General features: G+C 33.4%; 6 protein-coding genes, 3 long non-coding RNA genes and 1 pseudogene across 18 annotated transcripts in view; 4 read left to right on the plus strand and 6 right to left on the minus strand.

Annotated features, from left to right (window-relative positions):
• Positions 1-1,810: 1,810 nt before the first annotated feature.
• Positions 1,811-3,411, minus strand: LOC104723797 (uncharacterized). 3 transcript variants are annotated; one of them, XR_015570349.1, is made up of 5 exons: positions 2,994-3,411; positions 2,797-2,900; positions 2,585-2,673; positions 2,249-2,288; positions 1,811-2,156 (listed from the first exon to the last, which is right to left on the minus strand). It is a non-coding gene; the product is annotated as an uncharacterized LOC104723797 (long non-coding RNA). The 3 variants fall into 3 exon arrangements; XR_015570348.1 differs by having other exon boundaries at positions 2,227-2,288; positions 2,994-3,287; XR_015570350.1 differs by having other exon boundaries at positions 1,811-2,108; positions 2,227-2,288; positions 2,994-3,241.
• A 316-nt stretch (positions 3,412-3,727) lies between these two features.
• On the plus strand, positions 3,728-7,358 carry LOC104723799 (potassium transporter 9-like). 2 transcript variants are annotated; one of them, XM_087475604.1, is made up of 9 exons: positions 3,728-4,029; positions 4,420-4,645; positions 4,726-4,971; positions 5,050-5,100; positions 5,186-5,446; positions 5,548-5,715; positions 5,805-6,059; positions 6,129-6,651; positions 6,731-7,358. In XM_087475604.1, exons 1-9 carry the CDS (start codon positions 3,898-3,900, stop codon positions 7,248-7,250), a joined length of 2,382 nt encoding a protein of 793 aa, XP_087331730.1. In that variant the 5' UTR covers positions 3,728-3,897; the 3' UTR covers positions 7,251-7,358. The 2 variants fall into 2 exon arrangements, with proteins under 2 accessions (XP_087331730.1, XP_087331729.1); XM_087475603.1 differs by having other exon boundaries at positions 3,774-4,029; positions 4,726-5,100.
• A 15,047-nt stretch (positions 7,359-22,405) lies between these two features.
• Positions 22,406-23,232, minus strand: LOC147934181 (uncharacterized). Its single transcript, XR_015571297.1, has 2 exons — positions 22,997-23,232; positions 22,406-22,741 (listed from the first exon to the last, which is right to left on the minus strand). It is a non-coding gene; the product is annotated as an uncharacterized LOC147934181 (long non-coding RNA).
• Positions 23,233-32,293: 9,061 nt separating this feature from the next.
• On the minus strand, positions 32,294-33,314 carry LOC104723800 (uncharacterized). Its single transcript, XM_010442209.2, has one exon. The coding sequence runs from the start codon at positions 33,263-33,265 to the stop codon at positions 32,459-32,461; it is 807 nt and encodes a 268-aa protein (XP_010440511.1). The 5' UTR covers positions 33,266-33,314; the 3' UTR covers positions 32,294-32,458.
• Positions 33,315-35,496: 2,182 nt separating this feature from the next.
• Positions 35,497-36,441, plus strand: LOC147934182 (uncharacterized). Its single transcript, XR_015571092.1, has 2 exons — positions 35,497-35,614; positions 36,002-36,441. It is a non-coding gene; the product is annotated as an uncharacterized LOC147934182 (long non-coding RNA).
• A 6,425-nt stretch (positions 36,442-42,866) lies between these two features.
• LOC104728124 (DUF21 domain-containing protein At4g14230-like) lies at positions 42,867-49,444 on the minus strand (annotated as a pseudogene).
• A 2,444-nt stretch (positions 49,445-51,888) lies between these two features.
• On the minus strand, positions 51,889-52,435 carry LOC104723801 (putative zinc finger A20 and AN1 domain-containing stress-associated protein 8). Its single transcript, XM_010442210.3, has one exon. The coding sequence runs from the start codon at positions 52,340-52,342 to the stop codon at positions 51,929-51,931; it is 414 nt and encodes a 137-aa protein (XP_010440512.2). The 5' UTR covers positions 52,343-52,435; the 3' UTR covers positions 51,889-51,928.
• Positions 52,436-52,677: 242 nt separating this feature from the next.
• LOC104723802 (E3 ubiquitin-protein ligase RHF1A) lies at positions 52,678-55,687 on the minus strand. 4 transcript variants are annotated; one of them, XR_015573096.1, is made up of 8 exons: positions 55,233-55,639; positions 54,800-54,846; positions 54,602-54,664; positions 54,372-54,483; positions 54,002-54,282; positions 53,534-53,641; positions 53,167-53,464; positions 52,678-53,050 (listed from the first exon to the last, which is right to left on the minus strand). XR_015573096.1 is itself a non-coding variant. In XM_019232168.2 (8 exons), exons 1-8 carry the CDS (start codon positions 55,404-55,406, stop codon positions 53,033-53,035), a joined length of 1,098 nt encoding a protein of 365 aa, XP_019087713.2. In that variant the 5' UTR covers positions 55,407-55,687; the 3' UTR covers positions 52,678-53,032. The 4 variants fall into 4 exon arrangements, 2 of the variants coding, with proteins under 2 accessions (XP_019087713.2, XP_087332562.1); XM_019232168.2 differs by having other exon boundaries at positions 54,002-54,279; positions 55,233-55,687; XR_015573095.1 differs by lacking the exons at positions 54,372-54,483; positions 54,602-54,664; positions 54,800-54,846; positions 55,233-55,639 and having other exon boundaries at positions 52,678-52,828; positions 52,917-53,050.
• Positions 55,688-56,908: 1,221 nt separating this feature from the next.
• LOC104723803 (15-cis-phytoene desaturase, chloroplastic/chromoplastic) lies at positions 56,909-62,155 on the plus strand. Of its 4 annotated transcripts, none has more exons than XM_010442214.3 (15): positions 56,909-57,437; positions 57,621-57,813; positions 57,895-58,027; positions 58,155-58,243; positions 58,579-58,636; positions 58,828-58,983; positions 59,387-59,535; positions 59,747-59,866; positions 60,311-60,524; positions 60,613-60,715; positions 60,806-60,853; positions 61,059-61,104; positions 61,316-61,503; positions 61,613-61,775; positions 61,950-62,155. In XM_010442214.3, the coding sequence occupies exons 2-15, from the start codon at positions 57,649-57,651 to the stop codon at positions 62,019-62,021; spliced, it is 1,704 nt and encodes a 567-aa protein (XP_010440516.1). In that variant the 5' UTR covers positions 56,909-57,437; positions 57,621-57,648; the 3' UTR covers positions 62,022-62,155. The 4 variants fall into 4 exon arrangements, with proteins under 4 accessions (XP_010440516.1, XP_010440517.1, XP_087328013.1 ...); XM_010442215.3 differs by having other exon boundaries at positions 56,932-57,437; positions 57,627-57,813; XM_087471887.1 differs by having other exon boundaries at positions 57,037-57,437; positions 59,387-59,539; positions 59,751-59,866.
• A 4,380-nt stretch (positions 62,156-66,535) lies between these two features.
• Positions 66,536-69,961, plus strand: part of LOC147934183 (uncharacterized) — a 3,627-nt gene continuing 201 nt past the window's right edge. The window contains exons 1-5 of the mRNA XM_087474786.1: positions 66,536-66,806; positions 67,204-67,392; positions 67,487-67,636; positions 67,947-69,566; positions 69,653-69,961. The exon at positions 69,653-69,961 is cut by the window's right edge and continues 201 nt beyond it. Of these exons, the coding sequence (XP_087330912.1) occupies positions 66,773-66,806; positions 67,204-67,392; positions 67,487-67,636; positions 67,947-69,566; positions 69,653-69,961 (2,302 nt within the window). The 5' untranslated portion in view covers positions 66,536-66,772. The remainder of the gene's footprint in view (positions 66,807-67,203; positions 67,393-67,486; positions 67,637-67,946; positions 69,567-69,652) is intronic.

Consider the following 69,961-nt stretch of genomic DNA (forward strand, 5'->3'; position numbering starts at 1 on the left):
GTTTGATGACTTTATTTGATAATATTAAATATTTTTTACAAATTTTATCACATCTCTCTCTTTTATCATTAAAATATTTGTTAATAATTATATGTTTCTAAAACTTTTTAGAAACAAAATATTTTTATGTTTTTTTTCTCTATAATTTGATATGCATTTTGTTTTATTATTTTTAATTTTTTTAATATCATAAATGATGTATACAATATATTAAAATATTATAGGTTTTGCATTAAACCTATAATTACAGTAATTTAACATATAAACGTAAACATTTTGGAATATATTGTATCTAAAAAAAACCAAAAAAAACATAGGTAGTATATAGTGTCATTGGCTCGGTCCCTCCAAAAAAGGTTGAACCTTTCCATAGTTTGAACTTTGCTTGGAGGGATGAATTACGCCAAATCAGTATGATCATCAATTGGTCTTGGGTTTAAAGGGATTTCATGAATGTTTTATGTCCAAAACTTCATAGTTAACCAAAAATTATGTTAACGTTTTAATTGCTATATATATATTGCAGCACTGAATCCATGCACAAGAATCGGGTCGACGTTGTCCATGAACTTCAAGATGTGTAAAAATCCAGCAGCTGAGAACCATGAAGTTTCTGCGGACGCAGCAGGAAAGATTAGTTGGATTTTTGGAGGGTGTTGCTGAAGAACTCTCTGGGCTTAATGCGCCCATTAGTCAAACATAACTCCCATGGTTTTGATAATTTTGCATTTGCTGGTGGCAACGATCAATGACTATATTATATAAACACTACATGAATATTGGTTTTTGATAGTATTGCCAGATAGCGTGAAAAATCTTCTAAGAGGGTACACAGCCTAAATCTTATTAAGATACAAAACTTACAAATTGTAATTTGTAAATCGTATCCTGTATAATGAGATTATGAGAGGGTATTTTTAAAAACTGACATAAGAAAAAAGGTATTTTTTAAAATCTCCTTAAGTTTACAAGAGGGTATTTTTAAAAACTGACATAAGAAAAATGTATTTTTTAAAATCTCTTTAAGTTTTTCCTTAACAGAAAAATCAAAAGTATATAATATTTTTTTATCTAATGTAAACAAAATAAAACAAAAAGCATAAATCTTTTAAAATAGGCGTACGGAAAGGATGGTTGTTAGTGGAATATATTGAAGCATCTGCCACTCTAGTCATCTCTTGACATATCCCACTCGAATAAGGAGTTTAGGGAATTGCAATTTCGTTTCATGTAAAACACACATTTGAGTCACAAGTCCAATAGGAAATTGAGTTAAATTATCTTCTTAGCAGTGGAGGTCACGATCTTGGCTCACCATATGGATCTAGCAAAACGATGTTCTCTAATAAACTATAACGCTCTCTATAAACTTTAACTGTACGATAAATTAAAAAAATCCATTCCAATGAATTAATTAAGGGTAATCGTACACTACACACCAACCCACTTGGTATTATTAACCGAATAAAAAGGTTAGAAAAATTATTTTTTAGTTAATTAATAAAAACAGTTGGTTTACGTACTATGAGTACTCTCGATAAATAACATCATAATACGATCTTAGTAGAAAAACGCTATAATACGTCATTTATAACCTTTTCATAAACGCTAGCGTTATCGTATGTAGGTACCACATATACAATAACGCTAGATAAATATGCTATGGTATAGTCTTCTACCATTGCAATACACATATAGTCTTCTATGTTAGAAGCTTTTACTATAGAAGTATCATAGCACTAATCGCATGTTATAATATATTTTATTATATCAGAAATTAGTGTTATTTTATTTATTTAGTATTTTCAAATTTATTTAATTAGATTTATATTTTATATTTCATAAAAGAATCACATACATAACTTTAATATTACATTAACCAAACTAAGTCTTACATAACAAAGTGGCACCTCTGTACAGGATCTTGAACTTCAAACTTCTTCCTATCAAATTTCTGAGAAGCCTCTTTTCGAGCTTCTTCATAGGCTCGATAACATCACTGGTTCTTGAGCAAAGTCCAATCCTCATTTCATTGTTTTTGGCACCTCTGTACAGCCCCTGAGTAATATTGTGACCTTCCACAGCTGCCTTGACTACTGGCCTTGCAGCTACATCATAAACGTCTATAGTAGTTGCTTGTGGTACAAAAACTTTATCTGACATCAAAAAAACTTGGAAAACATTCACTCAGACACTATATATAATCAAATTGTATTCATGCCTAACCAATGTATCGCCATCAGAGTACCATGCAACTTCATCTCCTCTAGGTTACTCTCTATATACCACTGCAACCCCCAAAGAAAATCACAAGCGTGAGTTTAATAATTTGAGTCCAGTTGCATCTACTATAGGAAACCTGTAATCTCTATAGAATACTCAAACCAATTCTCAAAAATCTAATCCTCGCCAATAGAGAAGCTCCACCAGAGGCATATGTCGTAACCAAATAATAATACCATATCCAAAATCAATCATACAGTAGTAATACCAATCAAAAGTTATACGATAATAAAAGAAAAAACCAAACCAAATCAATTCATCATTTCTCAATGAAATACACACATAGGGATAAGAGTTTTACCTATCTGTTCCCTTTAAACGGGCCAACTGCTTCTTCAAGCTTATGTTCTTCAACTTCTCCAGAATTCTCGTCATCATCACATATTCAGTCTATTGATAGCAAACAACAAAGTAATATAGTAAGCAAGATCAAACATAGAAGAGCGTGAAGAAAACAACCTGATATGAGATTTATGTGAAGCAAAAAAATTAAGCAACCCAGAACTAGCTAACTTTATGTTAATTGTTGGATTGTTTGAAACCGCCAATCACTAAACAAGACACCAAGCGCAACCAAATCCATAGCCGTAGTCGATAACCTCGCAATTCCATTCGTTCTGATCAAAATTCAAAAATCCTTATCCACAATATCATACAAAACCAGATCTAATCAAGAGGAAGACAAATTAAAAAAAAAAAAAAAAAAACACCTATTTCTGCGGTGGCACCACGGCCAGTTGCGTCACCGTTTGGTGTTGCTGTCCCTGCAGACTCTTCAACCTCCTCGTTCTCACCATCTACAAAGTCTCTAAAGATATCTGCCGCCGCGCTATCCGCAACCGCTGCCGTAAACAACTCTTCACGAACGGCATCCTTCAGCCGCTTCCGACTGATGGAGAAAACAGATCTAATTTGATTTATTAGAGGTTGGGTGCGGAGAAGAGAAAAATTAGGTTACAAGTGAGTTTTCTACATGTGTGGGAAGTAAAAAAAGTGTAATATTTGGCTAAGTGAATTTTTTTAGATTTCGTTTAAATTTTTTTTGGCTCAAGTGTTGAGCGGTATAAGTTAATTTAGATTCCTCCTTAACCAATTTTCTATCTTAGCATTTCTTGAATGCTATCATATATTATCCAAAATTACAAACTCATCATCTTTTATAGCAGCTGGAGAAAATAAGCTATCTTCTAGTGCTATTAATGTGGACTTTTCTTGTAGCGAGAGTTCACTTCGTTTATATTTGTCAATAGTATTTTTTTTTCTTTTGATAAATGTATTTGTCACTCAATATTTGAAACAAAGAATTATACCACAACATATTTTAATAAAGGAAGTACGTACGTAGAGAGAACATGGTTTACTGACAATCATAATTTATTATTTTTCAATCCGTGTTCTCTTCGCGTAATCTTTATATATAGTAATTGATTGAGATTTGGTTATTATAGCTTATATTATTGACTAATTCTGAATTTCACATACTTATTTGTTTGAGCGGTCTATAAAAATGAAGGTCATTTCAAAAGTTAGGTAAATTTTCTTCCAGTTTCAACTGTGCTTTTAATAATTTCAACTGTGGTTTCATCTCAGTTTGAGCAATTTCTCTGAAACAAAATGGCGGAAATGGGAGAAGGAGAGGAAACGATTCAAGGGAGAAACGTAGGAGCCATGTGGGATCTAGAGCAGAAACTTGATCAGCCCATGGATGAAGAAGCTCATAAACTCAAGAACATGCACGGAGAAAAGGTAAGTGCGTAATTAGTCATCACACCTCCTTCTCAAGTTTAATTACTTTCTGGTTCTTCGTTTAGATCATCTAGGTTTGAGATTAGAGAAAGTTCTGGCTTTGGTTTTCCTTCTCCGGATATTTACTTAGTTCTGTCTTAGGAACAAAATAGTATAGTATAAGATGAGATCAAGGTAAATCAAATGCTTAGTATTAGAAATCTCGCATCGGAAGTGTGGTGAGATCTAGAGTAATATATTTGGGGACTTTGGGACATGTGCCAATCCACCCTTGATATAGAATCTATGAAACTTAAGTTCATAAGTATTCCATCATATAGGTTTGACAAAAAATATAAACTCGAGTCTTTTTCATCTTCTTATCCTGTGTGAGTCTTGTCTTATCTTCAGGGGTTGTCAACGTTGATGCTTCTAAGGCTGGCCTTCCAGAGTCTAGGGATAGTCTATGGGGACTTAGGGACTTCTCCCTTGTATGTTTTCTACAATACATTCCCTGAAGGAATAAAAGACACCGAGGATGTGATCGGAGCGCTTTCCTTAATCATTTATTCGCTCTTGCTTATCCCTCTAATCAAGTATGTCTTCATTGTCTGCAAAGCGAATGACAATGGTCAAGGTAAAACCGCACTCGTAGGTACGTTTAAAACGAGTAAAGCCCTTGGTTCAGCTGGTCCTAACATCCATGCATGTGTCCAGGTGGGACATTAGCTATTTACTCGCTGCTTTGCAGACAAGGTCAACTGAAATTAGTGCCAGACCAGCAACCCAGCGATGAGGAGCTCACGACATATAGTCGTAGTTTATTGCCTGAAGGGTCTTTGGCTGCGAAAACAATGAACTGGTTGGAGAAAAAAGATTCTAGGAAAAGAGCGCTTCTGTTTATTGTTCTTGTGGGGACTTGTATGACGATTGGTGATGGCATTTTTACCCCGGCTATCTCGGGTAGGTCTATCTCCATGATTTGTGTTTCTTGGATTACAAGGATGACATATTTAGTTAAAAACGTCATTCTGCTTTCAGTTCTTTCAGCTACTGGTGGGATCAAAGTCAACAATCCAGAGATGAGCAGCGGTAACATTTGCACGTTATGTTTTTTTTTACTGGTTTTTGTTGTTCATCCGTCAATCAATCATTGCTAAGTTTTTTTTTGTTTCAGAAACCGCTGTGATCGTTTCCGTTCTTATTTTGGTGGCTCTGTTTAGTATGCAACATTATGGTACAGACAAAGTTGCATGGCTCTTTGCACCTATTGTGTGTATTTGGTTACTCTTAATTGGAGGCACAGGGCTGTACAACGTCTTCAAGTATGATACTAGTGTTCTCAAAGCATTTTCGCCCACATATGTATATACATACTTCAGAAGAAGAGGGCGAGATGGTTGGGTCTCACTAGGCGGAATTTTGCTCAGCATAACAGGTTACCTTCCTTTCTCCTTAGACTTGAAAAGGTATTCGCCGAGGTTTTCGCAAATCCTAAATGCCTTCTTCTTTGTTGTTTAACCTAAACAAAAAATGTAGGGACTGAGGCACTATACGACGACATTGCTTATTTCCCATTACTAGCTATACAACTCGCCTTTGCGTTTTTCGTGTTTCCTTGTCTTCTTTTAGCATACTGCGGCCAAGCTGCATACCTTATGAAAAACAAGGAACACTATGCAGAAGCGTTCTATGAATCTATCCCAAGTTTGTCCTAAACCACTTTTAGCTTATTAGTAATATGACGTGTTACTGATCTCACAAACACTAAGCTACGTTTTACTTTGACTCCACAGATAGTATATATTGGCCAATGTTTATAGTCGCGACAGGAGCCGCAATTGTTGGAAGCCAAGCTACGATATCAGGGACATATTCGATCATCAAGCAGGCCGTGGCTCATGGGTGTTTTCCTCAAGTTAAAGTCGTTCATACTTCAAAGAAGTTCCTTGGTCAGATCTATAGTCCTGATATAAACTGGATACTCATGATCGGTTGCATAGCTGTCGCTGCTAGATTCAAGAATCAAAATCAAATAGGGAATGCATATGGTAAGATGTTCATTTTACACAATCTTGATGTAAATTTTGGCTGACTGTCTTGGTATATTGGTGTAATAGGGACCGCGGTTGCAATAGTAATGCTTGTGACAACATTCCTTATGGTGTTGGTCATGCTTCTCGTGTGGAGGTGCCACTGGATCCTTGTCCTTATATTCACTGTGCTCTCCCTTGTGGTGGAAGGTGCATACTTTTCGGCTGTGCTTTTAAAGATCAATCAAGGAGGATGGGTTCCTCTTGTTGTCGCCGCTATCTTTCTTCTTGTAATGTTGGTATGGCATTATGTGAAAATCAAGAGATATGAGTTCCAGGTGCATAGCAAAGTGTCAATGAGCTGGATCCTCGGCCTCGGCCCTAGCCTTGGACTTGTCCGGGTCCCAGGGGTGGGGTTAGTCTATTCAGAACTAGCAAGTGGTGTTCCTCACATCTTTTCTCATTTCATCACAAACCTCCCCGCTATTCACTCAGCTGTAGTCTTTGTCTGTGTCAAGTACCTCCCCGTCTATACGGTACCGGAAGAAGAGAGATTTCTCGTGAAGAGAATCGGATCCAAGACATTACGAATGTTTCGTTGTGTCGCCAGGTACTTTCATGTCTTTTTTTTTTTTTAGTTTATGTGGCTTGTAAGACACTGAACTTATTCTCAACCATCGTACGTGTAGATATGGTTACAAAGATCTACACAAGAAAGACGATGATTTCGATACTAAGCTGTTTAATAATCTATTCTCTTTCATCCGAATTGAAAGAATGATGGAGCCAGTTTCAAACTCAAGCAACAGCAGTCGTTCTTACGTCTGCAGCCAGACACATCAGTCCAGAGAAGATTTGATCAACAACAACAACATAGATATGCTATCTTCCATCGTGGACTATACGGCGTCAACATTGGACATGATCATCCCCCTTGATTCCCCTAGTAATGCTTTCAGTTTAAGCCAGGAGAACACGGTTGAGGAAGAGACAAACGAGATGGAGTTTCTAAAGAAATGTAGAGCCTCAGGGGTTGTTCATATTCTAGGAAACACTGTCGTGAAAGCAAGAAGAGGTTCATCGCTTCCAAAGAAGATTGCCATTGATTATGTTTATGCGTTTCTTAAGAAGATTTGTAGGGGGAACAATGTCATCTTCAATGTTCCTCATGAGTCCCTTTTGAACGTTGGACAAGTCTTTTATGTGTAGGGACTTTGTTTTCCTTTTGTTTAATGGGGTAGCTATCAGATTTTTTGGATTCGCCAATGCGTCTGACTAATATATATAATGATGGTCTCATTTTGATTCTGTTTCCTTTTTGGTTTCTTCTTGTTCTCTGTGTCCATTGCAAGTTCGGCAAGTAGAATGAAATAAATTTGAATCGGACTGTAAAAAGCGAGAGAGGCGCAATAATTAATCACATGATTATATAACGGAAACATAATCTGATTAGATACATTTAGATATCCATATACATACTACATAAGAAAGTTTACTAGTTCCATACACAATTAATCACAAAGTTTGTTCTTTTGTAAAAATTAATCACAAAAGTTATTGGCTAGAAACGTGTAATGTATCTCTAAAACCTAAAAAACAAAGACCGTGTAACCGTGTTTAGTTTATGGTTCGGTCTGGTCCCCCATTGATCCGTACGAATATTTTGTCTTCTTGAAGGAAGTTTTAATTAATTTACAACAGTAAAGTAGTATTATAATTAGAAGAGTGGCATGGTCATGTTAATACTTTTTAAATGCCAAGTAGACACGTTAGGGTGGATGTATTTTCCAGAAATCATATATATATAAACTTCAAATATATATGCAACGTATTCACATTAGCATATTTAAACTATTTTAGGATAATTTAGTGTTATTGTGTTCGCAATGATGTTTAATGCATCTTATGGCTGATAATTTACCGTCCTTTTGACATCGCCATGTTATAGTTAATTTATCATGGAGTATATAATGAACTTGTGATGAATTGGTAAAATTCAGATCGTGCATGACCTTATATATGATTATACTTTTCACTTAAATGAAATAATATATTCTCTGACTTTGGTTTGTTGAATGGCAGAATGAGCATGATTCGTTAGAAGCAAATATGAATATTTTCATTTAGAACCATATATATCCCCTTCCATTCGAAGTTTCAAAGCTATTCTCTAAATTATGTCAAACTTCCTGACTTATCAGAACGGCAACAACTATGTATATTAGAGTGACCGAAGCCTCCATCTCTTTCCCAATACAAGTTTCACCATCAGTCTTGTATCAGACCGGTTAGACAAATGGTATGGAATTGGTGAAAATGACACAATCGCTTTTGAATAGCAAACATTTGCTTCCTCTCTAGATGATTTATCTGCGTTTACTGCTAGTTTTTGTCGGGTTTTTTTATTCTTTAAAGTTTTCCAAATTTTTACATGAGATGATGAAATGTTTTATTGCAAAAAAGCAAATTGGTACCAGAAAACATTAGATGATGAAATGTTTTAATTAAATCATAAATTCCCCTTTTATTTATTTGTAACATTAAACTTTTAAATTAGACGATTTAAATGCCCTTTTTATGTGTAAGAACTCGAGAACCAAAACGGTGTGTTTTTGTAAGGAGGCGATCAAATAGGCGATTTAGGGTTTTTGATTTCCACCCAAGTTTCAATGCCGCCGGGAGCTTCTCCGATGCCGGCTGGGGATCTTTCACGTCATAATAGCCAAGCGAATGTGGGGAATTTGGAGGAGGGAGAGATGTCCGGTACACCTAATGTGGCTAACTCTCCAAAAGAGCGTTCATGGGTATCTATGGTCAAATCCACTGCGGAGATGGAGAAGGTGAACCTCGCCATTGAGGATGTTGATGGCATGCCGACAGTTCGAATACCAGATAGTGTCTTTGAGGAAGCTCATCCTCTATGGGAAGAGTTTATGATTGGTAAGTTTCTTGCGAAGGCTCCTTTTGTTAGGGGGGGGCATACATGCTCTGGTGAATAAGATCTGGACACTAGGCGATAAAACGATAAAGATTGATGTATTTGTGGTGGATAAAACTACGGTGCGGTTTCGTATCAAGGATGAGCGCACTCGCTCACGCATCTTACGACGTGGTATGTGGAACCTTTGTGGTGTCCTCGTGGTTTTGTCTAAGTGGAGTCCTATTGTGGAGCAGGACCAGGAGGAGATTAAAACGATCCCGTTATGGATCATTGTCAAAAATGTTCCAGCCAAGTACTTCTCTTGGAAAGTGTTGAGTGCTGTTACTAGTCCTTTAGGGGTACCGCAGCGATTACATCCTGATACCGAGGCATGTAAATCTTTGATGAAGCAAAAGTTTTAGTAGAAGTGGACCTAACAAGAGCATTGCCAAAGTTTTTCTCTTTTAAGTCAGGAAAGGGTGGTGATACAGTGGTGGAGTTTGTATATCCTTGGTTGCCCCGAGGTGTACTGATTGCTCTAAATGGGGCCATTTAACTACTGATTGTTTGCTAAAGAAAAAGGTTGATGGAGGACTAGATACAGAACCTCCTGCAGTCCGAGTAGGACAAAACATGGAGGAGAGTAAAGGGGAGAGTGATAGAACTGGTGACTTGGGGGAGGTCGCAAACAATACAATGGCGGCTGTTATGACAGTGGCGCAAGAGGGTGAGCAACATGTTGTTCCTACACAGCAAACAGTTGGCGATACTGCAACTGCTATTGTGCAGCACAGTACAGAGGATGTGGGGGTCGGCTGGACGACACCAACAAAAAGTATCCGCAATCCAGGAAAATTACTAAATAAGAGTGCTCAGGAGATTTCGACTGTGACGAATAGTTTCTCCTGTCTTAGTGACAAGGATGACCAAGGGGATGAGATTGAGGAAGCCTGGTCAGATACAAACAGCTTGGAGAACCAAGTATTGGCGACGAATATTAAGCTGCTTGTGGAGCAGTCGAATAAACAACCAACTGCGGTTTGCAATAGCGATCCTCAGGGAGCCGAAGTGACAATTAGACCTTCTCTCCCGCGTGCTTCCAAGGATGGACACAAGTTCCTTTCAAAAGATGGTCAGCAGAGCTCTAGGATCTTGCCTCCTAGTACAATGCAAACACGTCAAACCCCAAGGAACCTCTGATGTCTGGTTTCTTTTGGAATATCCGGGGGTTAAATAAAAAAGAAAAGCACACAGTGGTCCGCGAGTGGATAAACCAAGGTCGCTTTGATTTTGGCTGTTTACTTGAAACAAAGGTAAAGGAGAACAGAGTTGATCGCGTGTTTCGATCGGTCTTTGCTGACTGGTCTCTACTCTCGAACTATGATGAGCATCGTTTGGGTCGTATTTGGTTAGTGAGGAGGAATAACGTACGGGTAACTCCAGTATATAAGACATCACAACTAATCACTGTTTCAATTTAAATTGAGGGGCAACAGGAGGAATTTTTTGCCACATTTGTATATGCTTCAAACCTTGCTACAAATAGGAAATCCCTCTGGCAGGATCTCCGGTATCATTATTACTCACCAATGTTTAAGACCAAAGCTTGAATTATCTGTTGTGATTTCAATGAGGTGTTGGAGGGGGGTGATCACTCTTTGTTTGCTACTTCCCCGACTATCTCTCCCGGTATGCGAGATTTTCAGGATCTGGTACGTCATTGTGAGCTCACGGATATGAGCTATCAGGGACAGAAATTTACATGGTGCAATAAAAGGTAGGATGGGATTATATGCAAGAAATTGGACAGGGTGCTGATTAGTAAATCATGGTTGCACCAATACCACCATTCTTACTTAGTTTTTGAACCAGGGGGTTGTTCGGATCATATGCGATGCAGATTCTATATATTGGAGGAAGAAAGGTGGGTCAAGAGGCCGTTTAAATTTGTGAATGCAACAACTACTCACCTTGACTACCACACCCTACTAGCTGAGAGATGGACAGAGTCTCCACCACTTTTCCACTCCACATCTGCTATGCATAGGTTTTCAAAGCAACTAAAGGTCCATGGGGAAACAACTGGTTGGCCATATTACCATCCGTACGAAGGAAGCCTATAAGTGTTTATGTGAGTTGCAGATGCAGACAATGGCACACCCATCCCCACAGGCGGTAAGCGCTGAGGCTGATGCATATGCAAAATGGCAAAGACTCTCGACTATTGAGGAAAGTTACCTAAAGCAAAAGGCAAAGTTCCATTGGTTGAAAGTGGGTGATCAAAATAATAAAACTTTTCATATTTCTGCAACACTGCGAGAACAAAGAAATAATATCAGGAAAATCCTTTGTGACGATGGGTGACTGGTTAATAAACTGGACCATATCAAACTGGAAGCAGAGAGATATTTCAAGGAATTTCTAACCCTGCAACCTGCAAATCTAGAGACTTGGTCATGTGAGGAGTTGGAGAGGATCCTGGGTTTCAAATGTGGAGATAGTGATAAACAGCTTCTGACTCATGATGTCACTAATGAGGAGATCAAGAGAGTGTTATTTGCGATGTCATCAAGTAAATCGCCAGGTCATGATGGTTTCACTACAGAATTTTTCAAGGAGTCTTGGTCAATTGTGGGAGAGGATTTCTTAGTTGCGCTCCAATATTTTTTTAAGACTGGCTTCTTACCTAATGGCGTCAACTCGACCATCTTAGCCTTGATTCCAAAGAAGAAAAAAGCAAAGGTAATGAAAGATTATAGACCGATATCTTGCTGCAATGTGATTTACAAGGTGATCTCCAAAATCCTTGCAAACCGGCTAGAGATCATTCTACCCAAGTTTATCACTCCTAATCAGTCTGCTTTTGTTAAAGACAGACTGTTGATGGAAAATGTTCTCCTGGCCACAGAGATTATCAAAGATTATCATAAGGACTCGGTTTCCCCAAAGTGTGCAATGCAGATCGACATATCAAAAACTTTTTATTCAGTGTAGTGGGATTTCCTTCTCACCACTCTTCGAGCGTTGGACATCCCGGAGCAGTTTGTGCTCTGGATAAAAACTTGTATCACGACGGCCTCTTTCTCTGTCCAAGTCAATGGCGAGTTAGCTGGCTTTTTTGGTAGTTTGCGTGGTCTACGTCAAGGGTGTTCTCTTAGTCCTTATCCTTTTGTCATTTGCATGAATTTGCTTTCCTGCAAGTAGTGACATTAATATGGGTTTGAAACCCATTTAAATAAACGGACCTGTTATACAAATTTCTGCCCATTTAATCCCATTTATTTAAAAATCTTAAATGAATTTTAATTGGGTAGCCCAATTAAACATATTTGATAAATAGGTTTACCCATTAATTAATGGGTACCCGTTTATATATATATTTTTTTTTGCTGGAAAAAGGATTTTTGTGAATATGTCATCTTCTTCGACGAAACCTAAGAAAATCTGAAACTTATCTTCTTATCTTTTTCTTCATCGATTCACAATTTATATCTGTTTCAATTCAGCATCGTCTTCTCTGAGCCTCGACGAAGGTGAATATAACTATATAAGTGTATTAATTCAAATTGGATTTGTGGATTTGTGTTTGTGAATGGTTTGCATTTGTGGGTTTGTGTCCCTTTGTGCTTGGGTTTGTGGATTTGTGTACTTTTGTGTTTGTATTTGTGGGTTTGTATCCTTTTGTCTTAAGAAATAGTGGGTCTCAATTTGTTTGATGTATTGACCAATTGTTCGTCTGATTTTTCTTTGTTTTTTTGAATCTTGTAATCTCTGTTACAGGTCAAGGACCCCTCTGTGGCCTAACGTTGATGTTCAAAGAGGAGTGCTGTTGAACTCTTATTGTCTAAAAGAAATCAAGGTACAAAACCCACACTCTTCTTTGTGATGGTAGCTTTTCTATTTATGAAATACTTCCGTTCTTTGTGATGGTAGCTTTTCTATAATTCAGAATGGATATTGAGTCTCTACAGACAATGGTCCTTCTCAACGCCCAAAATGAGTTAATAGACATGAACGAGGAAGATGCAGAAGTGCAAGCACCAGAACAAAGTAAAACACAAATTCAGCCAACTCAAACTCAAGGTACACGACGTAAAAGACGCAAAACTTCTACTGTTTGGGATGATTTTGTTTCAGTAGGGTTAGAAGAGGATAGAAAAAGGGGCTAAATGTATACATTGTAGTACAAAGCTGGTGATTGGTAGTAGCACTTCCAATGGAAATTATGGAACAAAGCACTTGCAACGTCATTTGGATATCTGTCCTCACAAGCCTAAGAAGATATATCGACCTGTATATGATCAGAAAGTAGATAGAGAGATGGTTAGCGAAATAATTATCTACCATGATTTGCCTTTTAGATATGTCGAATATGAGAAAGTAAGGGCTAGAGACAAATACTTGAATCCTGATTATCAGCCCATATGTAGGCAAACAGCTGCTGGTGATGTTTTTGTGAGATATGAGATTGAAAAAAAAGAGCTAAAAGAGGTTTTTGCAAAGCATAGTAGTAGGGTTTGTGTTACTTCAGATTTATGGTCAGCCAAGACTTCTATGATGAGTTATATTTGTGTAACTGCCCATTTCATCGATGATAGCTGGAACTTGCACAATAAAATTCTAGATTATTGTGAGTTGAAGTCTCCTCACACTGGTGAGCATATTGCTGCTAAGATTCTTGATTGTTTGAAAGAATGGGGTTTAGAGAAGAAGGTTTTCACCATTACACTAGATAATGCTACTAACAATAACAATATGCAGAAAATTCTTAAGGGTCAGCTTCAGATGATTAGTTGTAGTAATTTGGTATGTGATGGAAAGTTTATGCACATACGATGTTGTGCTCATATTCTGAACCTCGTTGTGAAGAGAGGTTTAGACTTAGCTAAGGATGTTTTACACAACATCCGTGAAAGTGTAATATATGTGAAAGCATCTCCACATAGGAAGGAGGCGTTTGCAGCTTGTGTAGAGAGAGTGAAGATTAGGAGTGGGGCAGGTCTATCCCTTGATGTAGCTACTAGATGGAACTCAACCTATGAAATGCTTGCAAGAGCATTGAAATTTAAAAAAGCATTTGGTAGTTTGAAGGCTTATGACACCAATTATAAGACTTTACCTTCAGAGGAGGAATGGGAGCGTGGGGAAAAGATATGTGATTTGCTAAAGCCGTTTAGTGTCATTACTACACACTTTTCAGGGTCTAAGTATCCGACTTCAAATGTATACTTCACTCAAGTTTGGCGGATTGAGTTATTGTTGGACAAGTATGCGACTTGTGATGATGATGATGTGAAGAAAATGGCTTTGGAAATGAAGAAAAAATTTGATAAGTATTGGGAGAGTTACAGCCTTATTTTGGCTATTGGAGCAGTTTTGGATCCAAGACTAAAACTGCAAATGCTTGAAGTAGCTTATCAGAAAGTAGACCCCTTTACTTATAAGCTGAAGATTGAAGAACTTAAGAAGAATCTGGAAATGATTTATGAAGCTTATCATACGACTTCTTCAGGTATTTCAGGGATAACAAATCCACATGACATACTTAGTGAATCTCTACTTGAAGATGATTTCGATAATGTAAGTATCTTCTTAGTTATTATACATTAAAATTCCATTGTCATGATGTGATGATAATGCTTGTCTGATGTGAATCTTTGTAATGTAGGATCTGTTTGAGTTGGAGAGAAGCATTGAAACTGGCGTTAACACCACAAAGACACATTTAGCCATTTATTTGGAGGAGCCGAGATTAGAGTGGAAATCTTTTCCAAATTTAGATGTTCTTAAGTACTGGAAAGACAACCAAAAATGTCTTGGGGATGTAGCTTCTATGGCTCTTGATATTCTCAGTATTCTTATAACTACAGTTTCATCAGAATCAGCATTTAGTATTGGATCTAGAGTGTTGACACCATACAGAAATGGGTTGCTTCCTAAAAATGTTCAGGCATTACTTTGCACTCGCAACTGGCTGAGAGGTTTTGCAGAATTTGAAGGTACCATAGAGGATAGTGATGACAATGGTTATGACAATGGTTCAAGGGTGGAGAGTTCAAGAACAGGAGACTCAAGTGTATCATGAAACAATGAAAGGTATGATCCCTCAAATGTAAGTGTTTGCCTCAAATTCTGCTGCTTAGTTTCTTTTTATTGATTAAGATTGGTTTGCCGAGATACTCATGTGCATTGAAATTATTTGTCTTGATACTACTGATTCATGTGTTTACAAGAATAGTTTTAGTCTTCTGAACTTGTGTTGAACCCAGACGGATCTTATAATTGTTGTGATTTTGAAATTCAAAGTTAACCTATTATTGTTTTCTTGTTACCCCTAGGAGGAGGCACAAGCTATCAAAGCAGCAGGCAAGGCTTGGTACTTGATCTCACACAGTGACTACACCGAGTTTGATAACTTCACCAAGTGCGGTGCTAGTCAGTAATAATGCTTCTTTCATCATCATATGATTTGTCTTTTCTTATAAACTTTATTGCGGTTCAATATGATTTTTACATCTGTATTTTACATCTGCATCTTGTCTTTAATCATCAGTATTTTTACAGTAAAAGTAAAATAATATTGAGTTTATATGAGCTTATATGGGTCTAAATGGGTTTATGAGTTAAGACATATCTAAATGGGCATAATTAAATAGGGTTTAAACTTAAATGGATTTATATGAGTTTAATGTCAAATGGGCTGGGTTTTATATGAGCTGGGTTTAAATGGGGTGGGTATGCCCATATTAACATCACTACCTGCAAGCTTGATAAGGCAGCTAAAGAAAAGGTTTTCGGTTTCCACCCGAATTGTAAACACCTACAGTTAACTCATTTATGCTTCGCCGATGATCTGATGGTCTTTGTAGATGGAGACAAGACGTCTATTCAAGGTGCACTAAGTGTTTTTGATGATTTTGCAATTCACTCATGACTGAATATTAGCCTGGAAAAATCAACATTATATATGGCTGGTGTCCCCACTAATTAGAAGAGAGCGATCCTCCAGCAATTCCCTTTTGCTGCTGGTTCTTTACCGGTTCGTTATCTTGGTCTCCCACTCCTCCCAAAGCACATGTCTTCTGCAGACTATATCCCTCTACTAGAAAAAATACGTTCGAAGATAAGCTCTTGGACTGCTAGAACACTCTCGTTTGCTGGACGTCTTCAACTTCTCCGATCGGTAATTTTCAGTATTACAAACTTTTGGATTTCTGCTTTCAGACTTCCACAAGCCTGCATTCGAGAAATTGATCAGATGTGCTCGGATTTCCTGTAGTCTGGCCCATCTTTAAATGCAAAAAGACTAAGGTAGCATGGACTGAGGTCTGTCTCCCTAAGTCTGAGGGTGGATTGGGGCTTCGTTCATTAAGTGAGGCTAATACTGTGAGTGTTCTGGAGCTGATTTGGAGAATTCTCTTAGCCAAGAGTTCGCTATGGGTTAACTGGGTCCACCGTTACCTCATTCGTAGTGGTTCGTTCTGGTCAGAGAAAGATAATACCGTTGCTGGATCCTGGATATGGAAGAAGCTTATGAAGTACAGGGATTTAGCAAAACAGTTTCACCACGTAGAGGTGTATAACGGTGAGTCCACATCATTCTGGTTTGATAATTGGAGCTCTTTGGGTCTTCTATACGAGAAAGCTGGGGACCGTGGTTGCTTGTCTATGGGTTTACCAATCTCAAGCACGGTAGTTGAAGCAATGGACCAGACTCACCGAAGACGAAGTCGGAATGAGTTCCTCTATTTGGTAGAAGATGAACTCCACAAGAAACAGTTGGTCCGTGATCATGATTGACATGATGTTTCTCTGTGGAGGCGGAAAAACAACATTTATCATAAGAACTTTCAAACGAAGGACACATGGTTCCACATCCATGGAACGCATTTATTAATGGCGGAGTCTCGAGTAATCTGGTTCTCTCAAGCAACTCCACGATTTGCCTTTCTCACTTGGCTGGTGGTGAAAAACAGAATCGCAACAGGGGAACGAATGGTAAACTGGAACACAAATGCAAATACAAGTTGTGTTTTCTGCAATCATCTAATGGAGACAAGAGAGCATTTATTTTTTCTCTGTCCGTTCTGGCAGCAGATTTGGGAGTCAATAGTAAGAAGGCTTATTACAGACAAGTACACCACGGTTTGGACGTAGGTGATACATCTGCTTATGGGGAAAGAGTTGGACAAAACACATTGGTTCCTATTGAATTATACTTTTCAGAATGCTATCCACTCAATTTGGAGGGAGAGAAACGTTAGGAGGCATAGGTAACCAAACTCATCGGTAGAGAAGCTAGTGAAGTTCATCGACAAAAATGTCCGTAACAAGGTCAATACAATGCCAAATAAGGATGGCACCCTCATTCATGCTTGATTTGCATCAAAGTTCCATTAATGCTATGGACATCTTTTTCAAACAGTACTCAAATATGTAAACACCGGTTTGTAAAACTGATGTAAAACATTTATTTTTTCTTTGAATATAATTTAATATTAAATTTTAAAAAAAAACTTTTAAATTAGACTACACAAGCTTCTGAAATGGAATCTTAAGCTTCCAACGAGCTTCTAACCAACTTCTAACAAGCTTTCAAAATCTTTTTACGGAAGCACGCGAGATTCCAAAAACTTGCAAGAGTTTCCGAAATCGAAACGGCCAAGGCAGACTTTTAATGAAACTTTTGTGCTTCCTAACTTACGCGAGACGAGTGGATCTTTTAAAACTCTAAGACTAACATGCGCAGTCATGTGTTGCCACAAAAAAAGTGACAAATCCGCATAGGTTGGGAAAAGAAGCAATTACATGCACAGTCATGTGTTGTCTTGGTCTTATTATGATTAATTTGGAATAGTTAGCTATGAGCCTCCGAAGCAGAGTTTCTAAGATTTTAGGGGTCTGATCATCTGACTTGTTGTCCCATTTTGGTGGCAAATACGAAGAAAAAGAACGATTCCGTTTTAATAAATTAGCTCTCGCAAAACTCTTCAAACTAGTTTGTTTCACAAGGATGGATGAACTAACCAATCGCATTGGAGAGTCTAGGAAAGCTATGCCTTCTTGTCGTCGAAATACAAATTTGAACGACAGCATTTGATCCTCAAATTAAATATCATTTTTTTTCTTTTCGAAATGATAAATATTCGTGCTGTAATTTTATATCGACTTCTTTACCTTTAGAGTGCAAATAGTACTCTTATTTTCTCTCCGTGAAATTGATCTCAAAATATCATATTAATTTTTTTTTTTTTTAAATTCAACGTATGTTTCTTATCATCCCGTTTACTATGTCGTTCACATGCTAAAATTTCTGATTATTGATTTATGATTTATGATTTACCAGCACATATATCTTAATATTTAAATAATGATATAGCAACAACATCAAACAAATTACAAATCTACATCTTCTAAGTTCATAAAATTACAAAAAGAAAAAAAAAGTCATGTGTAGTGTGAACACGCCTTGTAAACCCTAAAAGTAAAAGATGGTGTGAACCCATAATCTCATACTTTTCTTGTTTTTCTTAATTATTTGAAAGATACTAGTAAAGTCGTATTAAAAAACGTGTCTTTTATCTTAATCACAGATGTTTAATTTACAACTGACGTTTTTATCTACTTTTATATCTTACAATTTTATTTGTCTTATTTTATGTTAACTCTAAATTATATATATATTTAATATGCGAGGTTATAATTTAGAGATAATTGAAAAAAACATATATTTTTTAAACATAATTTGCAAACTAATATGTTACTATTTACAATTGGTAAATAACACGTTGACCACTGTTTGCCACTGTTCCATTCTTTTTTTTTGCCATCCCAGATTCTACTTAATTACATTTCATGCCATTACTCTTTTTTTTTCCAAATAATTGTTAATATATTTTTAGAAAACTTCTTAGATACAAAAAAATATTAATTTTTTTCTTTATAATTTGATATAAATTTTGTTTAATATTTTTTAATATATTATATTATCCGTACACTATTTTAAGTGTACATATGTCTTTATATCTTATTAAGTGTACAAATGTCTGTGCACATTATTAAATATACGGTTTGAGTCTATCCAATATACTGGATTGTTTAATCAAATATTGTTAGACGGTTGAATCTATCTAATATGATGGATGGTATAAACCGTACACAAATATTGTTGGACAGTTGAATCTATCTAATATGCTGGATGGTTTAAACCGTACACAAATATTGTTTGACGGTTGAATCTATCTAATATATTGTACGGTTTAAACCATTCAGCATATTGAAAGCCTAAACATTAAATAAGTTACATCTGTACACTTAATAATATGTACAGATGCATGTACCCTTAATAATATGTACAGATGCTTGTACCCTTAATAATATGTACGGATACAAAAGTATGTTAAAAATATTTAATATTATCAAATAAAATTATCAAACAAAATGCATATCAAATTATAAAGAAAAAGTTATAGATTTTTATCTATCTAAAAAATTTAAAAACAAATTTTTATTGACTACTATTTTAGTTTTTAGATTGAAGGGGTATATAATAAAGAATAAACAAAATCTAAAAAAAAAGTGTTTTTGTTGATTGAGAGAGACGAGAGTTAAAGAGATATTCTCGAGCCCTTTTTTAATCTTCTCTAACAAGCTCTACCCCACACACATTTCTATCTCACACTTCTTCTATTTCACGTTCCCCTCTTTTACCAATTTTGAATAGTGTTAGTACTATTTTTCTAATTATGTTTCTAAAATGTACTAAAAAAAACTAAAAAACCTTATAATTTAATATCTTTTATGGAAACGACTATCAAATTGTGAGATTATATTTACAAACAATTTAAAAGTAAGATATTTTTAGAAACATATTTAAATAAAATAATTTTATTCGAATAAAAAACTGAAATATTTAAACATTCAAAAAACATATATGATGTATTTTTGGATTTTGGTTAAATTTTATGTTGGTTACTAATTTTGTAAAATCTATTAACAATTGTTAAGTTTCGAGTTTAAATTCACCAACAATTTTAAGACGAAAACCATTAAAAAAAAGAGGTGATTTTTGCTAGAGTTTATATCACTCTATATCATTGAATATAAAATATATTTTTAGATACCTAAATATATAATAACTGATCTTGTTAAAATAACACGCCAGATATCTCTAGCTAGAGTCTAGATAGAGAACGTGTAAAGTATTTTATAAGCCCTAAAAGTACACTCCTTGTTAGCCCTAGTCAGAGACAGGGGTGTGAACTTTGAACAATCCTTGTTAAAGTATATTTATTTCTGGATCTCCCCATGATACCTCGTACTTTTTTTTGTCTTGTTTTTCTTAATTATTTGAAAATAGTAAACTAGTATTTAGAAACGTACCACGTTTCTTACCAAAAAAAAAGAAACGTACCACGTTAATATTACTTTAATGCAAGTAGCCACGTTAGTTGGATGTATGCGCACGAAATCAAATTCGTTTTTGGATTAATATATGCTTCATCATTATTAATTATTAGTATACATACGTCATAAGATTAATTATTAAGATTCATATTAGTATAAACTATTTTAGGATAATGTAATGTTACTATCCAAAAATGATGTTTGATATTTTCTATATGTCAAATAATTTATGGTGCTTCTGGATTCATCATAGTGGTATTTGGTATGTATATATAATAAAACTGATGAATTGGTAAAGTATATGATAGTACCGGTCAAAGTTTAGTAAAGATTTTAAGTGGGTTCGCTTGGACTATGACCTGAGGGCTATATTTTCATTTGTATTGCGTACTTGTTACTGTTAGTTTTTTAAATATACTTTTTTTGTTTGTTAGGTAGCCTGGTTCATTAGGCAAGTTTTCTTTTACTTTTCTTTATTTTGTTTATAACCATTATAATGCAAATTAAGTACGAATATCTGTGGTTGTCACATACCTGCGGTAGCATAAAAAAGAATCAACTTTCGGATAGCCAGTCATAGATAGTTTAAGGGTCTATGAATTTAGGAAAAAATGGCATATCACATGACATGATAAAATTATCATGGATAGTTTTATGACTTTTATCTAATAAATTGTCAAATGAAAAGAATATCTTTAAACTCTCGATACGTTCTCCTCCTTTCTGTTCTCTGTGTTTTTGAAACTATTTATATATCTTCCATGTTGCATTTGTTTATTTTCTTTATTTTCATCTGATATGTATATGTACTTATTATATTATTTTTGTATTAATCAAAAGTTTGCGTTAAAAAAGAACACAATTTATGTGAGAAACAGATATATATTTTTAAGCATTGTTCAAGAAAGCGGTCTAGGCGGCCGTCTAGGCGCTAGGCGCTCTGCAGACGCCTAGACGCCTAGACGACCGCTTAGATCACCTCCAATCACATAATATTATTTTAGTATATATATTTTATTTTTAACTGCATATATTTAAAATTTTAAGTATTATATTCATATACATATTTATAAATGTTCATATATTATTAATCTAAATTAAATAAATGTATTTGTTCTAAGTTTGGTTTATGATTTATTATTATTTATTTCTTCTAACATATTTTTTTGCATAATTTTATATATAATATCATATATATAATGTTTCATATTGTAAACGTCTAAACCGCCTAAAAACGCTTAAACCCCGACTAGGCGTTCTAGGCGCTAGGCGCTAGGTTACCGCCTAGATACCGCCTAGCGCTTTCTTGAACACTGTTTTTAAGTAATAGTAGTGTTTCTAACTCTTAAATATATTCCAAAATGGCCGTGATTGGTAGCATACTTTTAAGACTTTAAAACTATTTAAAGTCTTGACAGTCATTTTTTTGCCAATCAAACTTTTTTTGCTTTAATTTTTTTTTAAGTTTTGAAAGCCACTTTTTTTTTCTTTTCCTTGTTTTTCTCATTTTCTTTAAAGCGTCAAAACTCATGCTTTAAAAACTAAACAATTTTTTGACAAAAAAAAAAAACTAAACAATTTTAAAGCATTCTTTTTTTCTTTCTTTTATATTTAAAAGATCTCCAAAAGTATATATATATATATATTTTTTTTTACATATTTTATTTTTATATATGAATTATTTTCATTTTTTTCTCTTTCTTATGAGATCCATTTCAATAATAATTTTTTTTTCATCATCATCACTAATAATATTGTAAAAGAGTTTATGAAATTTATCATTAATAATAGAATAACATTCAAACAATGCCTTGATTAGTTGTAAATGGATTTTTGACTGCTCATATAACTACTCAATGCATTTTATATTTTTGCAGTATTTCAAATTTTAATAACTTATAAATTGATGTATGCAACTTCAGTTATTTATTTCTTATTCTTATAGTTGTTTGTTTTCAATTTGTTTTCAAACAAAATCACATATTTGATTGACTTATATTTTTTAGAATTTTAATTTATCAAAGTCATTAAAGTGCTATATGAATTAATTTTTGACATAATATATATTCATTAATAATAATAATAATAATAATAACAGCTTCAGCTTTAAAAGTTATTGGTAAACAATCAAATTTTAACCGTAAAAGTTCCTACAGTCAAAGCATCTACAGCTAAAATTTTAAAGTCAAAGTCTCTACAGCCAAAACTAACATTTGTTACTAATCAGGGTTTTGGGTTTGTCATCAAGTCAGCTCGCACTTCCATATTAGCAATTCACGCGTCATATGTGATCTGATGTAGTTTCCTGATCTAACCAGCCCGCTATTCTAGGCAGCTTCATGATCCGCACAACAACCTGTTCCAAAATCTGCATCTACAATACAAAGTTGCATTCCTTAATTGTTTTGATTGGAGTTATCTCAATGTTGATTGTTTAAGACGTAGTTTTGTTACTTGGTAAAATCTTAACTATTGAAATTGTTGATATATTTTAGTATTAGTTAGTTAGTTGTAGCTATAAGATTTTTGTTGTAGATTTGTTGGCTGTAGAAATTAAAATTTTGGAAAGCTTCAAATTATGTGTTCCAGAAAAAAAAAATTTATCTATAACAAAAAAAGTTATCTTCACCTCAGGATTGGCCAGCCTTCGCAACAAACCTAGACGATATCCAGATTGACAGGGAGGAGTTTTCTTCTTTTTCTTTGGTTCAGGTTTCTAGAAATGCTAATGTCCGTGCGGATTATTTGGCACGCCATGCGCGTTCCTCCCTGCATCCTATTTTGTTTGTAAACAATTTTCCCACATATTGGCTCATCTGAACTGATTTCTTTTAGTTGACAAAAAAAATAAAAAAAAAGACAAAAAAATAAATAAGAAAATATTTTTACAATGAATAGAGAAAGAAAAGCTATCGACTTCTAAAACATAAAATAATGAACATTGGTAGTTTCTGATAGAATTTCTCTTAATTAAAGTAATTAAAAAAGAAAATAATAATATTATTTTATTGAAAAAATGGGAGAATCGGTTCTCAAGATTTTCTCATATTATATAATATGAGAAACCCATGATATTCTCTCATATTATGACAGATGTCATTATATTAGTTACTATATTTTATTCTAATAAACAAAATCCACAAAAACTTAAAAGCTTAAATAAATAGTATATTTGTTGTTATTTTTTTGTTTTATATTTTTATAAATCATAAAATAAAATTAGCTTTCTAACAAGTTCCATTATGCATAATTTTATATTATATAATTATATTATTTAAAATAAAAATTAGTTGATAAAAAAAGTATTAGTATGATTAAACAAATTATGAGAGTTGAAAAAAAAATTAGTATTGTGAAATTTTCACTAACTATATTAGTATTTATAATTTTATTATTGATAATATGATAAATGGTATAAAATATAACTAATTAATAAAATTAAATGTATTTAATATATTTAAAAAATACTATTAATATTTTATATAATTATTGATAAATGCAAAATAAGTTAACAAAAGAAATGTTTTAAAAAACTTATAAAAAAATATTAAGTAACAATAAAATATTATATTGATGAGAAACTCACACAATAATACAATATTAGTAAAAGGTTTTCATAATTTTATGCATTAAAAAATTAATATTTTATTATGGAAAAACTCAATTGATCTGTCGTCAATGCAAATGCTCTAAAACCATTGCACATCCCGTGGGGATGTCTTTTATTTGTTTAATAATATAATCAAAAAAATAGTTTTAATCTCATATTTTGTGAGACACAGATCTCTGCCTAGATCAATTAACATCCTCACAGACCCTCTACGTGTCATTAGTTTATTGAAATATTGTTTTGTTTTGTTTTTTTATCTTTTTTTTTTCTCCTCATTCTGTTTCGACAAAATCAAAACAAAAAAATCAAAACAAAGAAACACGAAATCATAACGATCGAAGTTTTGATCGGTTTCCAGAAACAATAGATCTCGCCTTGTCGTCTTCTTCTTCCTGAGACGTTATCGAGATCGGTTGATGAATACACTGGAGAAAGAGATCTCGCCTCCTCGTCTTCTTCTTCGATTCGATCCAAGTGTTCTACTTTTCTCTTTTTATTTTCTACTACTTCAATCCGAAAGTTTTGATCTTTTTTTTTTTTAATTGAAAGCAGAACTTGTTGTATAGGAGAGGACTCATCGATTTGGTCAGAGCTGATTCGATCCAAGTTTTGTTTCGCTACTTGTATCCTTATTCCCTTTGCCTCTGCTTCTTCTTCTTCTTTTGTTTATTGGCAATTCATCTGTGTGTGATGTTTTTATACAGGTCAAGTCTTTTTTTGATGATGCTAAATCCAGCACCCCGGCCAGTGTATCGAAGAATTGTACCAATCTCAATGTTGCTTGCGGAAGTGCATTTCCTTCCCCACGAGGCTCACCTGGGTCTCCCCGTTTCACCTGGCAAAAGGCTAGCCCTTCTTCTCTACAATCTCCAACCAAAGCGTCAAATCATTCCTCAGGTTTGATTTCTATATCCAACTGCTCCTCTTATGAGAAGGAACTACCTTTGCTTGATAGTTGATATCTTGATTTTTTTTTTTTTTTAATATGGTCAAATAATTGTTGAGACTAGATTGTAATAGCTTTCTAAGTAGATGCAGAACCATGATAACTAATGTAATAGAAACTACTTTCTAAGTAGATGCAGAACCATGATAACTAATGTAATAGAAACTACTTTCTTCTTCAAGTCGAGCTTAACATGAAACGAAGTTGCGGGTTTAGTATGGAAGTTGAAATTGATTTCTTGTTTGATTTGTAGTATTGTAGAATGGTAGTAAGCTGTTTGATTTCCGATTGATTGTTGACATTGATTTCTTGTTTTTAAGTCTTGTTTGTAGAATAAAAAGGTATTGATTTATTTATGGTTATGTTTTAAGTCTTGCTTGAAGTCTTGCTTTGTTGTTGACATTGATAGCTTCTTTTGTCACACTTAAACACAAATTGGTAGGTAGTTGTAATAGTTAAACACTTATTGTGAATTAGTTCTCAATGCTTGGTAGTTAAGCACTTACTCAATGCTTGGTAGTTGTCACTGATTGCTTGTTATGTCACACTTAAACACAAAACACATTTTTAGACCTTACCTAACAAAGCTTGATGTGATACCCAACTACCAAGCTCTTCCTTCTCCTTCAACGTTTAAATGGTATCAGAGCCAATTCTATGGTTCTCTATCCCTCAAGCCAATTCGTCTTCTCTCCATCTTTCATAGACTTTAGGGTATGGATTCTAGCAATTCATTTAGGTTTTCTCTAAACTTTACAGACCTTTTGAGTAGCCAACAAGGGGTGAATAATCCAGAATCTCTTCCATCTTTTTCTCCTCCTATTCAAATAAGCTCATCACCTATTCAAATAAGCTCATCACCTATCCCTCAGTTTAGTACACAATTTAGTGATGTCAAAGAGGTAGATGAATACTCAAGGGAAGCTAGAATCCGATGGACTGCCCAGGAAGATATTGTCTTGATCAGTGGTTGGTTAAACACCATCAAAGATCCACTCGTGGGCAATGGGCAAAAGGGTGGTTACTTTTGGGAGCGAATTGCATTCTACTATGGAGCGCTTGGAATCAAGTTCGTGATACAACAATACATCGACGACTGGAAGCTGATTTGGTTAAACATATCTGGCATAAATTTGGCACACGTCAAGATTAGACCGATGCTAATTATGTTATTCATAATGCTTTCATATGTTTCTATCACTACAAGAAAGCATGTAATTTGGGATTCTAGTTTGTGACTATTTTTTTGGTCCCAAAATAACTATTTTCCTATAAGACTACTTTGTGACGATTCAACGACTACAGAATAATTGGAGAAAAAAACGTTGGTTATTAACGACGAAAGATATAAGTCACAAAAGAGTCTCTAATTAGCGACAACATTACGACTAATTTGCGACGAATATATATTGGTCGCACAACGGTCACAAATTGCGACTACTATGTGACTCGTTAATTAGTCGGTAATGATAGTCACAAAAACGTCGCATATTGAGGACTTATTTGCAACTTCATTTTTACCCTGATTTAATAACAAAGAGGTCACAATTTGCGACGCGATTGCGACAAATACCTGAAGAATTTGCGACTAACACCTGATTTAGCTACTCTTTTAAGACTGTTTACCCACTCTAGATATTTTTAATTTGAAATTACACATTTTAGATTTATTTACATGTTTAGTTTTATGTTTATTCTTTGTTTTGCTCGACCTTATCAATGATAACTTTCTCAAAGTCTTACATTTCAATGATTATAAACTAAACATCCATAAGTTCCAAATCTAACTTAAGTGTTACATGTTCTTTTATGAGAATGTGTTGCAATGAAGAAAATTTTTAAAACTAAGTGACGAAAACAATGTTTTACTAAATCTTACTATTACATGTATTTTATACTACTACTATGAGAGCTCCTGAGTGATTTATATAAATAGTTTTGTTCATAATGTTTAGAATTTAAGATTTTTATTTTGTGATGTATATTAGGTAGTCTCAAAAACGTCATAATATGCGACTTATTTGCCACGCTGTTAGGACTACGTCAATATGTCACTCTTTTGCTACCTTTTAGCGATATATTTGCGACGAGATTGCGACAAATACCTGAAGAATTTGCGACTAACACCTGATTTAGCTACTCCTTTAAGACTGTTTACCCACTCCGAATATTTTTAATTTGAAATTACACATTTTAGATTTATTTACATGTTTAGTTTTATGTTTATTCTTTGTTTTGCTCGACATTATCACTAATAACTTTATCAAAGTCTTAAATTTCAATGATTATAAACTAAACATCCATAAGTTCCAAATCTATCTTAAGTGTTACATGTTCTTTTATGAGAATGTGTTGCAATGAAGAAATTTTTTAAAACTAAGTGATGAAAACAATGTTTTACTAAATCTTACTATTACATGTATTTTATACTACTACTATGAGAGCTCATGAGTGATTTATATAAACAGTTTTGTTCATAATGTGTAGAATTCAAGATTTTTATTTTGTGATGTATATTAGGTAGTCTCAAAAACGTCACAATATGCGACTAATTTGCCACGTTGTTAGGACTACGTCAATATGTCACTCTTCTGCTACCTTTTAGCGACATATTTGCGATGTTATTGTGACTAACACCTGAAGAATTTGCGACTAACACCTGATTTAGCTACTACTTTAAGACTGCTTACCCACTCTCAATATTTTTAATTTCAAATTTCATATTTGAGATTCATTTATATGTTTAGTTTTATATTTATTCTTTGTTTTGTTCGACCTTATCAATTATAAATTTCTCAAAGTCTTAAATTTCAATGATTATAAACTGAACATCCATAAGTTCCAAATCTATCTGAAGTATTACATGTTCTGTTACGAGAATGTGTTGCAATGGAGAAAAATTTTAAAACTAAGTGATGAAAACAATGTTTTACTAAATCTTACTATTACATGTACTTTATACTAGTACTATGAGTGCTCATGAGTGATTTATATAAACAGTTTTGTTCATAATGTGTAGAATTTAAGATTTTTATTTTGTGATGTATATTAGGTAGTCTCAGAAACGTCACAAAATGCGACTGATTAAGAATAGATCGTTACAAAAGAGTCACACTTTGCGACTAAATATACAGAATATTACAAATCAGTCACAAATTACCTACATACATGCTACTTATTAGCGACTAAATCTTGAGGTTGTGACGATTTTGCTTCCAATATTTAGTGATCCTCGAGGTTTCATTTAGCGATTTTATCAATAAAGATTTGCCGATATGTTAAGTTGTAAGGTTTCTAGAGTAATTTGAACTACTATAGATAGTGAATCATTATTATACAACTAAAAACTTTAAATTTTCTATGGTTTACACAAGTTTTCAAAATATTACACAAGTGTTATATGCAATGTTAACTAATGGTTTTGAAATTTCTTAATTTCCTTTTCAATTAGATGTTGTGCTTCATTAAACTAATTGATTATGTTTAATATAGTCACTTGAGTGATTGTAACATTATATATAGGTTTTGTTTCACTCAAGCATATTGACTTTTTCAACATTTTTTACATGTAGTCACAGAACAGTCGCATATTTGCCACGACTTTGCAACTAAATTAGCAATCTAACACTTTAGAAAATATAGTCGCATTTAGGTCACAATATCACCATAAATACTCACGCTTTATACTATAGAATGCAATTATGAGTAAGTGTTTATTAGTGCTTGATATCAACAATTTTGGTCAGGAAGTAGATAATTCCAACATTTATTGTATACGAGTCCAAAATTTAAATTCAAAACAAAAAAGCCTAAGTTTGATTATTTTAAAATCTAAATCTGATCTAATCATTTTCAAATCCTAAACCCCAATTCCTAAAAAGAATAAAAATAAGAAAAATTAGATTATCATTATAATTATTGGTTCCATTTATTTTAATCAAAATGAAATAATAATAATGTTTATACAAAATTATTTGGATTTTATTGACTTAAAAATTGAAAGCTTCTCATTCGCTAATCTAAGAAGACAAGGATTGTAGTATTATTTTAATATCCACCGTTGATAGATTTATATCTAACGGACCAAATATTCTCCTTCTATTTCCCTTTTTCTTTCTTCAAACAATTGAATCTCTCACCTTCTCTTCTCAACGATTCCTCTTCTCCTTCTTCTCCTTCTCAACAATTCTTCTCTCATCTTCTTCCCCAAATTTTGAAACTTCCGTTAACCACATCTGCATCTTGAAGCTTCAGTCTACCAGATCTGCACTTTCGGCCACACCTTTGACCGTTCACCACCATTGCATCTTGAAGCTTCAGTCTAGCAGATCTGAAAGCTTTCGTGTCGTTCATCACCAACAGATCTCGAAGCTAATGTCGTTCAACAGCACCGCGTCTTGAAGCTTCCACCGTCGGTTACCACCAACACAACTCGAAGCTTCTGCCGTTCATCTAGATCTTCAACCGCTGCATCTTCTCTCTGCCGCCACAATCCTCTTCTCACTCGCTTTTTCCTCCACCGTCTCGTTCCTCCACAAACTTGCCGGAAACTAAGCTTTTCACCGGCCAACCACAACATCATATGTATTTTAGTTTATTTAATTAGTTGATTTAATAAAATAGACATTGTAATTTTTTTTTCTACATAATTATTTTTTAATTTATAACCTTCAAATATAAACATAAAATGTTGATATTGTATTTACTGTTTATAATGAATTTAAGAAATAAATAATACTTTTAATTTAATTATTTTTGATTGATTTAATAAAATCAAATTTGTTTTTTTTTTAGTTTGTCATTAAAACGTCGTTAATATACAACTCCACGACGTAGTCGTTTATATACGACTGTTTTACAAGTCACTTTTTAGTCGCAAATTAGCAGCTGTTTTGAGATCACTTTAAGTTGAGATAAAAAATTTACGACCATATATATTAGTCTTAAAAGAGTCGCAAATATGTGACAATATCGCGACCGTTGTTTCAAAATATACGACTGTTATTGTGTGTCTCTAAACCGTTGCTTTTATACGACCATATTTATCAGTCTTAAAAGAGTCGCAAATATGCCACCATATTGCGACAATTATATTTTGCGACCGTTTTTTAGCGACCAACTTAGATAGTCTCGTAATAGTCACAAATGGCTGTGTTGCGACCATTTTAAGTCTCTTTTGGACGTCACAAATGGCTTGTTTTCTTGTAGTGTATCATTTTGTGTTTTTTTTAATTATTGTATTCAATGGTAAGTTTTTTTTTTTTAAGATTGTAATATATGTTTCAAAGTTTTTTTATTGTAATATATTTGTTTTTTAATAAATATATTCTACTATACCTACAGTTTCTAATTTTATTTTCCTACTATTGCATACATTATATAACCAACATTTATAACATTATAAAATATACGTTAAACACATTTTTAATTAAAAAAATTAGACACCCAAGAATGACAAATGGAAAGACAAAAAATAAATGGAAAGACAAAAATTAATAACAAGGATGTGAAGAGATAAGTATTATTTTTAATATAATCAAAAGATAGAGACACTCATTTAAGGATTTGCAATAGTCATGTTCTAATTGCTCTAGATATAGAGATATAGACCAAAATATGACTGCGGAATGACTCTAAAGCGACAACCAATCAAGCCTATTATCTTTTTGTTATCATTCAAAGCAATTCCCAACTCAACTTTACCTATATGGAATTTCTGTATCTCAACACGCAAAATTTAGATTCCAAAGTGTCACTAGCTGTTGTTTTTTTTGTTGAGTTCAATTAATTGGTTTTCATTTTCATTTTCATGAAGTCTAGCAATTCATTTAGGTTTTCTCTAAATTTTACAGACCTTTTGAGTAGCCAACAAGGGGTGAATAATCGAGAATCTCTTCCATCTTTTTCTCCTCCTATCCAAACAAGTTCATCCCCTATTCAAATATGCTCATCACCTATTCAAATAAGCTCATCACCTATCGTTTAGTTTAGTACACAATTTAGTGATACCAAAGAGATAGATGAAAACTCAAGGGAAGCTAGAATCCGATGGACTGCCCAGGAAGATATTGTCTTGATCAGTGGTTGGTTAAACACCATCAAAGATCCACTCGTGGGCAATGGGCAAAAGGGTGGTTCCTTTTGGGAGTGAATTGCATTCTACTATGGAGCGCTTGGAATCAAGTTCGTGATACAACAATACATCGACGGCTGAAAGCTGATTTGGTTAAACATATCTAGCATAAATTTGGCACACGTCAAGATTAGACCGATGCTAATTATGTTATTTATAATGTTTTCATATGTTTTTATCATTCTATGTTTTTTTTTAATTATTATATTCAGTTGTAAGTTTTTTTTTTTTTTTAGGATTGTAATATATGTTTTAAAGTTTTTTTAATGTAATATATTTGTTTTTTAATAAATGTATTCTACTATACTTACAGTTTCTAGTTTTATTTTCCTAATATTTCATACATTATATAACCAACATTTATAATATTATAAAATATACGTTAAACACATTTTTAATTAAAAAAATTAGACACCCAAGAATGACTAATGGAAGGACAAAAATAAAAAACAAGGGTGTGAAGAAATTAGTATTATTTTTAATATAATTAAAAGATAGAAACACTCAGTTGAGAATGTATAATGACCATGCTCTAATTGCTCTAGATATAGAGATATAGACCAAAATATGACTGTGGAATGACTCTAAAGCGACAATCAATCAAGCGTATTATCTTACTGTTATCATCCAAAGCAATTCCCAACTCAACTTTTACCTATATGGAATTTCTGTATCCCAACACGCAAATTTTAGATTCCAAAGTGTCACTAGCTGTTGTTTTTTTGTTGAGTTCAATTAATTGGTTTTCATTTTCATTTTTGGTTATTTGTTATTTGTATATGACTATATTCTATCGAACTTCTGTAGACTGTCTAACCCAATAAATAATCGAAACAACGGTTGAGAATTTGACGTCATCAAAATACGAGCTAGAACCTAGAACTATAAGTCTTTCATTGTACTTTAATAATCCGACCTAGTAACATTACGTTGACGCTACCAAATGTTATGAGGTAATTTTTCTTATTTTATATTCAAAATTTATTAAGAAATCTTTTCCTTTCTTTTTTATTGCAACATGTCCCATCATACTTAAGGTGCAGATATAATATTGTCACAACGACCAGTCTAAACCATCCACAAGATCCATCCTACCAATACGTCGTCAATAATAGGATTAATTAACATCGAGGCAATATAGATACAGCGATGTGATCTAGGTAGTTCTGCTATGGGCAATATATATATCGTGGACATCTCTACAGATTAACTTTCACTAACGTTTAAATATTAGTGATTAGTATAAACGAAATTTATTTTGAAATTGATTATTGAAAATACAATGACTCGAAAAGCGGTAACACAAGAACAGAAAACTTGAACATAAAAATAAAAAACAGAAAAGTGAATGAGATGGCTAATAGAGAATTCGATGATAGATGATAAGGATTAGGGATGAGATTTAATCAGAATCACCACCGCCGTCAGAGTCGTCACCACCGTCAGAATCATCTCCTCCTTCATCAAGATCATCCTCCACCTTCTCCGCAGCCTCTTCCGCAATGTTGTCTTGCATCGCATCAAATCCCTCGGATAACGCAATCCCACCAAGAACTCCGGCGACAGCTCCAATAGCCAGCCCCGTTCCCATCCCACCAAACTTGCTGTCCTTCTCTTTCTCTTTCTCGGGTTTGTGCTCGTAACCTGACTGTTCGTACCCGGAGTATCCACCCACAGGTGGGCCACCGTGTTGGTACTGCGGTGGCGCATACTGGGCACCGTAATCAGGTTGCGGCGGCGCCTGATGGACACCGTATGGCTCAGCGTGGTAGGATCTTGGTGCAGGGTGATAGCGAGGTTCTTGAACGGTAACAGTGACATCGAGTTTGCCTTGAGGACGGCCAGAAGGACGCTTGAGCTTGAGGGTTTTCACGAAGGGTACACCAAAGCCAACCTCCTCGGGAACATCACGGAGGCTTAGTTTGGCAGAACCAATGAGGGGTTTGGTGTCCTCTTCTTGTCCTGCATGTACGATGTCGATGCAGAGCTTGCCGTCATCAACATTGTTGTCGGGAGGCAAGGGGATGACAAGTCTCTCGTTCCAAAATGGAGACGTGTCACCATCCTCATCGACTCTCGTGGAGCATTTGTTCCTCGGATCGACCCATACGACAGCGTACGGTTTGTTGGGCCCGTTGCGCCAGTTCACGTTCTTGATGTTTTTAGCCGACGAGATTGTTAAGTCCACTTCTCTCCCATTAGACGACATTAGGACCTTTTAAAATTTTTGATAATGTATCTGTATCTGAAACTAGGGAATGGATAGAATGAGTACTGTGAAGGCGCAATTTATAATTGATAATTTCGTGCACTAACATGGCTACTTGGTATTATTTAATTAATACTTGCTTACATTAAGACAAAAAAAAAAAGTAAAAACAGTCCGAGGTACTAAACCTTAACACGGAGTTCACACGGTCGCTTTTTCTTTTAGGGTTTATGAGATACTTTATTCGTCCTCTCTACCTAACCAATATGATGGCTGCCATGTTGTTCTTCAAACAGGGGGAGTTATATATATAATAATTCATTTGAAACAAACTAAATGATCTGAACTTTAGCTTAGATCAATAATAAATAAAACTTTCTAACTCTGATCTTGTCAACATTAAAATTTATTTCTTGATCATTTTTTATTTTCTTTTCCTTTCAAATTCGCTTTATCAGACAACGAAAAAGTCGATATGTAGGAAATAGCATGCAAGAGTATCTTATACCCAAGCAGAGTAGCAGACAGTATATATACGCTTACTTTTACTTTTTTTTTTACGGCAACGTCGATTTAGTTTCTTCTTATCTTTTAACGGCTTAACTTTTTTTTATGTATAAATGAGTATCAAATTTTGAAAATTAATTTACTGATAAATTTTCAACATTAGTTAATTTTCAGTTTATAGACACACACATGTTAGTAAAATGATACTGTTAGTAAAATTGTGCTAATTGATAAGAGAGAATCACTATATACTTATTTAATCAATGTTGTTAGAAGTTTAATCTTACCTATGGTAGACTACAAAAAATGCCATTATATTTTAATTAATTTAATAACTGACAAAAGAAAATTTTACAGTAGTTTATAAAGTAATAAACAATATTTTTAAAATTATTTAATGAAAATATTTAACAGATTTTATTTATTGTTTCAAAAATCTTAGGAAACAATAACAAACTATATAAAGTAAATATAAATTTAATTTAATTTATAAAACTGATTAAATATATGCATCTCTAAATCGTTTAATAATGACATTGACAAAGATATTTTAAAACTAAGATACACCATTGCTTATATTTTTAAAATATAAAATATTATATCTAATTTATTAAATATTTTTTTGCATTGTGCATCGACGCAGTGACATCATAAATATTACATTTTATTCAATATAGTATATACAACTTAAAAAAAAGTTAAATCGAGATTTCTTAACACGAACGCTTCAATACGGGTTTTGTTTTATTTTCTGAATTTTACCAAATTTATATGATTCATGGATTATTTGAACAGTTTATCATTTATCGAAAATGGGTTGAAATTAGAGTATGAAACTAAGTAATTTAAATGTAAAAAATTATAAAAAGTATAGTGTAAATCAAGTAAAACTTCTACTATCATTTTATAACTAACAAATTACAGTAAAGTTTAGACAAATATTTTTCCGTACTGTACAGCACAATAGAGATAACTATCTAGTATATGTATAAAGTTACAAAAATAATTGTTTCGATAAAGAGATGAGATCATTTATTCAGATTAGTAGTGAAATAGACAGTTAACTGTTACAAGTAAGACTCAACATATATATCAAAACAAATAATTATGGTAAATAGACATAAGTAAAATTTAACTTATCTATTTGGTCAATCAACCCGAGAGAATTATACAGTTAAGCATACTTGAATTGGAAAGTTTCAAAATAAATAATCTACTAAAAAGTAATTATCGGTCCTGTATGAATGAGATCAAAACACACACAAAAAAAGAGATTATGTAGTAATTTATAACATCGGTAAACAAATTTTTTGAATTTTACGAAAATAGCATACCAACCATCAGAAAAATACGAGCTAACTAACCAAAACAATTTTTTCGAATTTTATGAAAATAGCATACTAACCATCGGAAAAATATGAGCTAACAGACCAAAAAAATAACATAAACTGACTAAAATTGTGGTCGGAGCATTACACATACAGTATTATTATTATTATTATTATTATTATTATTATTATTATTATTATTATTATTATTATTATTATTATTATTATTATTATTATTATTATTATTATTATTATTATTATTATTATTATTATTATTATTATTATTATTATTATTATTATTATTATTATTATTATTATTATTATTATTATTATTATTATTATTATTATTATCATTATTATTATTATATATATATTAACATGAGTAAAAAGATCCATGAGAGTATGAGACATTAAATCTGACTTGTTTTAATTTCTATTTACTCTGTATCTATCCGAAAGCGAATTCTTATGCTTGCAACCACGGAGAATCGAAATAACAATCAACTTGCTCAATGTATTCAGCAACTCAATAACCAAATGACATAAGATATCTTTTTATTTTGTGACATACGATAAACGTTAAAACATATGTTATAAAAATATATATAACCTTATTACGGACGTACCAGATGATAAATTATATCAAAACACGTCAAATTTAAAAGCACCGTAATTTACCGGATATAAGATTCATTCATCATTTTGAGCAAACCCTTAGATTATCCTAAACTATATTATCTAATATTATACATTTGTTGCACATATTTTTAAAATTTTAGGGTTGTATTTGATATATGGTGTTTCTATCAGTCTTGAGTCTTTGTTTTCTCTTTTATTTTATTTATATTATTAAGTTAAAGTGTGTTTTGAAGTTTTTTAATTATTTATCGAGTCTTTACAGGTTTTAGGATACTTTTTACGAAAATGAGTAATTATGGATGCAAATAAACATAAAGCAGGAAATGACTTTTAGACATCTACATAGTTGAATTGAACCATGAAGTTTGGACAAACCTGTTGAAGCATGGTGAAGTTTGTGCACAAACAACACAAGTCTTGAGAAGTATGGGGAAGTCTAGTGAAGTTTATATACAAGTTTTGAGAAGTATGGAGAAATCTGCAGAAGTCTATAGAAGTTTGATGAAGTCTGTTGTCTTTCTGCCTATCATCGAGCCACTTATAACCTTTTTGAATTTGTCTATTTTCAATTTTATTTTACTTCTTTTATTTTAATAAGGATATAAATACCTCAAAAACGTAATTAGCAGGACACGTTCTATTTTTCTGAGTTTTTCTGCATTTTGATACCTTTATAAGCTATTTCTGGAGATTAGAGATTCATTCATCCTCTTTCATAATTTGGAAAATATTTCTAAACCTTTTTTCTCATTTTATTTTATTGATCTATTGTGTCTTCTTCATCTCTTTGTGTTGTTCAATTTAGTATGTGTGAGTAGTTCTTTTATTGGGTTTTACGATTCGAATTAGGGGATTCATTGCATTGATGTTTTGATTGCTATTTGGAGTTCTTAATCTTTAGGTTCTTTGATTCATGATAGAATAGGACTGAACATATTGGTCTAGATACTAGGTTTGTTTATGTATCAAAAGTGTTTGATAGAATGCATGAACTAATATGAATTGATGTTAGGACGCATCTTGGAATTAATGAACTTGATTGTTATGCGAATTTGGCTAGGAGGGTGCAAATGAAAGTTTAGAAAACTAATAGTCAAATTTAGTTTCTAAGATCACTTCTAGTGGGAGAAGTTGGAAAAGTTGCTCAGCAAAAAATAAAATATAAAATATTTAAAAGAATGAGTGAGACTGAAAACTGTTTCTCAAAAGAGCAACTTCAAAAACATTGCTAACATCCATCTAACATATGTTAAGCTATTATTGGTTTAACTTTTTATTTTTAATTTAAAATTTAAATAAATAATTAAAAATAATAAAATATTATGTTTGAGCAACCTAGTATGTTTCTACCCATTGGAGATGACCTAATATCTTGAAAAAGAATTAGTCTATTATTGTGTTCATGTTCTAGAACTCTTCTTAATTACTGAATTCAATATATCATTTTCTCATTAGTCATTAATTTCTGAAATACCTTATGACCCAATATTTTAATCTTATAAATTTAATTAGTTTATTTTATTTTTGTATTATGATTTACAATTTTTATTTTCTTAAACTAAACAAACATTAATCCGCTTTAGTTATTTATAAGTCTCACAAATCTTTAGTGTAGTAATGGTGTTAATGGATTCAACTCACATATAGTATCTCACGATTAAGTGTGTTAGATAATTACTCGAATTCATGGCAGATCAACATATATTATATATGATTTCAAATTTTCAATGACTTCCCATCATGTTATACTTGGGATTAAAGTAATGTCGTGGCCATGCCGCTTCATATGTACTTCTTTCAATGATACAGTATTTTAATGTTTTCAATTAATCAATACGCAGTTGGTACAAGATAAAAAAGAGTTCGAGCTAGCCAGCTAGGTAACATGGGAAGCCCTAGGAATAATCAACATTAACACGGAGTTCACACTGTCTCTTTTCTTTGAGTTTATCTGTTTATGAGATACTTCACACGTTCTCTCTACCTAACGATGGCGATATATATGTTCTTCAAGACCAATCGATATCATACAATAATTAAAAAATAAAGGGAAAAAAAAAGAACTGAATGATCGATGAATGGTAGAGTCAGATGATGACTCTAGGCATAATTATATATCGATGAATGGTTAAAACGATTTGACAGCAATGCAATTCATCAATGATGTTTTATTTTCTAATCTTATTATATAAAGTTTGATGTCAAAATTACTCATTAACAAGATCGTGACACATGTTACTTGTATTAATAAGATGTTCACATGTGTCAACTATAAATTTACTAAAAAAAAAAAAAACTAAAAATTAAAAAGTAAAAGTTCTAAACCTATTGTAAAAAAGAAATCCACTAACTATAATATTTGTTAATTCTTTTTTAAAAAAATATTTTAATTTAATTAAGTTGTAATATTTTTAGATTTTAGTTATATTAGTTAGTTAAATTTGATTTCTTATTAGAAATTCGAAATGATTTTAAAATATTTTTTTATATTATTTTGAATTTTATTTCTTTAGTTAAGGATATGATTATAAAATATTTTTTATATTATTTTGAATTTTATTTCTTTAGTTAAGGATATGTCCGATCAATATTTATTAAGAAATAAAATTACTCATTAACAAAAATGTGACACATGTTACTTATATTAATAAGATGTTGGCATGTGTCAATTAAAATTAATAAAACATTAAAAAAACTAAAAATTAAAAAGAAAAAGATATAAACCTATTGTAAAAAAGAAATCCACTAACTATCAATATTTGTTAATTCTAAAAAAAAACTAAAAAATAAAAAGTAAAAGTTCTAAACCTATTGTAAAAAAAGAAATCCACTAACTATAATATTTGTTAATTTTTTAAAAATATTCTAATTTAATTAAGTTGTCATATTTTTAGATTTTAGTTATATTAGTTAGTTAAATTTGATTTCTTATTAAAAATTCGTGATGATTTTAAAATATTTTTTTATATTATTTTGAATTTTATTTCTTTAGTTAAGGATATGTTATATCAATATTTATTAAGAAATAAAATTACTTATTAACAAGATCGTGACACATGTTACTTGTATTAATAAGATGTTGGCATGTGTCAATTAAAATTTACTAAAACATTAAAAAAAAACTAAAAATTAAAAAGAAAAAGTTATAAACCTATTGTAAAAAAGAAATCCACTAATTATCAATATTTATTAATTTTTTCTTTTTAATATTTTAATTTAATTAAGTTGTAATATTTTTAGATTGTAGTTATATTAGTTAGTTAAATTTGATTTCTTATTAGAAATTCGTGATGATTTTAAAATATCTTTTAATATTATTTTGAATTTTATTTCTTTGGTTAAAAGATCAATATTTATTAAAAAATAAAATTACTCGTTAACAAGATTGTGACATATGTTACTTGTATTAATAAGATGTCAGCATGTGTCAATTAGAATTTACTAAAACATTAAAAAAAACTAAAAATTAAAAAGAAAAAGTTATAAACCTATTGTAAAAAAGAAATCCACTAACTATCAATATTTGTTAATTCTTTCTTTTTAATATTTTAATATAATTAAGTTGTAATATTTTTAGATTTTAGTTATATTAGTTAGTTAAATTTGATTTCTTATTAGAAATTCGTGATGATTTTAAAATATATTATTTTGATTTTTTTACTTTAGTTAGGGATATGTAAGATAAATATTTATTTTTTTCTTAATATTTTTAATGTTGTAGTATTTTTAAATTGTTTTTTTGTTTATATTTTATATTTCTAAATTATCTAAGACTCATATATCATCGTGCTTATAATTTATAATTTTAATTTTTATTATATCAAGTTAACTATCTTTGAATTTCTCAAATTTTAGTGGGTTGGTCATAAATTCATTGCAATCGTGTAGATATTTTTGCTCTTTTTATCTACAATATTTTTTTAGTACAATTTTAAAGAATATTTTAGTGGTTATACAAACTGTCATAAACAAATCTTAGTGGTGAAAAGGAACTATGTCAAATTGAAAATAATTGAACAAAAATTGGTTTAATTTGTTCACAAAGTCATTTTATATGTGGTGATAAGAGAAAACTTTAACAATAAAATATTTTCGGATGTAAGAACATTTTTTAGTGGTAAAACACAAAGTAAAAATTGTAAGTGGATTCTAATAAGATGATGTTTTGATGGGTTATTTCCATGTAAAACATGAATAAGTTGCGGAACGTTTTTGAAATTTAACAATATTGGTCCTTGGTTGACTATCTACTCCTCTTCTTAGTCCAGGCTTTGACCTACTGTAATAATATTTGTAATGATTAATGTTTGAAAAAAGTTTTGGTGACTGATAATATAGATTTAGATTATTGTAAGAATTGTAATAATATTTTTAAAATATAAAACTATAATTTAGTGTATTAAAGTAAAAACTTATCTCTAATTAAGAATATTTATATATTTATTTCTAGAAAATATATTTCATTTACAAAAAATATTAATATATTCTTTCAAAATTTTATTTTATTCCCTCTGTCTCTAATAGATTGATGTTTTATGATATATTTTTGTCCCTAAATGGTTGATGTCGTAGATAAAAAAAAAATTAAATAATTTTTTTACTTTATGTTTTTATCATATGTCATTAATTTAATAGTCTATATTTTCTCTATCTACTCAAAAGTAATTATAAATTAATTTATAAATACAAATTAACTTATTTCTTAATATGTGTGATAATGTCAAAACATCAATCTATTAGGGACAGAAGAAGGAGTAGCACACATTTTTAAAACCCGCGCATCATGCTGGTCCTAATCTAGTACTAATATATATACATAACACAAATTGTATTTAAAACTACGAATAAAGGCAATTTATTTCTAATTCTTTAATCGTTACTATCTCGCTTGTATTTAATAATTACTGTAAGTTTATCCTAATGGCTAAGTATGCTATAGCTCACCTTAAAATAAATAAATTAAAGTAATCTTAGAAGGAAAATACAAGTATACCAAAAAAAAAACTTTTTGAAAACTGATAGGCGTCATAATTAACGTCAATTATAAGCCAAGAGCTAGGGAAATGAAAGAATTGACCAAAGATAATGAATGTGATAAGCTAAAGGTCAAGTGGAGTTGTGTATGGAGAATTGGTTAGTGGTTGACCAATCCTTCAGTTCACTCTATATTTTAGTAAGTGGAAAAGGAGAATTAGGAAAAGAGGCATAGCCTCATCAGGCTATTAGATGAAATAAGAATAGGTTTTGCTTAAAGCAAAAAATGCCATCACGCTACTAGCAAGAAATCGTTGTGTTCTAAGAGTAAGTATAGGGTAACCAGAGAGGGGATTGAGAGACACCACAAAGAAATATCGAAAGCTATCCTTTTTAGTAGAGATTTACGAATACAACCCGGAACGTAAGATAAATAGTGGTGCGATATGGAATCAGAAGCATTTCATACTTATGTTGAGAGACGTACCTCCCATCCAATGGTGAATGACAAGATATTATTTGGGTAGAAAGTTTTTGAGAAAGGCTTAGAGTACTTACAAGTTCATGATAAAGAAAATACAGAGGTGATATATAGCAAAGATGGATACTTATTTTGATTTGTCTTGGACATGTGAGGTTTTACAAGAGATTCTTTGAGACATTCCGGACATATCAGGTTTCACATGCTTCTTTTATTAAAAGATATCCTTTTGAGTTTAACAAAGATGGGCTCATGGTTTCCACACACTTTTAAAACATTGACATTGGTTGTTTGATTCATATGCGATATGTTAATAAGTCTTCCACACCGTTTACTATACAAGCTCAAGTTTGAATGAAACACAAATGAACAACGTAAACTAATAAAACGTTTCGGCCATTGAGTTTGCATTTGAGAAGTTTCAGGCATATAGTTGGTCAAACCAAAGATGATTGTCTACCAGATAAATTTTCTACTCAACAGAAAAAATCCCTGGTATGTTGGTGCTTTGTGCACTTATCATTTGTCACTGCACTAAAGACTTATTTATTTTATTATAAACTTTTAAATGGATATATATATATATATATGAGTGGTTTTACATAGGATTAATATTTGATTATTTTAAGATAACATCGAATTATTTTAGGTCTTATACGCATACATTTCACACTTGAAAAAAATCCCGAAACAATTTTTTTGAATGCATAAGCATAACTAACTTAACAACTACAAATATCCCCTATATAATAAAATGAAAATACACAACTTATTTTTGTAAACTATATAATTTTTATAAGTTGGTTACAAAATAGGTTATAGATTAAATATAGGTTGGTTACAAAAAAATATTATAGATTAATTGGTCAATTTGTGGGCTATATGAATACACTTAAGAATATCCTAAATAATCCTCTTAAAAAGAATATTTCAATGATTTATACAATTTCTTTAATAAAATATTTATTATTTAATGTATTGTTACAAAATATATATTGTTAGGTATAAAAATATACTCTTAGGCCTAAAAAGAAATAAAATCTATAATCTTGATTTCCTAGATCTCATTGTGCAGTTGAAAATAAAATCTTACCTAATCACGTGTTGTATTAAAAAAAATTCACGAAACATGTTCAAAAAATAAAATAATAACAAAGAACAAACATAACAATTTGTCATACATAAAATTACAAAATTAACAATATAAAACTTACAAAATAGGTGTCTTTTTAAACCATCATATTTCAACCAAAAAACTTTATTCAAAAAAACTTTGCTCCAAAAAAAACTTTAAAAAATAATCATATAAATAATATTTTATTCTAAAATTATAATATAAATTAAAATAATTTCAACATGTGCTCTAGCACGGGTTATAATCTAGTTTTAGGAGTATTTTGGGGAAAACAAAAAACTCAATCGGGGCAGACCACGTTTCAAAATTAAGATATAACAAAAAAAAACTTTATTAGTTGAATATGCCCAAGTAAGAAGTGAGAAAAAAAAAAAAGAAACAGAAGAGATATTTAAAACAAAAACAACACAAGGGTATAATAGAAGCGTACAAGGCTTAAGTTTAAGCAGAGAGTATTTTTTGATTGAAATATAAACAACCCAAATTCTGCACATGAGCAATCACGTACACAGTGGACAAATATATCGATTCAGAGCATTAGCTGTTCACCTGAGAAGGCCCAGCCACAGTTCCGAGCAGTGAATCTTTTTCTCGAGTAGATAACTTTGGAATCTTTGATCCTCCCAACCAAAAATATACAAAACAAACTTAATCAACTTTTATCTCAACGGAACCTTCCAATGTTCTCAAATTATTTTGCAAGGGAGTGTTACTTACAGTTCCTTTTTGGGCAAGTAATCTCCGACTCGAAGGACCTCTCACTAGTCACTAATGATGAAATGGCCACTGCCGCTACAGTCGCCACCCGAATCCTTTAATGAACGTCTATGTACTCATCTGTTTCATCGACAATCTCTTCTTGCAAAAGTTCTTCAAATACATCTTCCAAAGTAATGATACCAATCACTTCACCATCCTCAATCTCCTCTGAAGTATGCGAGAACTCTATCGATTTGTTATAAACCCTATCGATTTGGACAATAACGTTTCCTTGGTTTCCTTCTCGTTTTAGTAACAGAGGTTCGGTCAACGTGGAATCACTGCCATTTGAGTTTATTTCATCCAACGTTGAAGGAAGAACCTTGCTTTTCCCATTAACCTTCACAACTGCGGCCATGTGACTACTTCCCTTTTGAAACTCGTTAAGTATATCATACAATGGCATATCAGCTGGGACCCTATTTAATAACAACATAAGAAGTTCACTAGATGCTAAAGGAAACATAATGGAAAGTGTTTATAATAATTATGGAAAACGTGGGAATCCGGCGTATAGAAACTGAATTCACAAAGGTTTTTGTTTCAGGGCGAACTGTGAGGAGACTCTTAACCTAAAAAACAAATATTTTTAAAATTTCAAATATATAATACATGATATAAGCAAGTAAGCAACAGAATCATACGATCAAAGAACACTACAAGAAAACAGGGTAATTTCCGACGGACGTACTGATGGAAATTTGTCTATCGAAAATTACCGACGGCTTTCCGACAGTAATGTGACGCCGAATGATTTCGTCGGTTTTTTCGTCGGTAAGTTACCGACAGACTTTATTCATCGGAAAACCGTCACTTTTTCCGACGGATTTCCGACGGATATAGTCCGTCAGGAATATCCGTCGGAATTACGTCGGAATTACGTCGGAATTCCGTCGGAAAATATGTCTGTTTTACATTTTTCGTATTACCGCGGATTTCCGACGACCCAAAATAAATATTTGCTTCCAAAATTTTTAGTAAAATAAATAAATGTAATTAACTTAATAATTAAAAAAATCAATTAAAAATAAATGGTAAATTCCGTCGGTAATTCGGTCGGTAAAACAAATCCGTCAGGAATTACCGACGGGTTACCGACGGATATCTAACTTTCGTCGGGTTAGTAAAATTTTGGTCGGTTTTCCTTGTGCTGTCGGTAATCCGTCGGTTTTTACCGACGAATACTGACAGATTTCCGATGGAGTTTTGTAAAACCTCTAATTTTTGTTCTATAACGCACATATTTAATAAGAGATGTATAAAGTATGAAGTTTCAATGACTATATAATCTTCTTTTAAACTAAAATCTTCAAAGTTTGTGTTTTAAAAAAATGAATATGTTGTTTGCCTAAAGTACTAATAGAATGATATTATATCTTATGGGTAAATGTTTTTAAATTATCAATTTTTTTTTTATTTTTCATAATTTACTCATATTTGTCAAGAAAAAATATAAACTACATAATATAAGCATATTTGTCAAGAAAAATAATAAGATTAAGGGTTTTAATATCTAATGCGTCGGTTTTTTCTGACAGATTACCGACGGATTGCGAAATTTCACCCCGGGAACGAAATACAATTAAATTTTCGGTATCGCGGGGAATTAAAATTTTTATTGAATTCCGACGGATGTTCCGTCGGTAACATCGATAAAATCTAAGTCATTTCATCTTCTTTCTCGCACTCGTCGACATAACGACGACGAATCCTCTCTCTCGCTCTCGCAACCAAAATTCCGGCGACGAATTGGCTTCCAATCCGGCGAATTCCGGCGTCCAAACCAGCTGCTATTCCGGCGGCTTTCTTCCCTCATCCGGCGGCTTTCTTCCTTCCGGCGGAATTCTCTACTTCGGCGGATTTCTCTACTCCGGCGGCTGTCTCTACTCCGGCGGATCTACTCCGGCGGCTCTCTTTAAAGAATGGTGTAAGTTCTCTCATTTTTGTCATATTTCCTTAATTTTTGTTAGTTTTTTTAGGATTATGGTATATTTATTAGATTTTATGAAGATTTGGCTTTAGATTAATTTGAAGATTTAGAGTGTTAGATTTGTTGGAGTGTGATTTGTTAGACTATGATTTGATGAATGATGAATTGGATTTCGTTTTTTGTTTTTGTTAGGGTGTTAGATTTCGTTTTTTTTTGATGATTTGGTTTTTGTTTAATTGTTTTATCTTGTTTTTTTTCTAGAATTTTTTCTTTTGGTTGAAAGTTTAGTTATTTGTTATTATTGTAAAATATGTGTTAATGTTATAAATTATGTATTAATTTAGTTTTTGAAGAAAAAAACTAAAAATGATTTTGGAAAAAAACTAATACTGTTATTTTTGGAAAAAACTAATTTTTTTGTTTTTGGTAAAACAATCATTTATGTTATTTACCATCTTTTTGTGCCTCTGTTGTTTTTTTTCTTCCCTATATTCATATAGGATCTAAATTTGTTTTTTTTTCCAAAGAAACTATGGTTCTTATGTTGCCAACACATGTGGGAACCAGGCTGCTGGAGAAGCTAGTGGTTCCCATTCACGTCATAGCCCCGTTCCAGATTCACAAGCTTCACAACATGCTCCCATGGAGATGACCATTGAAGATTTTGTTTCTCAACCTGGACGAGAACTTCTCCCCCGCTTAGATCCTTATGGCGCTCCAAATACCACATGGTTTTGTGATTCGCATAATGGGATCACAAAATCTCTTTTGCGTATGATGTATGGAATCCTCAAAACACCATACGCAAAGTTTTCAGTGATGCCTTCGTCAGAACAAAAAATGTGGTTTAAGCAATTTGCGGTACAGTTTTCAACTTTATTACTTTAATTTTATAACATCGTTTTATAATATTTTTCTCATAATGCATTATCTTACTATTTTTTTTAGCAAGATTTCACTTGGCATCCGGATATCACCAACAACGTTCGAAAAGAGTTTAAGAAGGCGGCTGCTAGACAATATTCTAAGATGTTGAATGAGTGGAAGCAAAAGTGGAAGAAAGGAAAGGTGCCAAAAGGGTTGAGCGATGATCTCTTCCAAGGTTTGATTCAATATTGGGGTGAAGTAAATACAGTTTCACTTTCCTCAAAATATTCTCAGAATAGAAGAAGCGACCGTGGCGGGTTGGGCATGGCAACCCACAACAATGGTCCAGTTAGCGCCTATACCCGACAACGCCAACTTGTAAGTTTTAAGATTTCGTATAGTTGTTATTTTTTATCATTAATAAGACAATTTTTATATAATTAAAATACTTCTTTTAAACTATTAGGGATGGTGTGGTACCATACCATATTACTTTGATGGAGGATATGCATACCAACAAAAAGACCAAACAAATACAAGATGGTAGAGCTAAGCTGGTTGTTGAGAGTTCGAGGAGGCGGCAAGAGGAGATAATCAGTTCCCAACAATCTTTTGAAGGATCGGAGTCTACTGTTGAACTTGGAAGAGAGAAATTAAACGAGATTTTTTATGAGGTAATATTTGTTTTTTTTTTAAATTTGATTTTACTTTGTTTTGTTTTAAAATGTTTGAATACTTTTTAAAATGAATGTGTAGGAAACTGAAAAAAACAAGGGACGGATTTTTGGACTTGGAAATCTCTCCCAACAAAGCCCGTTATCTCAATCAACGGGTTACTCATTTGCTCCCACACAAGAGTTCCAACAAGCTCTGCAAGAGAAGGATGCTCGGATTGCAGCATTGGAAAAGGAAATGGAAGAACAAAAAACAGAGAACAAAAAAAGGGACGAGGAGAACAAGAAGAGGGATGAGGATCTAGCAGCGTTCATGAGCGAGATGCGGGCAAGACATTCTGCCTTTTAGATTTCTGAATTCTAGCTTTGTTTTGTAAAATATTTATGTTTTCGGTTTTTAGAACATTTTCCATGTTTGTACGAAATAATATTTCCCTAAAATTTTTAAATATTATTATATAAGCATTTCTATTTAACAAAAAATTTAGTATTAAAATTTGAATAATTATGCAATTTAAAAAAAAAAACAAAAAATACATCAGTCGGTAATCAGTCGGAAATGACGGACTTTTTCGAAGAAATCGGTCAGTAATCTGTCGGAAACGACGAATTTTTTCAAAACATTCCGTCGGTATTCTGTCGGAAATGACGGAGTTTCTCGAAAATCAATCGTGAAACCGTCGGTAGTTCCGTCGGTAATACCGTCGGAAAATCCGTCGGTAATACCGTCGGAAAATCCGTCGGTATTCGTGCTATCGGAAACCCGTTGGTAAATATTCCGTCGGAAACCCGTCGGTATAATGCTGTCGGAAACCTGTCGGTATAATGCTGTCAGAAACCCGTCGGTACATAATCCGTCGGTACATAATCCGTCGGAAATCCGTCGGTAAGATATCCATCGGAAATCCGTCGGTATTTACCGACGGTGTATCGACTCAACATGTTTGTCGGTTATCCGTCGGTATTTGTCTTGTCGGGAATCAGTCGGTAATTTCCGACAGATTTCCGACGGATTATTTTTTCCGACGCTCTAGAACCGACAGACATTTACGTCTGTAATTTGTCGGTAATCATCGTTTCCGACGGAAAACTGACGGATATGCCTGTCGGTTTTATGTTGTTTTCTTGTAGTGGAAGATTCAATAACACATACCAAGAGAAGTCCAATAATGTTTTTTCGATTCCCGGAATAGACCGGAACGCGGCTGTGGCCTCGTGCTTGAATCTGACCTATAGCCTCCCTACGAGATTAATCACCAGAAAGGCTTAAAAAAGATGTTCGTTGCTATAGTTCGGAATCAAGAATACATATAACCATATACATTTCACTTAAATGATTACTACAATAATAGAGGACATATAACAGGTCCGCTCAAACATTTCACTAAACTACTATAGTTGAGAAGCAAACTCACCAATCCAGCTCTGAATTTACATCTAAGGAAAAGGTTGATTCAATCGGTGTCATGGCTTCTTGCGCAGTCTGTCTCCAACAAAATACCACTTTGCATTAAAAAATTTCTCGCAATGCTATGAAAGTTTGTTTGATTCATTAACTGAATAAGGACTCTACATGATAGAATACTATCAGATCTTTGAATCTAAAAACAATTAAATTGACCCTAAAAGAAAGATATGAACAAAAAGGGAAAAATTGAGAAAACATAACATAAATAGAAAGTTTGTTTATGAGTTTGCATAAATATCCATCAATCTAGATTTGATGAGTTAGATATATTAGCAAGCTAGCAATGTTTCCATAGTAAAAAAATATGATGAGATGTGTGATAGACGCATGACTATATTTCACTATTAGTTAGACAATAGAGTTCTATAGAAGAACTAAATTCTGCCTTTCACATAGTTTCTCTCATATGTACCTTCTCAGTTAAATCAAGTGCTCCACTTATGATCGTGGTCTCATCATGTGTAAGTTCACCTCCCTTGCCAGCCGCTTCACCGTGAATAGATACAAGAGCTTTTAACTGAGCCCGCCTAAATAAAGGGTCATTGTGTCCCAATACCCAATCCAACATCTTTGCAATAGGAAAAGCTATCGGGTAAGCGATAATCATTAAGATGCGGACAAGCCAAACCAGATTAGCTCCCACTGCCAGTCCATACCTGGTGCATATGGCTTGAGGAATAACCTGAAATAACGGTGGTCAATTCAGTGGAAGCCATGATAAAACTTAAAGTTTAAATAGCAAAACTTTGGAGGTAAAAGAAAATCATACCTCTCCAACAAATAGAACGAAAGTGACAGATAGAATAATAGCAACATACTCATTGAATATCTTGTCCAAGTATATAGGAAACCCCTGCAAGTTTCCAAAGTGATACATGTTTAGTTTGGGATCCATACTAATCTAGTCATCATATATAAACTTGTGGGAATAAAAGGAAAAGATTAGGATATGAGAGACCACCTCCATTGCAACAGCATTGAACAAGAGTAGTGTCACTAATAACTGATGCTGTTTCTGGACAACCGGAACAATCGCAGCTGAATCATACAACAACAAAAAAAAATTATTTCAAGAATTCAAACAAAATCAAGATTCCATAGGGACATGTACAAGCAGTTCCCTAATGATCTCAACTGAGAGGGAAACAAAAAAAAAGAGAGATCTCATCTCACCTGATTGTTTCTTCTCCTTTGGAGTGCCGCTGCGTTGGAGGATTTCGAGCTCGACCAGACCGAGAGACATGAGCCCCAAGGTGAGACCAGACATGATACCAGCAAATATGACGAGGAAACAAGAGACACCAGCGTAGATAATCCACCATAACGATCCGAAAGGGATGGCCTCGCCTTCTACGGTATTAGATTGTACAACGCCGGCCAACATCCTTGCAGCCACCACCGCACTGATCAGATGCATATCTTTTCAGAAGAAACAGTTCTCTACCAAAGCATATAAGTTCAGTAAAATCTCAAGGACAAGCTGCAAAAAGACTGAAAGTTTTATCATTACTCCCTACAAGACCCTTGACTTATTTATGGTGTTTGATTAATGTAGTTTACTCTTCCCACGCGTTAAATCCCAAGGTGTAAATATTATCATATATAGTAGACTAACATGTTGAATAAAAACAAAGATGTGGTGGGGTAGTGGCGCTCTCGCATGAGATGTGAAATCTCTTCCTATAGATCTAACTTTTGGATCACTTCTTTTCAGGAATATCAGAAAATATATATCAAAGCTCGCAGTATATATGAATATGATCACTCATAAGAATGCTTTTTGTGTCCTCATATGAGCCTATATATATCTTCGACTTACTTGCATTCAACCACTTGCCCAACTCTACGTTAAACTTAAGTTAACTTGTACCTCTTAAATGATAGACATACAGTATATCAAAGGTAGGTGCAAGTATATAGCTTCTTCAATGTAAACAATGCTTTATAACTATTAATTAAAAATAAATATAGAATTACCTGTTATATATGTATATATTATTATATATAGCAAATGTTGTTCATATTTCTTTTCAGAATATCATTTTATAATAAAATAAATAAAAATACCTTTATCCATGTGCTTAATATGCATGATAAAGGTGTTCTTAGTCGAAGTAAGTTAAAAAGACATTTATAAAAACAATTTAATGATATGATAAGTAATTTAATTTAATTAAACAATCTTCCATATGTGTAAGATATCTTGCACATATAGTAAGGAGTAATTGTTATATCATCTAATGACTTCATCAACAACGTATGTGATGTTGAATGGTACTTGAACAGGTCTCTTCACTCCTTTGCTCCATTTGAGACACGGATAATACTCGGTTTTGGGTTTTGACAAAAAAAAAATATATATATATATGTGACGTCGTGCACATCCACCACGTTATTACTTGGTTATAAAATTACATTAATATATGCACATGTACTTTGGTAATATATTTTATTCTCTTTATTTAATCAATTAATACTTGCTTAGCTTTAAACAAAACAAAAGAGTGGTACGAGGTATCATGGGAGACCTAAGAATTATATTATAATGATAAACAGTAAACCATAACACGGATCCCACACGCTATCTTTTTGGTTTTTATCGTGATACTTTTTACACGTTCTCTACCTAACAATGGCGACACTTTTCTTCAAACATGACCAATCACGATAAATTTTATTTGAACTCAGTGACCAACTAACAAGAATTTGTGAAGGTTAACTATATTAGTGTAAAGAACTCCTCTGTCTATAATACTATCAAAACCTTAAACGACTGCCATTTGAAAAATATATTGTATTGTTTTTGAACAAAAACCATGTCATTTTAAGTCTTTAAAAAAAAAAACACATGCATGTTCTTATGACATATGTCATTTTCCAAAAACAACAAGATGAATTTAAACAAGATATATGTGTAGGGGGGACTATAAACGAAAAAGGTTTTGTTCACTAGCTTTTCTTACTTGAGGGTTTTCGATTAATAATATAGCTAGTTGGATGTTTTTTTTTGTGGTTTTAATGTGAAGATACAGAGAGGATGTTTTTAATGAATTAGCCAACTAATTAATATTTAAAGGGTTTTATACATCATTAAAATCTCTTACTTGAGGTTTTCAGTTTTTTGATAATTTAGTTAAAAAGTGTTAAAGATTGATCAGCCGATACGTGATTGGCTTTCTCATTAAAATCCAAATTTTCTTATATGTATTTTTTGTTACGTTGCAGGTATATTAAACGCTAGCTCACCAAACGGTCTGCGCCCAATGACATCGACAGGTTTGGTTTGAAGGAGACAACTTAGAATTGGTCAACTTGATTCACAAAGGTGACTAGGTGAGGATTATAATAATCTCGGCACTCTTCTCTTTGATCTGAGACATTGGATGTGTCTAAGCTATCATTATTTTCATTGATAGCTATATAATATAAATCGGGAAATTATATGCTGCTGCTCACAATGGTCAAAACAAGCTGCCTCTTACCTTCTGTATATCAAGTGTATTCTGTACCACCTGTTTGATTGGTTAACTATATTTGTATCAGTACCCATTCACAATTTAATGGAAGTTTATTTTATGGTGTTAAAAAAAAAATACGTATTAAATTAACCACAAAATATTATTATATTTTGTTAATGATTTTTCTATTTGTACAACATATTTAAGAAAAAAAGAATTTGTTGTCATTTAATTAAGGATGACTTTTGTTGTTGTTCGATTTAACCCCTAACTCTTTCGGCATCTTATTCCTTAGAAACGCGAGCACGACACAGAATGTTTTTGATCACAAACTCGATGATATATATAACTCTAAGTTATAAGAACAGAAAAAAGAACTGGAAAAAATTATTTACGCGGATGATAAAATAAAAAAGAACACCAAGCATCAATTCGAAGGGTGATTAAAGTCTGAAGAGTTTATCACCCTTGACGATAGGGTTTTGTTTAGTTAGCTCGTGTATGGCGGCAGATTTATAATCCGACGGACAAGAATGCTCCTCCGGGTATCGGGTAGACCCGCAGAACATGTGACCACATCTACAGTGAAACCCTAGCAGCCCCACCTTCTTCTTGCACGTATTGCATCTACTACTCTTTTTCTTATCCTTCTTCTTCACCTCAATGGCCGTCACCTCCTCGGCTGTGACCTCTTCAGCCGCCTCCGCTGCTGTTTTCAAGTTGTTTTTCAAAGTGGCTAAGTATCTGGCAGACTCGTCCTTTAAGAAATCGTTGTAGCACTTAGAGCATAGGTTCTTTGTCTGTGAAGAGCTGAAGAAGCCACAGCCTCTAATGCATAAAGAAGGTTCTCCTGACATAGCTCTCTGTCTTTGCTTTCTTGTTTTGGTTCTCCACAATCTAATCTTATGTTTGCAACGTTTGGTGTATTTGACTTAGCCTTCTTATTTGTTTTGGCCCTCTACAAATCTAATCTTACGTCTGAAACTTTGTACGTCGTTAAGGTTTTATAGAACTGTGGAAAGCCTTTACCTGATAGATTCAGGTGTTTTATGTCCTAATCAAATTAGATATTTATGTCTATTTTTCATATTTTATTTGTGGACTTGCCTTTTTGTTTTGTTTTTAACAGTGAACTTGTCTATCAATAGAATCATAGTGCAATAGTGATTGAAGTTGCAGCGGACTAATCCAATTCTACGTGAAAAAACATATAACATTATCCTTAGAAATAAAATTAATATAAAGTTTTTGACTCCGTGAAAATCGAGTAATTAAAAGATTACTCAGTTGCTTATTTAAGCCTTCTTAAAGTACTCATCGCAAAAGTAACAGAGAAAAAAGATAGAGAGAGAGAGAGAGAGAGAGAGAGAGAGAGAGAGAGAGAGAGAGAGAGAGAGAGAGAGAGAGAGAGAGAGAGAGAGAGAGAGAGAGAGAGAGAGAGAGAGAGAGACCAGACCGTGAGCTCTGAACAATGCAGGATGCGAAGACCAACGGGCAAGTTGAAACAATGGAAACGTACATCGCTTGCATTAAAAGGCCTGATTTCCTCAGCACGTTTCTCCACCCTGAGACGAAATTCAACGATTCTCATTAGCGAGACCCATCGATAGCTTTATGTTTTAATGAAACAAATGTACAAGACGACGAGAGAGAAACTGGGAGAATCGGAGAAGTTTGAAACCTGCAGCTTTTGGGGTTCGTTTTTGTCCCCACTGTTGTTAGACTTGGTATTGGCTTCTACACGCTTCCCTTTGAATGAGAAATTGAATCCAGAAGCAGTAGCAGTGGAGGTTGATACATGAGCAGACCCTCCAAAACGTTTTGAGGCAAAATCCAATCGTTCGATCATTCGTGCAACACCAGCTATTCCAGCATTCATCTCACGTTGGACTCCTTTGCTCAATTCTTTTACTGAGTTATTGCGAGCAAGTAGCTTCTCCTTAAGCCCTTGTTTACTTTTAGAGATCGATTCCTTGTACCTGCAGGCATGTACCAATCAGTTTTTATAACCAACTTATGAACAAAAGAGGAGGGATTGATTGACATACTTTGCAGAAGCAGCAGCTAGTTTGGATTTTATGGCTTCCGGAAGAGAGGATGCTTCACGTGGATCTGGACTTTGAGATGAACGAGATGGAGAAAGGCCAGGGGAGATTCTGATGACAGATACAAGATATATTAAAAAGAGTATAGGTAAGTTCTAATCAATGGAAAAGGCCTGAGCGTTCTCCATGAAGAAGCCGCATAATGTAGAGACATGGTCTAGAATTCCTAAGCATCTCAATTATTTATCAGCAACAAGTAATTAAGCGAAATACACATTTTATCGAGACAAAAATCCACCCAACCAGACATGGTTATAAGAACATATGCATTGCGCAGTCATACATACACATTTTCTCGAGACAACTCAAGCAAATGGAAACCGTACTAATCATGAAAGCTGGTTATTAGAGACAACCTAAGCAAAAAGAAACCGCATAAATCATGAAAGCTTCCCATGTTAGAGTCGATACCTGGATGCGTGGTTGCTATCTGGAGGAGCGGAAGAGTGACGAGAGACAGGGGATGCTGTCATTGAGCCAGGACTCGGACAAAGGTTTTCAACTTGGGAAATAGCAGAGATACGATAAAAACTGGCCAAATCAGAAGGATGAATAGTACTAAGATCACTGGACGAAACAAGACTTGAGGATATTTGACCCTCCCCCCTTCTGCGAAGCAAACAACGCCTATGAGCAGCTTCGGTGAGATGCCTCAAGAACTGTTCATTAAAGCTGCTAAACTGCGATTCCTACTGGGAAGAAATATATCATTACCTAGTCAATAACTACTAGAACCAAAAAGACCTTAGTTTTATTAAAGCACACTGGATAACTTTCGAACCTCTTCAGAGTGAAAATCCTCATGAGAGTGATGAATGGATATTGGAGATGATGAAGATATGTTCTTGGTTTTCAACAATCTTTCCTTTTCCACAGCTACCAAAAGCTCTTGGCTACAAAATAAGAACCAATACTACTAGTAAAGACCCCTAATTGAGAGCAAAGTATCTATGTATAGTAAACTCAAATCGTCGGAACTAAAAAAATCTTTATCCTTAGATGAATGAGTACCTAGCAGGATCTCTCAAAACAAACAATTGCCAGCAAATAGGACACTCTTTGCTTCTCTGTGACCTGCGTAAGAAACCCCAATTTACAAATCAATCACTGATATTAAGATGAACAGAAGAAGAAGATCAAATCTTAACAAAAAGAAGATCACAAATGGTTTATAAGGATTGAATGTGACATAAAACATAGAAGTAGTACCATTCAATGATGCACTGAAGGTGATATTCATGTTTGCAACTCGTAACCTGAGAGGATCAGAACATCCATTGGCAGGTTTAGATATCGGAAACATCGGACAAGTACTACTAACAAAAAGTGGAATATGTTTATGTTAAGATTCAATAGGTTCCAGATGAGAAAGCGAGGCCGATCAAATCGAACAATGTTCGCCGATGGGGTTTAAGAACAAAATAATGATCAAAGAAATCAAACGATCTCGTATTGATAATCTAAGGCAGAATCTCATAGTCACAATCCAATTGTTCCAGATTTAAGGCAACAAAAGGGGGAATATGAAAAACGAGAGCGAGATCGTAAAACCCAGGAAAGAGCTAAAGCGTATCTAAGACAAATGTAGAATAATAAGAGAGAGAGAGAGAGAGAGAGCGAGAGATGAGTTTAAGAATCTGACAGTGGAAGGATCCTGGAGAGTGAAAGGCTCGAGACAGATGCTACAAGCGTCGTCGGTGTTATCATCATCGGAAGCGGAGACGAACGCAGAGGTAGAAGAAGAAGAAGAACCAATGGCGGAATTTAAAGGGGACTCGGATAGGTTGAAAGCAGAAGTATAAGTGAAATTAGACATTGTTGTTCAATGCGAAGAGGAGGAAGAAGAAGAAGCTTGAGGATTGAGGATTGAGGATTAAGAATTTGAGATTCAAGAGGTTGAAGAAGAAGAAGAAGAAGAAGAAGAGGTTTGTGATGGGTGGGATTGATTGATCAAAAAAGGACTGACAAGTCAAAGCAAACGAAAAGTCAAAAAAAAAAAAAAAAAAAAAGGAAGGGATTGCAATTTGCAAGGAGGAGGACTGACTGGAGGAGAAAAGTTCGATTCGACTGTTTCCCACTTTTACCATTTCTTTCTCTGTTTTTTTGTTTTTGTTTTTTTTTTGAATTTAAAGGGTGTGTTACTTGTTTTACAAAAACTTATTAATGACTATTGGGCTTTGCTAGTCCACTAGTTTTAGATTCTAAACGTACTTCGCCCTCGAATTATGGACCCGATTCCCAAAGTTGATAATATGAAGAATAAATTTAGTAAAGAGAGAGAATAAAAAATGACAAATTTCCCCAAATGTTTATTTTTTCTTATGTGGCAAAAATAACAAATTTCATATGTTGTTAAAAAAAAAAAACAAATTTCATATGTTTGAGGCAAAATGACATAAAATTGGCTTTTTGAACAATAATAAAAATAAACATTTAGGAAATTTACATATGTAATAACAATTAACAACTACTATACTTAACATAATAAAATGTAAATTGTGTTTTTAGATATAAGACAATGGAATTAAAATATTTTAGGAAAATAGCAAAATCTAGAAATACCACCTAAAAATGTTTCTTTCTCAAAATTGATTCTAATAATATTTCTTAAGTTTTTTTTTCATTCTCAACATCAACTTTCAAATAACCAAATGACGATTACACATTGTCTAAATCCACGTAGGCTTTAATCCAATTTGACATTATAGAGTACATGCAGCTAAAGTTTATTATTTTGATACATTTCACACAATTAAAAAAATTCTGAATTTTACATATACTTATGTATTTATTTTAAAAATAGTTATTGAGTGTATTACACATTGCCCGAAATCATGTTGAAATTGGTGTCATTTTGTTCAAGATGTCGATATTGTGCCTAACTACATAAAGACTAGTAGCTGACATTTTGACAAAACCACATGTCCAACAATTACGATATCTTTTTGGAAAAATAAACATTCGAAACATTCACGTTGCACGCTGAAGGGGAGTGTTGAAACATATTCTACATAAAGAACATATGACAATTTTTGTAAAATTGAGATATGTTAATATATTTCATAGATTAGAAGAAGTTGAGAAGCATAAAAATAGATGTATTGACCTTTGAATAAGATCATAGAGAAATTCATATCAATTTGACATGGAAACATTGCCATTGCACTAATAAGCTTGCGCTTTGTAGTAATCGTTTTAGGAAGTTTGAAACAAGTCATTACATTTGTTGGCAATGTCAATGCCACTCATTAAATGATGACAGCTTTACTTTATTACTACCTACCAATGTATATTTTGCCAACCAACCATTAATTTTGTACTACAATTTCTAAGACAAAAAAAAAAACAAAAATTTGTTTATAGAACTTCCTCTACTTTTTTGGAAGATCCAAAATTTGGTTTCATCTCGTCTCTCATAGTTAAGCATATATCTAATTTGTATTGGCAACTTGAAAAAGTTCATCTTCAATGGATCTTAAAAGACACATTTTTTTAAGTTGTCTGTCTATACTTTGTTTTACTAAATTGTTAATTATCATGCTAATTACGACAGATGCAGTGTCTCTCGAGTCGATTAACCAATAAAGGAATAGAATAATATGGTGCTGTTAACAAAATGAAAACAATATACTAATGAATTTATGTGGTTAATTGTCTATCTTACATATTTGGTAAGCAAAAGAGAGAGAGCGTGGTCTAGAAACGGACCAACCAAGAAGAGCATATGGGTACTCTAAAGCCTTAATTTTGTTATCGGCTAGCTACTTCCTTCCACTAGCTTCCTTCTTCTTCTTCTTCCTTGCGTCTCCTGTGCTTCTCTACTTTGATATTGCTCGCTACTCGCTAGGTAAGATAAGATACTGGAGAACTACTATTGCCCTTTAAATCAAGTTCGCTTTTTTTTTTTGTTCTTCTTGTTGTTAAAGACACAAACTTTTGTCTGAATGGCTCCTCATCGTTCTCCACTACGTTACCATTTTCTCCCTTTTTGTGTGTTTTTGTAATTCGAATTCCTTATTGGGATTCATAGGAGCAGTTGTGAATTAAGGGTGGAGAAGATGGTTGTGTTTGGGAATGTTTCTGCGGCGAATTTGCCTTATCAAAACGGGTTTGTGGAGGCACTTTCTTCTGGAGGTTGTGAATTGATGGGACACAGCTTTAGGGTTCCGACTTCTCAAGCACTCAAGACAAGAACAAGAAGGAGGAGTGCTGCTCCTTTGCAGGTGTTTTGTCTGTTTTTTTTTTACTTGGAATTCTGGAAATTTTATCTAGTGTGATTTTGATTAAAGAGAGGTAATTTACAGGTAGTTTGTGTGGATATTCCAAGGCCTGAGCTTGAGAATACAGTCAATTTTTTGGAAGCTGCAAGTTTATCTGCATCTTTTCGTAGTGCTCCTCGTCCTGCAAAGCCTTTAAAAGTTGTAATTGCTGGTGCTGGTATGTCTCAAAATTTAGTTTTTCTTTAATGATCCGTTTAAGATTTGATGAAGTTTGTTTAGTAAGTCAGTTTTATGCTATGCATTTTTTATGTGATGAAGCTCTTTTATCTCTCAAATAATTGCAGGATTGGCTGGATTGTCTACTGCAAAGTACCTAGCTGATGCAGGCCATGAACCTCTGTTGCTTGAAGCAAGAGATGTTCTTGGTGGAAAGGTACTTCGAATTGTTCTTAATCATCGAACAACTCATGGTTGTTTACATTCGACATCTTGTAAGATTTGCTAGTTTCAAAAGGCTGTACCAATTATGTTTTTGAGACTACAAGATATAATTAGTGTTTTGAGTGTTAGAGCTCTTAGGTAAACGATTGTGTACATTGTCTGTTTCTTAAGTATTTTTGTTAAATTGTGTCTTTTATGTTCTTATGTTTTCTGTCTTGTTCTACACACCGCACAAACTCTTCCAATTCATAGGCTTAATATGATTAGAAAGTTTACCTTTCATTTTTGAGAGCATCTATTAATGATGTGAAACTTTTGTTCCTGCAGATAGCTGCATGGAAAGATGAAGATGGGGACTGGTATGAAACCGGATTACATATATTCTGTAAGTCCAAATTCATACCCTCTTTGCTGCTCTCCCTATATAAGTTGCTCAGGGTATGATAATCAATACCAGCTCTACCTCAGTTTTAGAACAAATACGAAACAGTTCTTATCTGTTTTCCCTGTTATTACAATTCTTTAGTGAAGTACTTTACTTTTTGTCTTGACACTCTTTCATATTCTTGCCGGAAGTCGGTGCTTATCCGAATGTGCAGAACTTATTTGGAGAACTTGGGATTAATGATCGGTTGCAGTGGAAAGAACACTCCATGATTTTCGCTATGCCAAGTAAACCTGGCGAATTCAGTAGATTTGACTTCCCAGATGTCCTACCAGCACCCTTGAACGGTGAGAGGATAAACTTATAGCATATTTTAATCTGCTAACCAGCTAATAGAATATTAATGCTTCATGTAGATTGAATTTTTAGGTAACGGTACCATGAATTTGGTTTAATTAGATTGGATTAATATGCAGAAACTTGAGTTAAATGTAATACAAAAAGCGGGGTTAGTAACTATGTTGCATAGACGTCACAACACAAAGAAATGGTCATTTTTGATTCCAAAGTATGGAATCTAGTATCGAGCTTCCATGAACTAGAATGAGAATATAAGCTGCAAAATTCTGTTGCTGGTCAAGGCAAGATGGAAACTGAACTCCAGTATAGCATTAGTGCTGAAATGCGTCTATGGTGTAATTAATGTGTTTTTGTATAATTTAAGTTGTTGATGTTGGATTTACTTTGTAGGTATTTGGGCTATTTTGAGGAACAATGAAATGCTGACATGGCCAGAGAAAATAAAGTTTGCTATTGGACTTTTGCCAGCTATGGTCGGCGGCCAGGCTTATGTTGAAGCCCAAGATGGTTTATCAGTCAAAGAGTGGATGCAAAAGCAGGCAAGTAGGCTATTCGAGTTAACATTCCCTGTGATATTTTTGTAAGCGTTTTGATGAACTTAATTTATAGAGTAGGTAGCATGCTGAATCATGTTTATTTTTCAACTTTCTGATTTTTTCCAGTCCATGTGGTTGTTTGTGTTTTATTTGCTTGCATGTACTTTTGCTCATCAGATGATAATAGATTATGATAAATTGTATACCTGTCCAGGGAGTACCTGAGCGTGTGACCGACGAGGTGTTTATTGCCATGTCAAAGGCACTAAACTTTATAAACCCTGATGAACTGTCAATGCAATGCATTTTGATTGCTTTGAACCGATTTCTTCAGGTTTGACATTCCATCCGTTTATTTATTTTTGCTCTTCCTTTCGCCTGTCTTTTTGTGAATATTTTACTGTACTCGCAATCGTAGTTACCATTCAAACTACACTAGAGTTATTTTTTTACCCAATCTTCCTAAGGTTCTTGCTATTGTTTCTTCTGCCCATAGTGGCAGGAAGAATTAAGTATTTGCTCTGGAAAACATGATGTACCTTTAGTTTCTTGCCAGCGACTGGTTTTGCTAACAAAAAGTCACTTTCACTGTTATTTTGAATGAAATCGATATGACGACCACCTTATTTCTTGGGTTTACCAGTTGATTAACTTGTAGTACCTTATCCCAAACATCAAATGTTTCTCATTTTGAAACCTATGGTGTGTCATGAGCTGCACCAGTTGGTTAGGATTTTGAGAATCTGCAAATGCAAACTAATAGAAACTACATTGACAGGAAAAACATGGTTCCAAGATGGCGTTCTTGGATGGTAATCCTCCAGAAAGGCTTTGTATGCCAATAGTGGAACATATTCGATCACTAGGTGGTGAAGTGCAACTGAATTCTAGGATAAAGAAAATTGAGCTCAATAACGATGGCACGGTTAAAAATTTCTTACTCACTAATGGAAGCACTGTTGAAGGAGACGCGTATGTGTTTGCCGGTCCAGGTTTACTACCATGCTGTCTTGTGGGTTTACATTTCATCTGGTATCCTGCTTATTAATATGCTGTCTATGCTTTTGTTTTGTTTTGTAGTTGATATCCTGAAGCTCCTTTTACCAGATTCCTGGAAAGAAATACCATACTTCAAGAAGTTGGATAAATTAGTTGGAGTGCCAGTTATTAATGTTCATATATGGTTAGTGAGACCGATACCTCTCTTTTTATATTACTTGGCATTTCGGTGAGATCACAAGCAGATCTTGAGTGCTGTGAACTGTTATCACAGGTTTGATCGAAAACTGAAGAACACATATGATCACCTACTCTTTAGCAGGTGAATTTCTTATTTAAGCAGTTTTGAGGCCTTAAGTCTTATAGAATACTTAGCTGGACATAGTATTGGAAAAAGAGTTTTGCATTAATACTTGACTTTTCATCAAGAATAAGAAATGTGCAGTCTTGAATCAGCAACAGTTAAGGCGTGTTCTTGGTTAAACATTTTCTGTATCTTCAACATTTTTGTTTTGGTGTTTTTGCAGAAGTAACCTTCTGAGTGTATATGCCGACATGTCCTTAACTTGTAAGGTAAACACGCATTCATGTCTTTCTAAACCTTTTCTTCTAGTATATATCTATCATAAGAGATTAAAACCTCGTGCACACGTATATCTCATGTACAACACTCACAAGTATCTTGTCATAACTTTTGTTGGCATATCTGAATTTCGAAACTGATTCAACCTTGAATCAACACTCACAAGTATCTAGAGTTAACAAAGCATTTTCTTTCTTGTAGGAATATTACGATCCTAACAGGTCGATGCTTGAGCTAGTATTTGCACCAGCAGAGGAATGGATATCACGGACCGACTCTGACATCATAGATGCAACCATGAAAGAACTTGAGAAGCTCTTCCCGGATGAAATCTCAGCTGACCAAAGCAAAGCTAAAATTTTGAAGTACCATGTAGTGAAAACTCCAAGGTTAGAGAAGTTATATCAAACTCCAAAAATCCCATGTATTTAGCTTCATAAGAGACTTGGCATTATGATGATGGACACAACATTTTTCATTTTTTGGGTGCATGATCAGGTCTGTGTACAAGACCATCCCAAACTGCGAACCATGTCGTCCTCTACAGAGATCACCTATTGAAGGATTCTACTTAGCTGGAGATTACACTAAACAGAAGTACTTAGCTTCCATGGAAGGCGCGGTTCTGTCTGGCAAATTCTGCTCACAGTCTATTGTGCAGGTAAACATAAACTTTGCCATTCAAAAGTAGATCTGTTGTTAGTTAACCAGTTCGGTTACTGTTTGTTGTTGGAACAGTTCTCCAATAACCGATCAGTCGACTCGGTTTGGTCTCATTTTAAACTGTTCGGGTTATATAGAGTGATTTGCTTAAGTTGGGTTACTGATCTTATAGGATTACGAGCTACTAGCTGCATCTGGACCGAGAAAGTTGTCGGAGGCAACAGTATCATCATCATCTTCATGAGAGAGTAAAGCTTAAAGATAATTTGCTTGTAAGCATTATTATTATAATTATTTGTAACTTTGTGTGTATAAATCTCAATGCAATCCAGAGTTGACCCTACTCTCTCCAGTAAATGAAAACTCATAGATTTGACATCTCTCCTTTTCCTGTCATCTTTTCTAATATAGTTTCTAAAAAGTACTAATTACTGTCGACCTTTTGTTATTATATAATGATTTACTATCATTTTGTCTTTTGTGTTGTAGTATCATTTTTTCTACAAAAGGTGGATCTATGATTGATCCCCGGTAAAAAGAAAACATGTTCTCAATCTAAACATTAGGAAGAAAAGAAAAATAGGAAACAATTTTTTCCAACAACAAAATTGCATTTGAGGCTAGGTGGTAGAGTCTAAAAGAATGAATCTCTTGCACGTCACGTGAGCGGCGAACTGAAATTGCTTTTGGCTTCGAGTAGTGGGAGATAGCAGGTGATACATCAAACTCATATACAAGACATCAAAATATAATTTCGTTATGTATTTACAAATGTGTAAAAGAATGATTTTTTTGTTTTTAATACAATTACAAATGTATATGGTTCAACAACTCTAGAAAAGTATATGGAGCATTGGGTCAGGTCAAATGGTCAACTGTGTAAGAGAAGCTTAAGAAAAGTATTTTGAACCGGCTACCCCATCCGATAAATCTTCAAGTAAGAGAATATAATACTTGTATTTGATGATACTAAGTGTTGTATTAGCTTTTAACATGATCTTTGGGATCCATCTTGCTTTTGAGTACAAACAAAAGTTCTATTATAAAGGTCAGAAATGTACTATCTCCTATACAATAAAACTTAAGTACACAACTTTTTTGTAAACTATATAATTTTTATAAGTTGGTTACAAAATAGGTTATAAATTAAATATATGTTGGTTACAAAAAAACGTTATAGATTCTATAGGGGATACACTTAAAGAATATCACAAAAAATCTTCTTAAAGAAAATATTCCAATAATTTATACAATTTCCTAAATAAAATTTTTAATATTTCATGTATTGTTACAAAATATATATTGTTAGGCATAAAAATATATTATTAGAATTTTGGCAATTTATCACACTTAATCGTGATTTCCGAGATCTTATTGTGTAACTGAAAATAAAATCTTACCTAAGCACGGGTCATATTAAAAAAATTTCACCAAACATGTTCAAAAATTAAAATAAAAACAAACAACAAACATAATCATTTCTCATACATAAAATTACAAAATTAACAATACAAAATAAATATTTTTTAAGTTATTATATTTAACATATAATTTTATTGCATAATGTTTTATCAAAAATTTTTTAAAAATAATCGTATAAATTATATTTTATTCTAAAATTATAATATAAGTAAAAGGAGAACATATGTCCTAATCTAGTTACATATTATTTGAGTACGCATCTCTTAGACTATTCTGTTATAACATTTTTTTTTTACAAAGTACATGTATAGTTTTTGATTTACAAGAACCACTTAAAATGGAAATTCAACAGACTCAACAAATAAATTAGCATATAAATCTAGGGGCATTTATAGATTTGAGCATATTTTGGCTCAAAATTTATGGAGAAGACATTTTTGAGTTGGACTTGCATGTTTGGGTTTCGGAAACACTTTTCTTCATCAACTCCAATCGACTAATCAAGCCTTCAATGAGCAACAAACTCAATGAAACAATTCTACTAATATCCCTCTATCTATCAAGCATGCCTTTGATTCCAATGCAATTTGCAATCTAAATCATTGGTCAGTTAACTCATTTTCAAATAAAACAAAACTTTTCATGAACCAATAGAACATTATTTCATATATTTTCTAAAATATTAATCACTAGATTTAAAATTAAGAGAAAGAGAGATATATATGGCGAAACAAAACTGTGAGTAGTCCCGTCTCCTTCTTTGGTGATAGTGTCTCTCATTGTATATATCTTGTTACCTTCATCTTCTTTCTTGATAAGAAAATGGCTTGTATGATTAGTATAATCCTTATTAGAATCATATATCTCTCTTGGAGTCTTAGAATTGGCACCTTCTTTCTCAAAATCGATCATATACCTTATTTTTTTCAATCATTGTATTCAATTTAGACAGGATACGAACCCATATCTATTTTCATTGAATTGAAATAGTAAAGAATATATCATGGTTTTGTCTAACAACTATACATAATCACCACTCTTTCTCATAGTGCCTCCAACAACCATCACCATGACTTCATTTGAGTGAGTAACATATCATTCATTCCATTTATTTTCACCATTGCTAGCTTTACATCTTATCATTCTAGTATTAAAACTTCATGTTCACCCTTATATTAAGACTTTTCCCTATGACTTCTATAGATTTCATAATCTTCCCAGTTTTCGAAGCAAGTTAGTGTAGCATCATCATGTATACTAAAGTACAAAGGTTGAAGAAATTTTACCACAATCAGCCCTACTTGAGTGGTCCATTAAACTCCCAACACAGAATCATAAGAATTTAGTGGTATTGTTCTTATTTTTGTACAAAATGTGTATCTCTATAACATCCATGAGAATAGATGACACTTGTAATTATAAACGATATACTGTACTCCATCAATTGGCACATGTTAGACAATTTCCCGAAAAGGTTATTTAGCCACATTATTTCACGGCAAGAATTAGGTCTTTAGCTTACACAACATCATATCAAATATCAACACAAAATCATAAGAATTTAGTGGTATTGTTCTTATTTTTGTACAAAATGTGTATCTTTATAACATCCATGAGAATAGATGACACTTGTAATTATAAACGATATACTGTACTCCATCAATTGGCACATGTTAGACAATTTCCCGAAAAGGTTCTTTAGCCACATTATTTCAGGGCAAGAATTAGGTCTTTAGCTTACACAACATCATATCAAATAACAATGTCTTATATTTACAATTAAATTCTATCAAATCCATTATTAGAAAAAAAGACAACTACTATACTAGTATATATTAACTATAAAAATAATATCTCTCATACATAAGATCCCAGTAATCTTTCTTTACTAATAACGTACTAATAACGATACTTAGAGGAGTTATCTCACGAGTAGCTATGAGACTTCAAAACAAGATCGTATTTTTCGGTCATGGTGCAATTATATTTGAGATAAATAACATTTTTTTAGCTGTTCAAATTAGAATCTTGCGATGTAATGCACAATAATGTGGGTTTGTCTCACTTCGTCCTATTCTGTAGGTTGGTGTGCAGAAATTTTTCTGGCGCAGGAATATTCCATAACGCAAAATCTTGGAATTTGGTCGAGATGTGTTTCATGATGGACGGGCACCAGGCGACCTCAAGGACAAGTAGAAGACGATGAACAAAAATGCCTTGTGACACGGGAAATTAGGTAAGACTCGCAACCGAAAGACAACCAAATTACTATGTGTCTGAAGTTAGTTTTCAATGAACTTTGGAATTTTGCAAGCATTAGGAGCTTAGAAGAATAGTGGATAGGGTGTTGCAGTTTTTTTGTTCAATCTTGTTCATAGTTTATAAATTGTATATGTAACAAAGCTAATCTTACCTTTCCCATTTGTGTGTCCCCCGATATATACGTGTGAGAAATTTGAAATCTTTCCTTCTTACTAACAATACTCCTCCTCCCCCGTTCGATTACCTGACATTACTAGATATGGTATTGTTCCTGGACTAGTCTAATATTTTGGTTCCTATGATCCCGAGGCTAATTAATTTTATTTATTCATGTATAAAGCATTGTGTTTTTTTTTTCTGCCATGATGTGCTTATGTTGTTTCTTTGTGTTTGTGTGGCTTTAGTTGGAAGCTGATTTTGGTACTCTTGACTAATTCAGAAATTTTTTACAATATAGTAGTATCTATCTAGAAATAATTTATTTTACGATATTTGGATGATAATAAGAAAATGATTATAAACTTAAGCTAATTAAAATATGGTGTTTGTATTATAATACGTTCAATTTTCTCATACATGATTAAGACATAATTCATTTTTAATTTTGTATTATTCTAAGCTTCAAAAAATTGTGAAACCAATTCCAATTGGTTAATAATCATCTCAGAAAAATCGTAACTAAATTTCATGGAATATGTTTTTTTGTTGTTTTTTTAAAATTATCTACCAAATTGAATTTCAGTTTTTTTTTTATGAAATAAATTTATAAAACTAAATAGAACAAAGAATTGAATTTTAGAGTATTAAACATTCGAAAACCAAAGTCATATCATCTGAACTATCACAAGAAAACAATCTTTTTTTTTAGTAGAAGTAAAAATCTTAAAAGAAGAAGAAAATTTGGTGGTTTTAAATCCAAGCATACAATAAAATTTACAATCCAAAAGTTGTTGGTTTGTTGTTAGAGAATTAGCAATGAGCCAATGAGAATTTACACACTTTTTACTAAAAGAAACTTCGTACAAATATATAAAAAAAGGATATACGATCGGACTATAATTAATATTAGGCCCCACCCACCCGATCGTTTGGTTTGGTTAAGTGAGTGTAGTGGGCTTTTGCTTGGCTTCCTCGTTTCCCTAAAAACTCAACAACACAATTCCTTTTTTTTTTCATTCATTGCTTTTAAATCGAAACTGAAACTGTTGTTGTTGTTGTTGTTGTTACACTTCTCATCTTCTTCTCTCCTTGCCTGCCCTTCTCTTCAAAAAAAAAAAAAAAAAAAAAAAAAAACCTAAAAGAACAAAACACATGGATTCTTCTCAGGACCACTGCAACTCTCCAGGTTCTTCATCATTATCAATGTCTCCTTTTTAGGGTTTTCGCTTTTTTTTTTTTTTTTAACTTAACTTCCAATTTCTTCCTTCCTCTAATAATGTCGTCAAATTCATTTCGTTTCGTTTCTTGTGTTTTTTAGATTTTTTTTTTTCCTTTTGTAACTTTTTTTTTTCTCTTGTTGTTGTTGTTGCAATAATGAATGGTTTCTTCCTTTTTGTCTTTTAATGTCTATTTGATTAATGTTTTCTTCTGATTATGACTGTTTTGGCTTTCTGATTTTAATTTTTTTTTCTTTAAAACAAAAGTTCCCTTTTAAAAAAAAAGGAGTCTTTTGTAGAATCTATTATCAATTTGAGGATATGGACACTGATTGATTTTGATTTTGTAAACCCTTGTTATTATAGGACAAGGAGGAGGAGGAGGTAAGAGTCATGTGTGCACTAAATGTGGTTGGAGTTACCCTAATCCACATCCTAGTGCTAAAAACCGTCGTGCTCACAAGAAGATCTGTGGAACCATCAAAGGATTTGAGATCTTTGACCCCGATAAGGCCAAACAGGATCTTGATTTTCCTGATGACCAAAAAACCCCAAGTAAGAACTTTAAATTTATTGCTTTGGATTGATTTTAAAGTAGAGAAAGACTCTGATGCTAATGGTGTAATGTACTGTTTAATGTTGAGGTAAGGTCCAAGAGTTGTGGGAAAAGGTGATGAGAGAATTGGGGATGTTTCTGAAGAGGATGTGTTTACTGATGCTGTTTGTGAGTTTTCTAGATCTGATTCTTTCAAGGACGATACAGCTACTAACTGTGCTGCAAAGGTTACTGAGAATCCTGGTCAGTTACTACTCCCTTTGTTAAATAAATTACTCAGAGATGATATGTTACCTTTTGGGTGCTAATGAGACTTTGGTTTTAATAGTGCTAACATAAGTTTTGTCATCTAGTATAATAAAGTCTTAGTTTTGTTGACCTTTATACGATATCTCAAACCTGTAGAGTGTAGACTACTATAGTTCTAAGGGAAACTATTTAGTTCACTGTGTTTATCACATTTCTCGGTTTTGTTTCCCGTTTTGCTTTCATGTTTTGTGTGATGTGCCTGCTTTCTTTCGACTATATAGCTGATGAATTTGGAACTGCTCAGGTGAGGCTCCACAGTGCATTAATTCATCAACGGACTGTGTGATGAAAAGCTCTGAAGTGGTTCAAGAGAGCTGTGAAGTTCCATCTGTGGAAGTCCTTGACAACTATGACGTCCCACGTGCAGTTGAAGCAGCTTCTGGTACTCGACAAGGTGGAGAGAGTTCTACTGAAGAACACTCTATAGCATCTGAAACTGTGATTGAGTCACCCCAGGAAGCTCAGGTCATTGAAGGTGGTGATTCCATATCAGATGTTAGATTAGAGACTGAAAGCAAAGAAAAGTTAACGGAAGAATCTGAATCTAAGTTAGCATCTGAATTAAGGAAGAAAGAGGACACCTCAGATTCATCATGGAACGATGATGTGATTTACTCGGACGTGGATGGTCCCTATGGATTTTCATCAGAAGCAACGAGTATGACTCATCCTGGTGAAGCTAGCTGTATAGTCAGTGAGGATGTTCCAGTCAATACTTCTCTGGCAGAAGCTGATGCAACTCAGGATATCAGTGCTGGTCAATCTGTTTCTGATAATATGCCTTTTGTTGAGAATGCTGATGTCTCTTTGCATGGAATCAAAGGCCTAGTCGAAATGGAAGGGAATCATTCTGTGAATCCTTTTCTTTCTGAGACATCTAAAGGTGAAGAATGTGAAAAGGATACTCTTACTGAGGCAGAGAATTTAAGAATTCAGCCTGAAGGCTTAAGTATTGGCTCAGAGGCTCCTTCATCAGACAAGCTTCTCTTCGGTGACAAAACTGAACCTCAAGGCCAAACTGATTTGGTTGTGGTCAAGGAATTTCCCAGTGCAGAGAACATAATGATATCTAAGATTGACTCTGAAGATACTAAAGTGAAAGATGAAGAGGCTGAATCATCATTGGGGAAGGCACAAACTGTTGAATCAGAAACCTTGATAGTTTCTCTACCTGCTGTCGATTCTATAGTTGTTGACTCGAATGCTGATGTGAGCAGTGCAGCTAACAAAACTGGTTTAGTTGATCTCGTTGGTCATGAGAGTGAACTTATTCAAGCAAATGTTGTAGCTGAGGAGGGGAACAACCCAAAAGACACGCTGGGTTCTGAATCCTCTTGCTATGTGTCTCCGGTGTCTGCTGTATTTGAGGGAGCTGATGCAAGTGATCAGATAAAAAGTTCGACAGAAACATCTAAAGACTCTGCCCTTCAAATCAGTGCTGAATTCTCTGAAAGTAAAGATGAAGTTTGCAGAGAGATTAACAACGGGAGGGTTGTGGAGGAAAGCAGTTTCATAAACGAAACAAATACAACGGCATATCCTATTGGCCATTCTGGCTCCACAGGCACTGCACCTGACAACACTGTTAAAACACCGAATCAGAAGTCACTGGAAAGCGGAAGGACAGAATTCAATAGAGTTGTTGGTGGCTTGGGGGTGATTCAAGCAAATGAGATTGACGGTAATGCCAAAGCACACAACTACTATGCTGAGGTCCCAGTGACAATAGAATCAAACGACCATCGTGATTTTGGGAGATTGCAGAATCTTTCAGAAGCTCACATTAAATCTCTGGTTTCAAGTCCACTAGTCAGTAGAAATAATGCATCTAATGCGTTTGAATCCAACTTGGGATCGGTTTCAGGTACGTATCCCATCTCGTATGAGATATAACCCAAAACCCTCATATTGTATATCTTTTTAATGACCAAATCAATTTTGATGGAACAGGAGTAAGCGGTGGAGTTAACAAACCGGAAAACGTATCTCAGAACCAAGAGATCACCTTGGAGAAGACAACAAGCTGGAGCTCAGCAAAGGAGCAACACGTGCCGCTAAAGAACCTTCTGAGTGAAGCAAGATCACCAAGGGTGCAACAAGAGGCAAAGGCTCAAAATGAGAGTAACAACATACCGAGAGTGAGTTCGATACTGGGACAGGAGACATCCCCTGAAGACGGTCGCTGGCCAGAGAAAAGAGAAGTGAGTGAGGAATGGAATTCGCCAGCAAAGTATCCAGTGGACTTGAAGAGAGAGGAGA

The sequence above is a fragment of the Camelina sativa genome, chromosome 11, assembly GCF_030686135.1.
Source record: "Camelina sativa cultivar CO46 ecotype springtype chromosome 11, ASM3068613v1".
Taxonomy (NCBI): Eukaryota; Viridiplantae; Streptophyta; class Magnoliopsida; order Brassicales; family Brassicaceae; genus Camelina; species Camelina sativa.

What these genes read in the sequence shown, in the direction of transcription:
- LOC104723803 (XM_010442214.3), top strand. Translation starts at nt 57,649, where the DNA reads ATGGTTGTGTTTGGGAATGTTTCTGCGGCGAATTTGCCTTATCAAAAC. An exon ending in AGTTGTAATTGCTGGTGCTG is followed by an intron (nt 58,028 to 58,154) that starts GTATGTCTCAAA and finishes AAATAATTGCAG; the next exon opens with GATTGGCTGGATTGTCTACT. An exon ending in GTATGTGTTTGCCGGTCCAG is followed by an intron (nt 60,525 to 60,612) that starts GTTTACTACCAT and finishes TTTGTTTTGTAG; the next exon opens with TTGATATCCTGAAGCTCCTT.
- LOC104723802 (XM_019232168.2), bottom strand. Translation starts at nt 55,406, where the DNA reads ATGTCTAATTTCACTTATACTTCTGCTTTCAACCTATCCGAGTCCCCT. An exon ending in GTTTTGAGAGATCCTGCTAG is followed by an intron (nt 54,484 to 54,601) that starts GTACTCATTCAT and finishes CTTATTTTGTAG; the next exon opens with CCAAGAGCTTTTGGTAGCTG. An exon ending in GATAGCAACCACGCATCCAG is followed by an intron (nt 53,642 to 54,001) that starts GTATCGACTCTA and finishes ATCTGTCATCAG; the next exon opens with AATCTCCCCTGGCCTTTCTC.
- LOC104723799 (XM_087475603.1), top strand. Translation starts at nt 3,898, where the DNA reads ATGGCGGAAATGGGAGAAGGAGAGGAAACGATTCAAGGGAGAAACGTA. An exon ending in AATTTTGCTCAGCATAACAG is followed by an intron (nt 5,447 to 5,547) that starts GTTACCTTCCTT and finishes CAAAAAATGTAG; the next exon opens with GGACTGAGGCACTATACGAC. An exon ending in GTTCTATGAATCTATCCCAA is followed by an intron (nt 5,716 to 5,804) that starts GTTTGTCCTAAA and finishes TTGACTCCACAG; the next exon opens with ATAGTATATATTGGCCAATG.
- LOC104723800 (XM_010442209.2), bottom strand. Translation starts at nt 33,265, where the DNA reads ATGTCGTCTAATGGGAGAGAAGTGGACTTAACAATCTCGTCGGCTAAA.
- LOC104723801 (XM_010442210.3), bottom strand. Translation starts at nt 52,342, where the DNA reads ATGTCAGGAGAACCTTCTTTATGCATTAGAGGCTGTGGCTTCTTCAGC.